This window comes from Dendropsophus ebraccatus, chromosome 2 (assembly GCF_027789765.1).
Source record: "Dendropsophus ebraccatus isolate aDenEbr1 chromosome 2, aDenEbr1.pat, whole genome shotgun sequence".
NCBI classification, from domain to species: Eukaryota; Metazoa; Chordata; class Amphibia; order Anura; family Hylidae; genus Dendropsophus; species Dendropsophus ebraccatus.
The window spans coordinates 2,399,343-2,471,431 of record NC_091455.1 but is presented as its reverse complement, the minus strand read 5'-3'; the positions used below and the strand labels follow the sequence as shown (position 1 = coordinate 2,471,431).

Below are 72,089 nucleotides of genomic sequence, written 5' to 3'. Positions count from 1 at the left end.
TTTTTATATCCATAGTGCACAACCATTTAACATCACTAAGATCTATTCTATCTATTACGTCCAAAAACTGTCGTGTCATGTAAACAATTCTGCAAATTTCTAACCGATTTTTGTAGATAACTATCAACATAAATGGCAAGTGGATGGAAAACAGAATTTACACCCGAAACGATGGGTCGCCTCGGTGGTCTCTTTAGATCTTTATGAACCTTGGGCAATAAATATAAAATCGAGGTTCTGGGGTGGTCATTTGTAAGAGCTTGTTTTTCTTCATTATCTATTACACCATTAAGAAAGGCATCTTCAAGAATATCATCAATTTCTTTTTTATACACCAATGTTGGATCACCTCTAAGTTTTCTATATACTCTTTCATCACTTAATTGTAACATTGCCTCATCTATATACATCTCCTTGTCCATCACTACTACCCCACCACCTTTATCGGCCTTCTTGATTATCAACCCTTCGTTTTCTTTAAGTTCTTGCAATGCATGAAATTCATTTTTAGACAGATTCCACTGTTGTCTAGTCCCACAACCTTCCCAGTTTTCCAACACCTCAGCTTTAACCACCTCTTGAAAACTGTCGAAGATTGGGCTACTGACAACAGGGTCATAAGTACTTTTTAGTCGCAATTTATATGGTAGTTCATTCAAAGTCTGTTTTTTTGTTCCAATTCACATTAAAAAAATGCATCTTTAACCGCAAGTTTCTACAAAATTTATAAAAATCTACCAAAAAATCAAAAGTCTGTACAGATGCAGTTGGTACAAACCCTAAGCCCTTATTAATCACACTCTCTTGATCTTTGGTTAAAGTTCGTGAAGAAATATTAATAATTAGCCCACCTTTGTTGTCTTTTTCCTTTACTGATGCTTTTTTGTTGATAGTTATCGCTCCTCCGGATGAATCTGTGTCTTCTTGGATTTGAATGTCCGGAATCTCTAAAAAACCTCCAGTTTTCGATTTTTTCATAGAAGATCGCAAGGTCATTGGTTCTTTGCCTCGTGTGGCTATCTCACCATCTGTGGATGTACTATCAGATCCTCTAGGGGTCTGTCCTCTCCTGGATTTATATCGGGCCTTATTCCGCTCCTCTGCCCATGTATAAACCCGGTCCAATTGGTAATCTCTGATGTCTCGTTCAAATTTCGCAAGCTTCTGCTATAAAATAGATGCACGTAACTGATCAATGTTAATTTTCAAATCATTGTTAACTTTTTCCACATTTTCAACAGTCTCATTTCTTTGAAATTCCTCCACCGTATCATGAATTTCCGTTTGTGTATTTTTAATAGCTGATTGGAGATGATCAACAGTCAGGAGCATGAGATCCAACGAGTGGCGATTGCATAGCGTAAACCACTTGGTTTTATAATCTATATCTTCTGGCAACAATATAGGTTAGATTGGGCTTCGTAAGCCACGTGGAATCCTTTTGGTTTTAATATATTCAGTGAGAGTGGATGCATGCAAAGACAAGCTAGTTTCCTTTTTCATAAGTCTTAACAATTTTTTAGCATAATCTTGTTTAGCCGTAGTTCGCACATTCTCTAACGTAAAACCTGCGGCAGTAGCTTCATCCAATATACGAGTCCTTTCGCTATCCGTGAGTGCCCAGGTGTCCGCAATTTTATCAGTAATCTTGGAAATATAAGCAAAGGACATAGCGTCTCAATAAGCTTTACAACTTTTTTAAGCAATTAATATTTTAGCTGCAGCAAAAGACAAGCAAAGTCCACGTTTAATATAATTCAACATGGCTGATTAGCCGGATTATATTAAACGTAAAAATTTGCAGAATTGTTTACATGACACGACAGTTTTTGGACGTAATAGATAGAATAGATCTTAGTGATGTTAAATGGTTGTGCACTATGGATATAAAAAGCCTTTTTACCAATATTCCATATAGTAATGCTATACAAGCTGTACGAGAACAATTTTGTTTGAAACCCACTTTGAAGAATGAACAAATAGCTTTTCTAATGTCATTGTTAGAGGTTATTTTAAAGAAGAACTACTTTCGGTTTGGTGATGATTATTCCCTTCAGCTGCAGGGGACTTCGATGGGGTCCCCTTCAGCACCCAGTGTCGCTTATATTTTTATGGCGAGTTTTGAAAATTCTTTTGTATGGTCACACACATTGAGTAAGTATGTAAAATCCTGGACAAGATACGTCGATGACGTCTGTATGATGTGCACAGGTGATCCAGAGACCTTAGATACATTTGTGTCATACTTAAATTCATGTCATCCATTGATAGAGTTTTCACTTGAATGTGATGACAAATTGTACATTTTTTAGATGTGGAAGTTCACAAACAGACAGATAATACTCTAATTACTTCTCTATTCACAAAACCAACAGATAAAAACAATGCTCTGCATAGAGATAGTGCCCATGCTCCACAGAGTTTTAAGGGAATACCCCGTGCTCAGTTCACCAGGATTAGACGCATTTGCAATACAGATAAAGAATATAATAAAAATAAAGATAAACTAACTGAGAAATACACAAAACGAGGATACGATAGAGGTGAATTGGTAAGAGGACGAATTAAAAGAGAAAGCCTTAATACACTAAAGAAAAAAGGACAAAATGATTTATTATTTATTTCTACATATGATAAACATTCTGATATGATAAGAAAGGTGATTTGTAAACACTGGAAGACATTAAGGCGTGATTGCAAATATGGGCGACTATTTATTAGTCCCCCTAAATTTGTGTATAAAAAAGGCAAAAGTATTGCTAACCATTTGGTTAGAGCTGACATCAGAAAGAAAAAAATATCAAGACAGCGTTTCCTGGGAACTAGCAAGAAAGGGACTTCCCCATGTAGAAAATGTCAAAATTGCAGTTCCATCATTAAAAGTGACGTCGTGGTACATCCATGGAAAGGTGATACCTTTAAAATAAGAGGATGGTACTCATGTGATAGTATTGGGGTCATATACTTGTTGAAATGTCGGTGTGGACAGTGCTATGTGGGACAGACCTCCCGTAACGCAAAGATCAGATTAAGTGAACATCGTGCGGCAATTAGAAGAGGTAGGAGACTCTGAAAACAGGTTTGGAGAGACAGGGGTGGTGAAACATTTTATTGAACGTCAACATAATGTGAGCGAACTTCGTTGGATGATAGTGGAAGAGATCTATGGTGATAATGATGTGGAAATCCGTGAGAGATTATTACAAAGAGAGCTCTTTTGGATTCAAACATTAGGTACAGTGTACCCAAGGGGCATGAATGAAGTATGCAATTTCTGCAGTAGCTTATTCTATTATGTTCTAGATCGCAGCGAAACACTTATCTTAGACAGCGTTTTTTGTGCAATACGATATATTTAGTGCAATAGGTTAATGTGCAATAGTAATTGTGTGCAATATGGTATTATACATGTTAATCATGATAGCTTAAATGTCATCACTGTACTGTGCTCAACTCCTAATTTGTGTTTCTCCTCGATTAGTCAGGGAAGAACTCTCGCGGGACTTCCTAGTCTTTTTATTTGGTGGTGGGTGATGTCACTACATGCTTGAGAAAGAGGGCGTGAACCTCGAAACGTCGCAGACGTGTGGACGTTGTCCAGCTCCAGTCTATCCGTGATGTGCAGCTGGTGTCCCTCCATGTGGAATTGATCCATTAGCCCGATGCGGGCGAAGCTTATATCTGCCTCTCTCACGCTGAACATAATCCGTGCACCGTGGTGATGTATATGCAATTTGTGTCACGGCCGCAGCGGCGTCCCGCGTTCCGGGCCGCCGCCGCGACCGCCTCCTGCCCCATGTAGCAGCCGGTGTCCATAGTCAGGGACCCGGCGCTGCTTTTACTTCGGCCCCGGGGGGCGCCTCACCTCTCCACGCTCCTGTCTCTCGCTGTGCCGGCCGGCGCGCGCGTCCCCGCCTCCTCGGGCGCGCGCGCGCCGGCTGTCTCAGATTTAAAGGGGCAGTGCGCTCCTAATTGGTAGTTGCACCCAATCACTCCCCTATAAATCCCAGCATGCCCTGTCCCTTGGGTTGGAGCCTCTACATGCTTCCCATAGCGTTGGCCCAGCCCCTGTTGTTCCTGTTTCCTATCTGCCACCTGGTCCCAAGTCCTTGTTCCTGATTCCTTCCCGCTACCTGGTCCCAAGTCCTTGTTCCTGATTCCTATCCGTTACCTGGTCCCTAGTCTGTGTTCCTGGTTCCTGTTCCCCTGTGTCACCGTGGCTCCTGAGTTCAGCCTGTCACCTGCGGACACGCCTACTGCTCCTGCCACGCCTCGCCTGCCGTCACCAGCAACCAAGCCAGGGGTAGCGACCTGGGGGTCGCTTGCCGCAGCAAGTCCATCCCGCCTTGCGGCGGGCTCTGGTGAAAACCAGCGGCCCCTTAGACTCCGCTCCCTGGTGAGGTTAGTGCCATCGCTGGTGCCGGTCCAGTGGATCCACTACTCCAGGCGTTACAGTAGGCTCCAATCATGGATCCCGGCGAGGTGCCTGATCTCCGTGACGTCGCCAGAGTGGTCGCTCAACAGGCGCAACAAATCCAGAAACAGTCGCAGCAGATCCAGCAACTCACTGCCGCCTTACAGCGCACACCACCTCCTGACGCTGTTTCTACACTCCGACTTGCTCTCCCAAGCAAATACTCTGGTGACTCTAAGTTGTGCAGAGGATTCCTGACTCAGTGGACCATGCATATTGAACTTTTAAGTAGTCAGTTTTCCACCGAGCGCTCTAAAGTGGCTTTCATCATCAGCCTATTGGAGGGTAGAGCCTTGGCCTGGGCCACGCCACTGTGGGACCGTGATGATCCTGTTGCTGCCAATCTCCGGGCCTTCCTATTCGAGTTTCGCTCTGTCTTTGAGGAACCTGCCCGTGCTTCTTCAGCCGAGACTGCTCTCCTCAACCTCTCTCAAGGGAGCTCCTCTGTTGGTGACTACGCCATCCAGTTCCGTACCCTGGCGGCTGAATTGGACTGGAATGAAGCCGCTCTAATAGCCACCTTCAAGAAGGGCCTATCCAGTCAAGTGAAAGACGTGCTTTCCGCCCGAGACCTACCTACCTCCCTGAACGAACTCATCCTACTGGCCGCCAGAGTTGATACTCGTTTTTCGGAGAGGGAGGAGGAGGTTCGGCATGAACATCTACTAAGCCGTTCCCGTCGCCATCCCCAGCTGGCGCCGGTTTTCCAGAATCCTGACTTTCCGATGTCCCAGCCCTCTCCTGATATTCCTATGGAGGTGGAACGGGCTCACCTGACGCCTGATGAAAGAATCCGTCGTCTGGAGTTGAATCTCTGTCTCTATTGCGGTGGTTCAGATCACTTTCGGCTGAGATGTCCCCTACGTCCTCAAACGTCCGGAAAATGCTCGCACCTAGGTCCGGTGGGACAGGTGTCCCTAGGTGTGAATGCCACCCTTCCAAGTCTGTCTATGCCAGTTTCCATCCGGACTCCCTCAGGACAAAATCACCAGACTACTGCCTTTCTCGATTCTGGGTCAGCAGGCAGTTTTATTGCGGCTACATTGGTCCAAAGATGGCAGCTACCCGTGACCCAACTAGCCAGGCCCCTGAATATCTCCTCGGTCACGGGCGAAATTCTTACCGACCGTGTGTACTACCAGACCGCACCTTTAGTCCTCCAGGTGGGTCCTTTACATCAGGAAAAGATATCCTTCTACGTCCTGCCCCATTCTTCCCCCACCGTTCTCCTGGGACTCCCTTGGCTGAAATTACATGCCCCTAAGCTGGACTGGAGAACCGGGGAGATTCTCAGTTGGGGTCAGGACTGTTCCAGCCAGTGTCTCAAGTCACCTCAGCACCTCACCAAGCACTCTATGTCCTCTTACCACCGGGAGAACTTACAGAAGGATCTCTTCCACAAACCCACATCCCCTTGCCACGTTATATCTCCTGATCGTCTAGTACCAGTCGTCACCTCTACTCTTCGGAAAGTACCCCCCGGAAAGACCCATGTTCACCCTGCGCTTCGAAGAGGTATTTTGAAGTGGGGACATTCCTCATTGGAGGCCGGGCACTCTGGAGTCCGTAAGACCGGCCAACGGATCTCCCGCCACTACTGGTGGTCCAGTCTGTTCCAAGATGTCAAAGACTTTGTGGCTTCCTGTGCCATCTGCAGGCAAGAAAGAGGGGGAGGCCAAAGGGGGGGGGTACTGTCACGGCCGCAGCGGCGTCCCGCGTTCCGGGCCGCCGCCGCGACCGCCTCCAGCCCCATGCAGCAGCCGGTGTCCTTAGTCAGGGACCCGGCGCTGCTATTACTTCGGCCCCGGGGGGCGCCTCACCTCTCCACGCTCCTGTCTCTCGCTGTGCCGGCCGGCGCGCGCGTCCCCGCCTCCTAGGGCGCGCGCGCACCGGCTGTCTCAGATTTAAAGGGGCAGTGCGCTCCTAATTGGTAGTTGCACCCAATCACTCCCCTATAAATCCCAGCATGCCCTGTCCCTTGGGTTGGAGCCTCTACATGCTTCCCATAGCGTTGGCCCAGCCCCTGTTGTTCCTGTTTCCTATCTGCCACCTGGTCCCAAGTCCTTGTTCCTGATTCCTTCCTGCTACCTGGTCCCTAGTCCTTGTTCCTGGTTCCTATCCGTTACCTGGTCCCTAGTCTGTGTTCCTGGTTCCTGTTCCCCTGTGTCACCGTGGCTCCTGAGTTCAGCCTGTCACCTGCGGACACGCCTACTGCTCCTGCCACGCCTTGCCTGCCGTCACCAGCAACCAAGCCAGGGGTAGCGACCTGGGGGTCGCCTGCCGCAGCAAGTCCATCCCGCCTTGCGGCGGGCTCTGGTGAAAACCATCGGCCCCTTAGACTCCGCTCCCTGGTGAGGTTAGTGCCATCGCTGGTGACGGTCCAGTGGATCCACTACTCCAGGCGTTACAATTTGCAAGATTGTTCTTTGTCAATACACTTTTTATTACGATAAAGTAACAGCAAGTATTTATGGTGTTGTGTCATTTTTGACGAGATATCAGTATTGGACCGATAAGCTCCAATACACACACCATGGTGAGAGTGGTTTGCAGCATGGCTGAATAGCCGGATTATATTAAACGCAGAGAGTAGAACTCCTTGACTTTTCTGTTTTGGCGAATGGCAATCGGCGGAATCGGCCTGATTCGGCCGATTATTGGTCGGTGGAATAGAGAAAAGGATCAGCCGATGATCGTGTCATCGGCTGATCGTTTATTTAGTCCCAAACCTAAAATCATCGGTCACTCACTGCGCATCGCTTTGTGGAATAGCGGTGCTCGGCGAGCGACTAATGATTTGAGAAGCACCATACATTACCTAGCAGGGCTTCTCCTCCGCTCCGTCTTCCTCCCCGGGTCCCGCGGCTTAACATCACCTTCGGTGCGGCCTGACTGAGCTGTCAGACCGCTCAGCCAATCACTGCCCAGTACCCGCCACGGCCAGTGATTGGCTGAGCGGTCTGACAGCTCAGTCAGGCCGCACCGAAGCTGATGCTCTGCGACGGGATCTGGGAAGGAAGACAGAGCAGAGGAGAAGCCCTGCTAGGTAATGTATGCTGCAAGGGCTGCAAGGGCTGCAAGGACATCGGTAACGATGTCCCTGCAGTCCTCGCTAAACAATCATCGGGCCGTGGAATAGGCCCAGTAAACAAGCGCTGATCTAGCAGATCGGCGCACGTTTACACTGTTGATAAGGCCCTTAGAGTCTCATTACAACCATTCCACAGTTTTAGGATCTGGGACTGCAAGGTTCTAGAATGGTACTGGGCCCACTGTACAGCCAGTATGCAAGAGGTGAGAAGGCCCAAAACAGACATAGCTCCTCTTACAGAAGACTGTGGATGATTAATCAGTTCCTGAACTTTGAGGATGACCTGGGAAATCTTATTTTCTGGCAAAAATGATCTTTGAGAAACAGAATTAAGGCATATACTCAAAAATTTGCACTGTTGGGAGGAATGTTTATTAGACTTTTCGTCATTAACCTCCCAGCCAAGTTTCGTAAATATCTGCTCCACAAACAAAATGTTAGACTTTACAGAAGTAATAGAATTTACAACTATGAGAAAATCATTGAGGTAAGGGATGATGACTATGTCTTTCTCTTTAACCCTTTAAAGACGGGGCCAATTTTTCGTTTTTGCGTTTTCGTTTTTTCCTCCTTGTGTTTAAAAGGCCATAGCACTTGCATTTTTCCACCTAGAAACCCACATGAGCCCTTATTTTTTTTTTTTGCATCACTAATTGTACTTTGCAATGACGGCTGAATGTTTGCATAAAGTACACTGCGAAACCAGAAAAAAATTTCAAAGTGTGGTGAAATTGAAAAAAAAAAAACGCATTTCTTTTATTTGGGGGGAATGCCATTCGCCCTGGGGTAAAACTGACTTGTTATGCATGTTCCTCAAGTCGTTACGATTACAGCGATATATAACACGTATAACTTATATTGTATCTGATGGCCGGTAAAAAATTCAAACCATTGTTAACAAATATACGTTCCTTAAAATCGCTCCATTCCCGGCTTATAGCGCTTTTATCCTTTGGTCTATGGGGCTGTGTCAGGTGTCAGTTTTTGCGCCATGATGTGATCTTTCTATCGGTACCTTGATTGCGCATATACGACTTTTTGATCACTTTTTATTACATTTTTTCTGGATTTGATGCGACCAAAAATGCACAATTTTGCACTTTGGGATTTTTTTGCGCTGACGCCGTTTACCGTGCGAGATCAGGAATATGATTAATTAATAGATCGGGCGATTACGCACGCGGCAATACCAACAATGTTTATTTATTTACTTTTATTAAAAACATGGGAAAAGGGGGGTGATTCAAACTTTTATTAGGGGAGGGGATTTTTACTATTAACAACACTTTTTTTTTTTTTTTTTACACATATACTAGAAGCCCCCCTGGGGTTAGGGTTATTCCCCCCCCCTGGGGTTAGGGTTATTCCCCCCCCCCGGGGGTTAGGGTTATTCCCCCACCACCCTGGGGTTAGGGTTATTCCCCCCCTGGGGTTAGGGTTATTCCCCCCCTGGGGTTAGGGTTATTCCCCCCCCTGGGGTTAGGGTTATACCCCCCCCTGGGGTTAGGGTTATTCCCCCCCCCCTGGAGTTAGGGTTTTTCCCCCCCCCTGGATTTAGGGTTATTCCCCCCCCCCCGGAGTTAGGGTTATTCCCCCCCCCCTGAGGTTAGGGTTATTCCCCCCCCTGGGGTTAGGGTTATTCCTCCTGGGGGACTTCTAGTATAAACACTTTGATTTCCCATTGAGATCTTTGCTGTATAGTACAGCAAAGATCAATGAAATCGGCACTCGTTTGCTTTCGGCAGCCGAAAACAGACGAGTGCCGAGTCGGGGTTGGCGCCATCTTGGAGCGGACCCCGGCCGGCACAACACCGGAGGAGCGATCTCCCCCACTAGACACCAGGGAACGGATGCCTCCGGTAATTACCTTATTAGCAGGCATGGCGATCAGACCGTGCCCACTAATAGCCGCGGTCCCGGCTACTTGCGGCACCCGGGATCGCGGCAGTTCAGAGCGGGGTCGCCGCGTGGCCCCGCTCTGAACACCTCTATGGGACATATGACGTACGGGTACGTCATATGTCCCTAAGAGGTTAATATGTGCCATCACTTCTGCCATCACCTTGGTAAATATTCTGGGTGCCTGGGAAATACCAAAGGGCATGGCTGTGTATTGGAAGTGAAGCCCCGACTCCCCCATATTTACTGCTACCCTGAGGAACTTTTGATTATCTAAGTGTACCAGGATATGGTAGCATCCCTGAGATCTATGGTAGCCATAAAACTGTTATAAGACAAGTTGAGAATGGCTGAAGAAATGGACTCCATTCTAAACTTCTCATAAGTGAGAACACGATTAAGGGGTTTGAGGTTTAAAATTGTTTGGAAGGAACCATTAGGCTTTCTGAGCAGAAATAGTGTGGAATAAAACCCTCTGCCTTCCTGACCTACTGGTACAGGAACTAATACTCTTTTGTGTAGAAGGGATTTAACCTCTGCCACCATTGCAGAATGTTTTTCAGGATCAGAAGCACGGTTAGTGACAACAAATCTCTCTCCTGGGGAGGACAAGAATGACATTTTAGGCCATGCTTTATGGTATTGAAGACAAAAGAGCTGTTAGAAATCTTACACCACTCTGAACAAAATAATCGTCCTCCCACAGGAGCCTGGCGTCGTTGTGAAGGCTTCTTTGTTGCCTCACTGCCTGAGAACATAAACCCTCTACCTTTCTTGGGGGTCTCCAATCCTTCTTCCCCACTTGGGCACCTCTTCTGGCTCTCTTCCCTCTGTCTCTGGAAGGTCTGGTAGACTGGGCAGAAATGAGGGGAAAGCCCTTGTTATCAGAGGCTTTCTCCAAAACCTTCTCTAACGCTGAACCAAACAGAAGTTTCCCGTCACACAGAACTGCGCAGAGCTTGGCTTTGGATGTAACATCACCCTTCCAGTCCCTAACCCACAGGGTTCTCCTTGCGGAATTGGAAATGGCTGCTGATCTGGCGGATAACTTCAGAGCATAAAAGATAAAAGAGTTCTCCATAGTTGGAAATCTAGCCAGCCAATCCTCTTTACTAGCTCCCTCCATGATTTGGTCTTTGAGCTGTGACATCCATATTCCCAGAGATCTTGCAGCAATGAGAGGCTTAAAAATAGAGGTGAATGCCTCCCAATTCTTTCTTAAATATACTTCGGCTCTCTGATCCATAGGATCCCTCATGGATGCGGAATCTTTGAAAGGCAGAGCATCCTTGCGGGTAAGCTTTGCCACAGGAGGGTCGATCTAAGGTGTTGTATCCCAGGACTCTGACTCCTCAGAGCTGAATAGGTATTTTCTCTTATACTGAAATATAAAAGAGAAAAAACATACAAAAATACCATCAGGAGACTATATTTGAACTACTGGAAAAAATAATTTCAAATGGTAAGATTTACAGCCCGAGGCACAAAGAACTTTCTATCCGGACGAGAGCACTCGTTAGATATCAATGTCCTAACCCCTTAAAGGGAACCATTCACCCCGTGGCCCCCGGCAGAAACTGACATAGTGACATAAAGGTCAATATACTTACCACATCGCTCCCGGTCCCATCCCGGATCCCGTTGTTGACACGGAGAAATCGCTGATTCTTCTTCTCACACCCATTATGGTAATTAGCGCCACCGGGTCCGAAGTCCAGCCTTCTCCCCGCCTCCGACACTTTATTGACGCCGGGTCCTCTTCCTCCTCGTCTTCTTTCTTCTCGCCGAATCCCGCGCAGGCGCCGTGACAGTCGTTTTCGGCGCATGCGCAGTTCACAATTGAAGCCGCTCCGCAGCTTCACTGTTTACTGCGCGTGCGCCGATTGTCTCGAACACGTATCCTGTTTACCGCGCAGGCGCCGTTGCGATGGTCTCGTCACCTCTTCTGCGCCTGCGCGGGAATTCGTCAGAAGACTGAAGACGTCAATCAAGTTCCAGGAGGCGTGGATGGGCGGCGACGAGAAGAGGACCTCATGAATAAGTTGGACTTGTCCGTCGTTTCCTATGGACGTTGGACTCATCTCAGCTCATTACCATAATGGGCGGGAGAAGAAGAATCAGCGATTTCTCCGTGTCAACAACGGGATCCGGGACGGGACCGGGAGCGATGTGGTAAGTATATTGACCTTTATGTCACTTTCTGCCGGGGGCCACGGGGTGAATGGTTCCCTTTAAGGACAGAGCCTGAAATGGCCTTAAGGACCGGAGCAAATTTTATGAATATGACCAGTGTCACTTTATTCATTAATAACTTTGGGATGCTTTTACCTATCCGGCCGATTCTGAGATTGTTTTGTCGTGACATATTGTACTTCACATTTCTTGTAAATTGGAGTCGATACTTATAACGAATCTTTATGAAAAAAAAAACAAAATAACATGAAAAATTGTGAAAAAAAAATGCATTTTTCCAACTTTAAAACTTTTCTGCTTATACAGAAAGTGGTTATGCCACATAAATTATATATTAACTAGCATTAGCAACATGTCTACTTTATGTTGGCGGCATTTATTAAACTATATTTCATTTTTTTTAGACAATAGAAAGCGTAAAACATTAGCAGCAAATTTCCAAATTTTCTGTAAAATTTCAAATGTTAGAAATCCCCACAAAGCACCCCATTTCAGAAACTGCACCCCCAAACTCAGAAATAAAAGCTAAGTGTGTAAGAAATTTGAAAATTTACATTTTCTGTGCAGAGATTTTATTGTAATCCAATATTTTTTATAATTATAAACCTATTACCAGAGAAATGCACCCCAATAATTATTGTCCCGTTTCTGCAGTTTATAGAAATACCCCATATGTGGCCCTATTGCGCTATTTGACGCAACCACAAGCCTCAGATACAAAGGAGCGCCTAGTGAATTTCAACGCCTCCGTTATATTTGGTCATTTCTGACTGTACCACTTCAGGTTGGCAGAGGCTCTGGGGTGCCAAAACCTAAAAAACACCCCTAAAGGGACACCATTTAGAAAACTACACCCCTCAAGGAATGTAACAAGGGGTGCGGTGAGCATCTGGACCCCACAGGTGCCTCACAGATTTTCCCAACAATATGGCGTGAAAAAAGACAAAAGTATTTTTTACACTAAAATGTTGTTCTAACCTTCAATTTTTCATTTTCACAAAGGGATAAAAGGAAAAAAAAAACACAAAACATGTAGCGCAGTTTCTCCCGAGTACAGAAATACCCCACATGTGGCGATAAAGTGCCAAGCGGGCGCAGGACGAGCCTCCAAAGGGAAGGAGCGCCAATTGGCTTTTGGAAGCTGGATTTCACTGGAATGGATTTCAAGGGCCATGTCGCATTTACAGAGCCCTCGTGCTGCCAAGACACTGGAAACCCCCCACAAGTGACCCCATTCTGGAAACTACACCCCTCAAGGAATCTAACAAGGGGTGCAGTGAGGATATGGACCCCACTGGTGACGGGCACAAATGTGGAACAATGTGACGTGAAAGGGAAATTTTTCATTTTCTCACTTTCACGTCACAAATGTGCCCGTCATCAAGGGGTCCATATCCTCACTGCCCCCCTTGTTAGATTCCCTGAGGGGTGTAGTTTCCAGAATGTGGTCACTTGTGGGGTGTTTCCAGTGTCTTGGCAGCACGAGGGCTCTGTAAATGCGACATGGCCCTTGAAATCCATTCCAGTGAAATTCAGCTTCCAAAATCCAAATGGCGCTCCTTCCCTTCGGAGGCTTGCCCTGCACCCACATGGCGCTTTATGTCCACATGTGGGGTATTTACGGACTCGGGGGAAATTGCTCTACACATTTTGTGTGTTTTTTTCTCTTTTAACCCCTTGTGAAAATTATAAATTCAAGGCTAGACCAACATTATAGTGTAAACTAGATTTGCATTTCCAGGGAAATACATAGTGCTTGAAAAGAGCGCCCCTTTACCAGTGACTTCCATTTAACTTTAATCCTGGGTGCCGTCCCTTTAAGAGCAACTTGGCTCCCGACCTTTAAGAGCGACATGGGTCCCTTTAGGAGTGACCTGGGTCACTTTAAGAGCGACGTGGGTCCCTTCGCTCTTGAAGGGACCCAGGTCACTCTTAACGGAACCCAGGTCGCTCTTAAAGGGACCCAGGTCTCTCTTAATGGAACCCATTTCGCTCTTAAAGGGACCCAGATCACGCTTAAAGGGACCAATTTCACTCTAAAAGGGCCCCAGGTCGCTCTTAAAGGGCCCCCGTTGCACTTAGAGAGACCCAAATGGCTTTTAAAGGGACCCAGGTCGCTCTTAAAAGGGACCCATTTCGCTCTTAAAGGGACCCAGTTCGCTCTTAAAGGGACCAATTTCACGATTAAAGGGACCCATTTCACTCTTAAAGGGACCCAGTTCGCTCTTAAAAGGACCCATTTTGCTCTTAAAGGGATATATTTCGCTCTTAAAGGGACCCAGGTCGCTCTTAAAGGGACCCAGGTCGCTCTTAAAGGGACATATTTCGCTCTTGAAGGGACATATTTCGCTCTTAAAGGGACCAATTTCACTCTTAAAGGGACCCAGGTCGCTCTTAAATGGACCAATTTCACTCTTAAAGGGACCAATTTCGCTCTTAAAGGGACCCAGGTCGCTCTTAAAAGGACATATTTTGCTCTTAAAGGGACATATTTCGCTCTTAAAGGGACCCAGGTCGCTCTTAAAGGGACCAATTTCCCTCTTAAAGGGACCAATTTCACGCTTAAAGGGACCAATTTCGCTCTTAAAGGGACCCAGGTCGCTCTAAGAGGGACCCATTTTGCTCTTAAAGGGACATATTTCGCTCTTAAAGGGACATATTTTGCTCTTAAAGGGACCCAGGTCGCTCTTAAAGGGACCCATTTCACTCTTAAAGGGACCCAGTTCGCTCTTAAAAGGACCCATTTTGCTCTTAAAGGGACCCAGGTCGCTCTTAAAGGGACATATTTCGCTCTTGAAGGGACATATTTCGCTCTTAAAGGGACCAATTTCACTCTTAAAGGGACCAATTTCACTCTTAAAGGGACATATTTCGCTCTTAACCTCTTAAGGACATATGACGTACCGGTACGTCATATGTCCGCACTTGCACTTCAAAGCGGGGCCGCGCGGCGGCCCCGCTTTGATGTGCCGCGATCCCGGGTGCCGCGAGTAGCCCGGGACCGCTGCTATTAGCGGGCACGGTCTGATCGCCGTGCCCGCTAATTAGCTAATCGGAGGCAACGTTTCTCTGGGGTCTAGTGGGGGAGATCGCTCCTCCGGGACCTTGTCCCGGAGGAGCGATCTCCGTTACTGATGCCGGCCGGGGACGCGTCCAAGATGGCGCCGTCCTCGGCTCGGCACTCGTTCGTTTTCAGCTGCAGCAGCCGAAAGCAAACGAGTGCCGATCTCATGGATCTCTGCAGCATATCTAAGCTGCAGAGATCTCAATGAGAGATCCAAGTGTATATACTAGAAGTCCCCCAGGGGGAATAACCCTAACCCCAGGGGGGAATAACCCTAACCCCAGGGGGAATAACCCTAACCCCAGGGGGGGGAATAACCCTAACCCCAGGGGGGGGGGGGGGAATAACCCTAACCCCAGGGGGGGAATAACCCTAACCCCAGGGGGGGGGAATAACCCTAACCCCAGGGGGGCTTCTAGTATATGTGTAAAAAAAAAAAAAAAAAGTGTTGTTAATAGTAAAAAGCCCCCTCCCCTAATAAAAGTCTGAATCACCCCCCTTTTCCCAGGTTTTAAATAAAAGTAAACAAATAAATAAATAAATAAACATGATTGGTATCGCCGCGTGCGTAATCGCCCGAACTATTAATTAATCACATTCCTGATCTCGTACGGTAAACGGCGTCAGCGCAAAAAAATCCCAAAGTGCAAAATTGCGCATTTTTGGTCGCATCAAATCCAGAAAAAATGTAATAAAAAGCGATCAAAAAGTCGTATATGGGCAATCAAGGTACCAATAGAAAGATCACATCATGGCGCAAAAACTGACACCTGACACAGCCCCATAGACCAAAGGATAAAAGCGCTATAAAGCCGGGAATGGAGCGATTTTAAGGAACGTATATTGGTTAACAACGGTTTTTTACAGGCCATCAGATACAATATAAGTTATACATGTTATATATCGCTGTAATCGTAACGACTTGAGGAACATATATAACAAGTCAGTTTTACCCCAGGGCAAATGGCGTAAAAACACATTTCCCCCAAATAAAAGAAATGCATTTTTTTTTCAATTTCACCACACTTTGAATTTTTTTCTGGTTTCGCAGTGTACTTTATGCAAAAATTCAGCCGTCATTGTAAAGTACAATTAGTGACGCAAAAAATAAGGGGTCATGTGGGTTTCTAGGTGGAAAAATGCAAGTGCACAAGGAGGAAAAACCGAAAACGTAAAAACGAAAATGGGCCATGTCCTTAAAGTGTTAAAGGGACCAATTTCGCTCTTAAAGGGACCCAGGTCGCTCTTAAAAGGACATATTTTGCTCTTAAAGGGACATATTTCGCTCTTAAAGGGACCCAGGTCGCTCTTAAAGGGACCAATTTCCCTCTTAAAGGGACCAATTTCACACTTAAAGGGACCAATTTCGCTCTTAAAGGGACCCAGGTCGCTCTTAAAGGGACCAATTTCACTCTTAAAGGGACCAATTTCGCTCTTAAAGGGACCCATTTTGCTCTTAAAGGGACCCAGGTCGCTCTTAAAGGGACCAATTTCACGCTTAAAGGGACCAATTTCGCTCTTAAAGGGACCAATTTCGCTCTTAAAGGGACCCAGGTCGCTCTTAAAGGGACCCATTTTGCTCTTAAAGGGACATATTTTGCTCTTAACCTCTTAAGGACCCATGACGTACTGGCACGTCATGGATCACTGTCACTTAAGGACCCATGACGTACCGGTACGTCAGCCCTTTAAACGGGCGCCGCGGCCGGCCGGGTCCCGATCGGGGGAGATAGCCTGCTATAATACATAGCAGGCCATCTCTCCCTGTCGGCATGGAGGGTTGTTAACCACCCCCATGCCGACGATCGCCGCTATTGGCTGATAAGCCCATAGCGGCGATCGGAACCTTTCCGGGCCATCGGTGGCCCGATGACCCGGAAAAAAATGGCGGTCGGTGCTGTCCGAGGACGGCACCGACCGCCATTACTGTAAAAAGTAATGGTGGTCACGGTACCACCGTCCCGATCGCCGTTCACGGCGATCAAAGTCCCCACAAGTAATAAATACCTGCTCCGGACCCCTCAGCTAGGTAGCTGAGGGGTCCGGAGCAGGTATTTGTACATTACTCACCTGTCCCGGGGTCCTGATCGGCGTCTTCCGGGTTCCCGGCGTCCTCTTCATCTTGTCGGGACTTCGGCTTCTTCCGTGAGTCCCGATCGTCTGTTTCCGGCTCCAGCGTCGTCTTTTTTCGTATTTTTCCGGCTCCAGCGTCGTCTATTTTCGGATCTTGCGCTCTGCGGCCCCCTAGCGGCTGATAAGTGTAATACACTTATCAGCCGCTACAGGGATGTTCAGAATGTAGTAAAAAAAAAATTTTTTTTCCCAATTTTTTTTTTCCTATTTTCCGCACCCTATCGCCGCTGAGTGTTGATCAGCATCGCACGAAAGTGCGCTGCTAATCAGCAACTCCTCCTTTTTGGCGTAGGGTGTTTTTTTTTTATATCCTACTGCCACGGTCTGCTGATAAGTGCCGAACATAAGTGCGGCATCTATCAGCAACACCATTTTTGGCGTAGGTTTTTTTTGTATACTTACTGTAAAAAACACGTAAAAAAAACACTACATTACACCACACTACATTGAATAAAGTTTGACACTACACCACTACATACCCTATATACCAATCCCCATATAAAGATGGCCCCCAGGGTGTTTTCGGTATCGGACGCATACATTATTATTGCCTCCGACACCGAAACAGCCAGTGAGGATGAATGGGGGGTCCTTCGTTCCTCCATTCATCCTCATCCTCCTCATCATCCAGTGACGTGTCTGGGAGTAGCGTAGTGTACGCTGCCCCCCAGACACGTCTTTTCCGCCAGTACCGTCCCAATAAGAGATGACGGTATGGCGTGAAATTCTACAAACTCTGTGAGAGTACCTCAGGGTACACTTACAGATTTAGGGTACGTGCACACTGCGGAATGGCGAAGGATAACCCTTCGTGCATTCCGCAGTTGGCACCCGCCGGCGGACTGATGCAGGGGCGCGTCTCCGCCCGTGTCATAGACTCTATCCTATGCATGGGCGGATTCCATCATCCGTCATTCCATCAACACGTTGGACGCAGAGCGGAATCCGCCCGTGCATAGAATGGAGTCTACGACACGGACGGAGACGTGCGCCTGCATCAGTCCGCCGGCGGGTGCCAACTGCGGAATGCACAAAGGGTTATCCTTCGCGATTCCGCAGTGTGCACGTACCCTAAGGCTGGGTTCACACTATGTATATTTGAGGCTGTATTTGTGAGGCTGTATAGCAACCAAAACCAGGAGTGGATTGAAAACACAGAAAGGCTATGTTCACATAATGTTGTAATTGAGTGGATGGCCGTCATATAACGGTAAATAACGGCCATTATTTCAATACAACAGCCGTTGTTTTAAAATAACAGGAAATATTTGCCATTAAATGGCGGCCATCCACTCAATTTCAGCATTGTGTGAACAGAGCCTTTCTGTGTTTTTAATCCACTACTGGTTTTGGTTGCAATATGAGGACCACAATACTGACTGAAATATACGTAGTGTGAACCCAGCCTTAGAGTGTATGAAGGAAGGGACACTCGAATCCAGCCCCCAGATGCCCACTCCCCCCCCATCCTCGGAGTTAGTGGGGAGATCGTCCAGGAACTGATCCTCCCACTGCTGGATAAAGGTCACCACCTGTACGGGGATAACTTTTATACCCGCACCCCCTCTTCTGGTCCCTCGCTGCCCTGTAGCTTGTGGCACGATCCGAACATATCAGAAGTAGTAATAGGGCCCTAATATTTAGCAGCCATGGAGCAGACCCAGCGCTTCTGGATATGAAGGACCCCGTATCGCACCAGGACAACATTTTCTAGGTGACGTCCCCCACACTGGAGAAAGGGAGACCCCAGAAGAAGTGCAGAGTGTGGGGTAACAGGGGGATCAGGAAGGACACCATTTTCCCGTGTGACACCTGTCCTGATCCCCCCGGCCTCTGCATACTGGATCGCTCCAAGGCGCACCACACGTCACTGGGGTTCTACATTATCTAAATTCTGTCCCTTATTCCTATTTCAGGGGTCACGTTGATCCAGGGATTATTCTGATCGCCATTATGGAGTCGGGAAGGAATTTTTCCCCTGTGATGAGGCTACTGTCGTCTGCCTCACGAGGGGTTTTTGCCTTCCTCTGGATCAACACAGGTTGAATTTGATGGACACCTGTCATTTCCAACCTTATAAACTAATAATTGGCCTAATACCCCCAAATAAATTAGAATTGTCCCTTTTCCCCAGCTAAATAGGTATGGCCGCCATTCCCATTAGAGGATGCCATGATGCAATTACAAAGCCTCTGTGCGGCCAGGACAGTAGAAACCCCCCACAAGTGACCCCATTCTGGAAACTACACCCCATAAGGAATCTAACAAGGGGGGCAGCGGGTATATGGCCCCCTGGTGACGGCCACATTTGGGACATGAAAATGAAAAAAATGGTATTTTTTATTTTCACGGCACATGTTCTACACATGTGCCCATCACTAGTGGGGTCCATATGCTCACTGCACCCCTCGTTAGATTCCTTATGGGGTGTAGTTTCCAGAATTGGGTCACTTGTCGGGGGTTTCTACTGTTCTGGCAGCACAGGAGCTTTGTAATTGCCACATGGCCTCCATCCCCCATTCCAGCCTCTAAATGGCGCTCTGTCCTTTTGGTGACTTGCCCTGTGCCCATATGGCAAATTATGTCCACATGTGGGGTATTTTCGTACTCAGGGGAAAGTACCCTACACGTTTTGTGTTCATTTTCTTTTTTAACCCCTTGTGGAAATGGAAAAAAATCAAGGCTAGACCAACATTTAGTGTAATTTTTTTTTAATTTTTACTCTAAATCATTGATCTTGTCTTGATTTTTTCATTTTCACAAGGGGTTAAAAGATAAAAAAAAACACAATGTGTAGAGCAATTTCCCCTGAGTACGGAAATACCCCACATGTGGACATAAAGCGCCATGCGGGTGCAGGGTAAGCCTCCAAAGGGAAGGTGCGCCATTTGGTTTTTGAAGGCTGGATTTGGATGGAATGGATTTCGAGGGGCCATGTTGCATTCAAAAGGCCCCTGTGTTGCCAAGACAGTTAAACCCCCCACAAGTGACCCTATTATGGAAACTACACCCCTCAAGGAATGTAACAAGGGGTGTAGTCAGCATATGGACCCCACTGGTGACGGGCACAAATGTGGAACAATGTGGCGTGAAAATGAAATATTAAATTTTTTACACTATAATGTTGGTCTAGCCTTGAATTTATCATTTTCACAAGGGGTTAAAAGAGAAAAAAAAACACAAAATGTGTAGAGCAATTTCCCCCGAGTCCGTAAATACCCCACATCTGGACATAAAGCGCCATGTGGGTGCAGGGCAAGCCTCCGAAGGGAAGGAGCGCCATTTGGATTTTAGAGGTTGGATTTGGCTAGAATGGATGATGAACGCCATGTCGCATTTACAGAGCCCTCGTGCTGCCAAAACACTGGAAACCCCCCACAAGTGACCCCATTCTGGAAACTGCACCCCTCAAGGAATCTAACAAGGGGTGCAGTGAGGATATGGACCCCTGGATGACGGGCACATTTGTGCCATGAAAGTGAAAAAATGAAAATTTTCACTTTCACGTCACATTTTTCCACATTTGTGCCCGTCACCAGTGGAGTCCATATGCTCACTGTGCCCCTTGTTAGATTCCTTGAGGGGTGTAGTTTCCAGAATGGGGTCACTTGTGGGGGGTTTCCAGTGTTTTGGCAGCACGAGGGCTCTGTGAATGCGACGTGGCCCTTGAAATCCATTCCAGTGAAATCCAGCTTCCAAAAGCCAATTGGCGCTCCTTCCCTTTGGAGGCTCGTCCTGCGCCCCCTTGGCACTTTATCGCCGTATTTCCGTACTCGGGAGAAACTGCGCTACATGTTTTGTGTTTTTTTTTTCCTTTTATCCCTTTGTGAAAATGAAAAATTGAAGGCTAGAACAACATTTTAGTGTAAAAAATACTTTAGTCTTTTTTCAAGCCATATTGTTCTGAAAATCTGTGAAGCACCTGTGGGGTCCAGATGCTCACCGCACCCCTTGTTACATTCCTTGAGGGGTGCAGTTTTCTAAATGGTGTCCCTTTAGGGGTGTTTTTTAGGTTTTGGCCCCCCAGAGCCTCTGCCAACCTGAAGTGGTACAGTCAAAAATGACCAAAAATAACGGAGCCATTGAAATTCACTAGGCGCTCCCTTATATCTGAGGCTTGTGGTTGCGTCAAATAGCGCAATAGGGTCACATATGGGGTATTTCTATAAACTGCAGAAACGGGGCAATCAATATTGGGGTGCATTTCTCTGGTAATAGGTTTATAATTATGAAAAATATTGGATTACAATAAAATCTCTGCACAGAAAATTAAAATTTTCAAATTTCTTACACACTTAGCTTTTATTTCTGTGACTCCCCTAAAGGGTTAAAAAACTTTCTGGATGTGCTTTTGCAGAGTTTAGGGGGTGCAGGTTCTATAATGGGGTGCTTTGTGAGGCTTTCTAACACACAGTCCCCTCAAATACACTTTAAACCTGAACAGTTCCCTAAAAATATCTGATTTTGAAATTTTACTGAAAATTTGGAAATTTGCTGCTAATGTTTTAAGCTTTCTATTGTCTAAAAAAAATGAAAGATCGTTTAATAAAAGCCGCCAACATAAAGTAGACATGTTGCTAATGCTATTTAATATATAATTTATGTGGTATAACCACTTTCTGTATAAGCAGAAAAGTTTTAAAGTTGGAAAAATGCATTTTTTCACAATTTTTCACGCTATTTTGGGTTTTTTCATAAAGATTCGTTATAAGTATCGACTCCAATTTACAAGAAATGTGAAGTACAATATGTCACGAGAAAACAATCTCAGAATAAGCCGGATAGGTAAAAGCATCCCGAAGTTATTAATGAATAAAGTGACACTGGTCAAATTCATAAAATTTGCTCCGGTCCTTAAGGCCATTTCAGGCCCGGTCCTTAAGGGGTTAAAGGGACATATTTCGCTCTTAAAGGGACCCATTTCGCGCTTAAAGGGACCCATTTCACTCTTAAAGGGACCCAGGTCGCTCTTAAAAGGACCCATTTTGCTCTTAAAGGCACATATTTCGCTCTTAAAGGGACATATTTTGCTCTTAAAGGGACCCAGGTCGCTCTTAAAGGGACCCAGGTCGCTCTTAAAGGGACCCAGGTCGCTCTTAAAGGGACCCAGGTCGCTCTTAAAGGGACCCAGGTCGCTCTTAAAGGGACCAATTTTGCTCTTAAAGGGACATATTTCGCTCTTAAAGGGACATATTTTGCTCTTAAAGGGACCCAGGTCGCTCTTGAAGGGACCCATTTCGATCTTAAAGGGACCCATTTCGATCTTAAAGGGACCCATTTCGCTCTTAAAGGGACCCATTTTGCTCTTAAAGGGACCCAGATCGCTCTTAAAGGGACCCATTTTGCTCTTAAAGGGACCCATTTCACTCTTAAAGGGACCCAGGTTGCTCTTAAAAGGACCCATTTTGCTCTTAAAGCGACATATTTCGCTCTTAAAGGGACCCAGGTCGCTCTTAAAGGGACATATTTCGCTCTTAAAGGGACCCATGTCGCTCTTAAAGGAACATATTTTTCTCTTAAAGGGACCCAGGTTGCTCTTAAAGGGACATATTTTGCTCTAGAAGGGACCCAGGTTGCTCTTGAAGGGACATATTTAGCTCTTAAAAGGACCCAGGTCGCTCTTAAAAGGGACCCGGGCCGCTCTTAAAGGGACCCAGGTCGCTCTAGCGACATGGGTCTCTTTAAGAGCGACATGGGTCCCATACCTTTTGGAGTGTCCCGTCCGTTTAAGAGCAACTTGGGTCCCGTCCCTTTAAGAGCGACTTGGATTCCTTTAAGAGCTACATGGGACCCTTTAAGAGCGACTTGGGTCCCGTCCCTTTAAGAGCGACTTGGGTCCCGTCCCTTTAAGAGCGACTTGGGTCCCGCCACTTTAAGAGCGACTTGGGTACCTTTAAGAACGACTTGGGTCCCTTTAAGAGCGACATGGCTCCCGTCCCTTTAAGAGCAACTTGGGTCCCTTTAAGAGCAACATGGCTCCCGTCCCTTTAAAAGAGACTTGGGTCCCTTTAAGAGCGACTTGCGTTCCTTTAAGGGTGACCTGGGTCCCTTTAAGAGCGATCTGAGTACTTATAATGGTAAAGATCATTGCTCGGTTCCCATGACAATCTTACTCATGTCGGGGAGACACAATCGTTAAGGACCTTCCATATATTACATCTTCTATTGGCCAATAGTGGACATGTGACTGTGGATGGTGTGATACATTGCATGACGAGACCTTAGAGTTCCTATTGGCTGCTATATTTCAGCTATTTGCATATGTGCTGTGATTGGCTGTCAGCGGTTAGAGTGTGGCCATTATTTGCAATGGGCCATTATTTTCTATGGGAAATTTGGGGTCGTTTAACGTAAATTTCTTAACAACGACAAATCCGATCGAAAAGAAAAATAGATAGCACACCTCACACCGCCGAGGACTTCGAAACGCAGTTTGAACGGAGTCTGTGCACAAAGCGGTTCGGGCTGTATTACGCGCAGAAAATTGGCTGGAAGAAGAAGAAGAAGAAGAAGAAGAAGAAGATGGATTACAATGTGGGGATTTTCAAGCACTATAATAAAAATGTAATAACATTGTTCCACATTTGTGCCCGTCACCAGTGGGGGCCATATGCTCACTACACCCCTTGTTACATTTCCTGAGGGGTGTAGTTTCCATAATGGGGTCACTTGTGGGGGGTTCAACTGTCTTGGCAACACAGAGGCCTTTCAAATGCAACATGGCCCCTCGAAGTCCATTCCAGCCAAATCCAGCCTCAAAAAGCCAAATGGCGCTCCTTCCCTTCGGAGGCTTACCCTGCACCCGCCTGGCGCTTTATGTCCACATGTGGGGTATTTACGTACTCAGGGGAAATTGTTCTACACATTTAGTGTTTTTTTTTATCTTTTAACCCCTTGTGAAAATGAAAAAATCAAGACAAGATCAATGATTTAGAGTAAAAAAAAATTAAAAATTACACTAAATGTTGGTCTAGCTTTGATTTTTTTCTATTTCAACAAGGGGTTAAAAAAGAAAATAAACACAAAACGTGTAGGGTAATTTCCCCTGAGTACGAAAATACCCCACATGTGGGCATAATGTGCCATATGGGCACAGGGCAAGCGACCAAAGGGGCAGAGCGCCATTTAGAGGCTGGAATGGAGGATGGAGGCCACGTCGCATTTACAAAGCTCCTGTGCGGCCAGGACAGTACAAACCCCCCACAAGTGACCCCATTCTGGAAACTACACCCCATAAGGAATCTAACGAGGGGGGCAGCGGGGATATGGCCCCCACTGGTGACGGGCACATAAATGTAACATGTGCCGTGAAGGCAAAAAACCCCTCGTGAGGCAGACGACAGTAGCCTCATCACAGGGGAAAAATTCCTTCCCGACTCCATAATGGCGATCAGAATAATCCCTGGATCAACGTGACCCCTGAAATAGGAATAAGGGACAGAATTTAGATAATGTAGAACCCCAGTGACGTGTAGTGCGCCTTGGAGCGATCCAGTATGCAGAGGCCGGGGGGATCAGGACAGGTGTCACACTGGAGAATGGTGTCCTTCCTGATCCCCCTGTTACCCCACACTCTGCACTTCTTCTGGGGTCTCCCTTTCTCCAGTGTGGGGGACGTCACCTGGAAAATGTTATCCTGGTGCGATCCGGGGTCCTTCATATCCAGAAGCGCTGGGGCCGCTATATGGCTACTAAATATTAGGGCTCTATTACTACTTCTGATATTTTCGGATCGTGCCGCAAGCTACAGTAGCTCGGGCAGCGAGGGACCGGAAGAGGGGGCGCTGGTATAAAAGTTATCCCCGTACAGGTGGTGACCTTTATCCAGCAGTGGGAAGATCAGGTCCCGGACGATCTCCCCACTAACTCCGAGGATGGGGGGGGGGGGGGGGGGGGGGGGGCATCTGGGGGCTGGATTCGGGTGTCCCTTCCTACATACACTCTAAGGGTACGTGCACACTGCAGAATGGAGGAGGATAACCCTTTGTGCATTCCGCAGCTGGCACCCGCCGGCGGACTGATGCAGGTGCGCGTCTCCGATCGTGCCACACTCCATTATATGCACGGGCGGATTCCGCTCTCCGTCCAACGTGTTCATTCTTTGGACAGACGACGGAATCCGCCCGTGCATAGAATGGAGTGTGGCACGATCGGAGACGCGCACCCGCATCAGTCCGCCGGCGGGTGCCAGCTGCGGAATGCACAAAGGGTTATCCTTCGCCATTCCGCAGTGTGCACGTACCCTAAATCTGTAAGTGTACCCTGAGGTACTCACAGAGTTTGGAGAATTTCACACCATACCGTGATCTCTTATTGGGACGGTACTGGCGGAAAAGACGTGTCTGGGGGGCAGCGTACGCTACACTACCCCCCAGACACGTCACTGGATGATGAGGATGAGGATGAATGGAGGAAAAAAGGATCCCTCCATTCATCCTCACTGGCTGTTTCGGTGTTGGAGGCAATAATAACGTATGCGTCCGACACCGAAAACACCCTGGGGGCCATCTTTATACGGGGATTGGTATATGGGGTATATAGTGGTATATATGGTATATAGTGATGTAGTGTAAAACTTTATTCCGTGTAGTGTAGTGTAGTGTAAGGTAGTGTTTTTTACGTTTTTTTTTTTAAACATTCAGTATAAAAAAAAAAAACCTACGCCAAAAATGGTGTTGCTGATAAATGCCGCACTTATGTGTGGCACTTATCAGCAGACCGTGGCAGTAGGATATAGAAAAAAAAACACCCTACGCCAAAAAGGAGGAGTTGCTGATTAGCAGCGCACTTATGTGCGATGCAGAACACTCAGCGGCGTAAGGGTGCGGAAAATACATAAAAAAAATTGAAAAAAAACAAACAAAAAAAACCATTTACTACATGCTGAACATCCCTATAGCTACTGATAAGTGTATTACACTTTTCAGCCGCTAGAGGGCAGCAGAGCGCCAAAAAAAAGTCGAGGACATCCGAGGGGCCAACGGAAAAGGCCGAAGACCAGATCGGAAGAAGATGACGTCACAGAACCCGGAAGACACCCATCGGGACCCCGGGATCCGGTGAGTATGGCCAAATACCTGCTCTGGACCCCTCAGCTACCTAGCCCAGAGCAGGTATTTATCGTTTTTGGGGACTTTGATCGCCGTGATCGGCCGGCAGATCACAGCGATCGGGATGTGGCACCGTGGCCACCATTACTTTAGTTTGTTTGTCTTTGTTGTCCTGTTTTTGCTGCCTTTACTTTCTCTCTCCATAGGAGAACAATGAAGACGGGGGAGAGATTCAAACTGCTTTTTCATGATAAAAATGCATTTTTCGGCTAATAAACCCAATTACAAAGTTTCTTAAAATCGCCTGGACTATTAATTTCTGCAATAAAAATTTTAACGACAGTGACACTTTAAACAAGAAGTCTGGGATTTTGAAAATCCGTCAGGGGGCATTTTATTAAGAAGGCGCTTTCTCTCTCCACATCCCCCCGGTGAGCAGCGGGACTGGCCTCAGGACCCCCACCCAATGACATGTCAGGGACTGAAGCCGCGTCCTGCCTCAGTTACTGACTGGCTGAGTAGCCAGTCCAATAGCCGGGTCATGACGTGTACACCTTGGAGCCCGAAGCCCTGCTCACCGCCGGCACTGGGAAAGGTAAGTTCATACTTATCAAATTTCCCCTTCCCTGACGGATTTTCAAAAGCCCCAGACTTCTCCTTTAAGCGTTCTTAAAGTGACTGTACCACCAGGCCGAAGCACGGGAGGCGGCTGACCCACCCTTAGTGGGAAGAAACTCCAACCCCTTCATGGCGTGACTGCATTAGAATCAATGGAACCCTATCATATAGGGGCGGGGTTACCTCCCACTAAGGGTGGGTCAGCCGCCTCCAGTGCTTCAGCCTGGGCCTGGTGGTACAGTCACTTTAAAGATAGAGCCTTATCCAGAGAGTCATACACCACCCCATCATACACGGCCCTCACACCCATCATACACCCCCATCATACACCATCCCATCATACACGGCCCTCACACCCATCATACACCATCCCATCATACACGGCCCTCACACTCATCATACACCATCCCATCATACAACGGACGCCCTCACACCCATCATACACCATCCCATCATACACAGCCCTCACACCCATCATACACCATCCCATCATACACGGCCCTCACACCCATCATACACCATCCCATCATACACGGCCCTCACACTCATCATACACCATCCCATCATACACGGCCCTCACACCCATCATACACCATCACATCATACACAGCCCTCACACTCATCATACACGGCCCTCACACCCATCATACACCATCCCATCATACACGGCCCTCACACCCATCATACACGGCCCTCACACCCATCATACACCATCCCATCATACACGGCCCTCACACTCATCATACACGGCCCTCACACCCATCATACACGGCCCTCACACCCATCATACACGGCCCTCACACCCATCATACACCATCCCATCATACACGGCCCTCACACCCATCATACACGGCCCTCACACCCATCATACACAGCCCTCACACCCATCATACACCATCCCATCATACACCATCCCATCATACACGGCCCTCACACCCATCATACACCATCCCATCATACACGGCCCTCACACCCATCATACACCATCCCATCATACACGGCCCTCACACCCATCATACACGGCCCTCACAGTCATCATACACCATCCCATCATACACGGCCCTCACACTCATCATACACGGCCCTCACACCCATCATACACAGCCCTCACCCCCATCATACACCATCCCATCATACACGGCCCTCACACTCATCATACACGGCCCTCACACCCATCATACACAGCCCTCACCCCCATCATACACCATCCCATCATACACGGCCCTCACCCCCATCATACACCATCCCATCATACACGGCCCTCACACCCATCATACACCATCCCATCATACACGGCCCTCACACCCATCATACACCATCCCATCATACACGGCCCTCACACCCATCATACACCATCCCATCATACACGGCCCTCACACCCATCATACACCATCCCATCATACACGGCCCTCACACCCATCATACACCATCCCATCATACACGGCCCTCACACCCATCATACACGGCCCTCACACCCATCATACACGGCCCTCACACCCATCATACACCATCCCATCATACACAGCCCTCACACCCATCATACACCATCCCATCATACACGGCCCTCACACCCATCATACACAGCCCTCACCCCCATCATACACCATCCCATCATACACGGCCCTCACACCCATCATACACCATCCCATCATACACGGCCCTCACACCCATCATACACCATCCCATCATACACGGCCCTCACACCCATCATACACCATCCCATCATACACGGCCCTCACACCCATCATACACGGCCCTCACACCCATCATACACAGCCCTCACCCCCATCATACACCATCCCATCATACACGGCCCTCACACCCATCATACACCATCCCATCATACACGGCCCTCACACCCATCATACACCATCCCATCATACACGGCCCTCACACTCATCATACACCATCCCATCATACACGGCCCTCACACCCATCATACACAGCCCTCACACCCATCATACACCATCCCATCATACACGGCCCTCACACCCATCATACACCATCCCATCATACACGGCCCTCACACCCATCATACACGGCCCTCACACCCATCATACACCATCCCATCATACACGGCCCTCACACCCATCATACACGGCCCTCACACCCATCATACACAGCCCTCACCCCCATCATACACCATCCCATCATACACGGCCCTCACACCCATCATACACCATCCCATCATACACGGCCCTCACACCCATCATACACCATCCCATCATACACGGCCCTCACACTCATCATACACCATCCCATCATACACGGCCCTCACACCCATCATACACAGCCCTCACACCCATCATACACCATCCCATCATACACGGCCCTCACACCCATCATACACCATCCCATCATACACCATCCCATCATACACAGCCCTCACACCCATCATACACCATCCCATCATACACGGCCCTCACACCCATCATACACCATCCCATCATACACGGCCCTCACACCCATCATACACGGCCCTCACACCCATCATACACAGCCCTCACACCCATCATACACCATCCCATCATACACGGCCCTCACACCCATCATACACCATCCCATCATACACGGCCCTCACACCCATCATACACGGCCCTCACACCCATCATACACCATCCCATCATACACGGCCCTCACACCCATCATACACCATCCCATCATACACGGCCCTCACACCCATCATACACCATCCCATCATACACAGCCCTCACACCCATCATACACCATCCCATCATACACAGCCCTCACACCCATCATACACCATCCCATCATACACGGCCCTCACACCCATCATACACGGCCCTCACACCCATCATACACGGCCCTCACACCCATCATACACGGCCCTCACACCCATCATACACGGCCCTCACACCCATCATACACCATCCCATCATACACGGCCCTCACACCCATCATACACGGCCCTCACACCCATCATACACCATCCCATCATACACGGCCCTCACACCCATCATACACGACCCTCACACGCATCATACACGGCCCTCACACCCATGATACGCAGTCTGGCTGGCGGTGTGCTCTGGCTGTGTGGCGCTGACCCGGCACACAGAGGCCGCAGGCTGTGAGGTCACTGCACACGGTAATTATGAGGCCAGACATCACCTCGGAGCGCCCCCTTGCCCATATCCCGCCGCCGGTCACGTGACTGGTTGCTAAGACTCCCGGCTGGCTGCAGGTATCCGGGACACAGTTGCGCCCTTCATATCACGTGACTGATTTTTCGACAACTTGTCACCTAGTGCGCGGGGCGGGGCGGCTCTTATCACGTGATGATCGGCGTCCAGGCGACCGCTGCCAGTACTTCACTCTAGAACGTACCAAGTCAGCAGAAGGGGAGCTCGATGTGGCCAAACAGCAATGTCACGTGGCGCATGCGTGCTGAGGGCGCCCTCCATGCTCGCTGCGTATAGGAAAGGAGGTGATTGGCACATACACTGACCAATCGGCTTTGTGGTCTCAGAATCATTATTCAAGCAGGCAGTGGGCGGGACTACATGCGAATCTACGCGGGAGAATAGAACCCGGACACCGGAGGATGGGTGACCGGGAGATCAGGCGTGAGTACCGGCCCCCCCCGATCCCCTCTGCTGTGTAATATCCCCCCCGATCCCCTCTGCTGTGTAATATCCCCCCCGATCCCCTCTGCTGTGTAATATCCCCCCCCCGATCCCCTCTGCTGTGTAATATCCCCCCCCGATCCCCTATGCTGTGTAATATCCCCATCCCCCCCCCCGATCCCCTCTGCTGTGTAATATCCCCCGATCCCCTCTGCTGTGTAATATCCTCCCCCCCCCCTATGCTGTGTAATATCCCCCCCGATCCCCTCTGCTGTGTAATATCCCCCCCCGATCCCCTATGCTGTGTAATATCCCCCCCCCCCCCCTATGCTGTGTAATATCCCCCCCCGATCCCCTCTGCTGTGTAATATCCCCCCCGATCCCCTATGCTGTGTAATATCCTCCCCCCCCCTATGCTGTGTAATATCCCCCCGATCCCCTCTGCTGTGTAATATCCCCCCCCGATCCCCTATGCTGTGTAATATCCCCCCCCCCCCCGATCCCCTCTGCTGTGTAATATCCCCCCCCCGATCCCCTCTGCTGTGTAATATCCCCCCCCCCGATCCCCTATGCTGTGTAATATCCCCCCCGATCCCCTATGCTGTGTAATATCCCCCCCCGATCCCCTCTGCTGTGTAATATCCCCCCCGATCCCCTCTGCTGTGTAATATCCCCCCCGATCCCCTCTGCTGTGTAATATCCCCCCCCCGATCCCCTCTGCTGTGTAATATCCCCCCCGATCCCCTCTGCTGTGTAATATCCCCATCCCCCCCCCCCGATCCCCTCTGCTGTGTAATATCCCCCCCGATCCCCTCTGCTGTGTAATATCCCCATCCCCCCCCCGATCCCCTATGCTGTGTAATATCCCCCCCCGATCCCCTCTGCTGTGTAATATCCCTCCCCCCGATCCCCTCTGCTGTGTAATATCCTCCCCCCCCCTCTGCTGTGTAATATCCCCCCCCCGATCCCCTCTGCTGTGTAATATCCCTCCCCCCGATCCCCTCTGCTGTGTAATATCCTCCCCCCCCCCTCTGCTGTGTAATATCCCCCCCCCCCCCCGATCCCCTATGCTGTGTAATATCCCCCCCCCCCCGATCCCCTCTGCTGTGTAATATCCTCCCCCCCCCTCTGCTGTGTAATATCCCTCCCCCCCGATCCCCTCTGCTGTGTAATATCCCCCCGATCCCCTCTGCTGTGTAATATCCCCCCCCCCGATCCCCTATGCTGTGTAATATCCCCCCCCCGATCCCCTATGCTGTGTAATATCCCCCCCCCCGATCCCCTATGCTGTGTAATATCCCCCCCGATCCCCTATGCTGTGTAATATCCCCCCCGATCCCCTATGCTGTGTAATATCCCCCCCCCCCGATCCCCTATGCTGTGTAATATCGCCCCCCCCGATCCCCTCTGCTGTGTAATATCCCCCCCGATCCCCTATGCTGTGTAATATCCCCCCCGATCCCCTATGCTGTGTAATATCCCCCCCGATCCCCTCTGCTGTGTAATATCCCCCCCGATCCCCTCTGCTGTGTAATTTCCCCCCCCCATCCCCTATGCTGTGTAATATCCCCCCCCCCCGATCCCCTCTGCTGTGTAATATCCCCCCCCGATCCCCTCTGCTGTGTAATATCCCGATCCCCTCTGCTGTGTAATATCCCCCCCGATCCCCTCTGCTGTGTAATATCCCCCCCGATCCCCTCTGCTGTGTAATATCCCCCCCCCCGATCCCCTATGCTGTGTAATATCCCCCCCCCCGATCCCCTCTGCTGTGTAATATCCCCCCCGATCCCCTCTGCTGTGTAATATCCCCCCCCCCCTATGCTGTGTAATATCCCCTCCGATCCCCTCTGCTGTGTAATATCCCCCCCCCCTATGCTGTGTAATATCCCCCCCGATCCCCTATGCTGTGTAATATCCCCCCCCCTATGCTGTGTAATATCCCCCCCGATCCCCTATGCTGTGTAATATCCCCCCCCCGATCCCCTCTGCTGTGTAATATCCCCCCCCCCCGATCCCCTATGCTGTGTAATATCCCCCCCCCCCCGATCCCCTCTGCTGTGTAATATCCCCCCCCCATCCCCTATGCTGTGTAATATCCCCCCCGATCCCCTATGCTGTGTAATATCCCCCCCGATCCCCTCTGCTGTGTAATATCCCCCCCCGATCCCCTCTGCTGTGTAATATCCCCCCCCCCGATCCCCTATGCTGTGTAATATCCCCCCCCCCGATCCCCTCTGCTGTGTAATATCCCCCCCCCCGATCCCCTCTGCTGTGTAATATCCCCCCCCCGATCCCCTCTGCTGTGTAATATCCCCCCCGATCCCCTCTGCTGTGTAATATCCCCCCCGATCCCCTATGCTGTGTAATATCCCCCCCCCCCGATCCCCTCTGCTGTGTAATATCCCCCCCCCCCGATCCCCTCTGCTGTGTAATATCCCCCCCCGATCCCCTCTGCTGTGTAATATCCCCCCCCCGATCCCCTCTGCTGTGTAATATCCCCCCCCCCCGATCCCCTCTGCTGTGTAATATCCCCCCCGATCCCCTCTGCTGTGTAATATCCCCCCCCCCCTATGCTGTGTAATATCCCCCCCGATCCCCTATGCTGTGTAATATCCCCCCCGATCCCCTCTGCTGTGTAATATCCCCCCCCGATCCCCTATGCTGTGTAATATCCCCCCCGATCCCCTATGCTGTGTAATATCCCCCCCCCCGATCCCCTCTGCTGTGTAATATCCCCCCCCGATCCCCTCTGCTGTGTAATATCCCCCCCCCCCCCTATGCTGTGTAATATCCCCCCCCCGATCCCCTCTGCTGTGTAATATCCCCCCCCCCCCCTCTGCTGTGTAATATCCCCCCCCCCGATCCCCTCTGCTGTGTAATATCCCCCCCCCCCCCCCTCTGCTGTGTAATATCCCCCCCGATCCCCTCTGCTGTGTAATATCCCCCCCGATCCCTCTGCTGTGTAATATCCCCCCCCCTATGCTGTGTAATATCCCCCCGATCCCCTATGCTGTGTAATATCCCCCCCGATCCCCTATGCTGTGTAATATCCCCCCCGATCCCCTCTGCTGTGTAATATCCCCCCCCGATCCCCTCTGCTGTGTAATATCCCCCCCCCCGATCCCCTATGCTGTGTAATATCCCCCCCCCCCGATCCCCTATGCTGTGTAATATCCCCCCCGATCCCCTCTGCTGTGTAATATCCCCCCGATCCCCTCTGCTGTGTAATATCCCCCCGATCCCCTCTGCTGTGTAATATCCCCCCCCCCCCCGATCCCCTCTGCTGTGTAATATCCCTCCCCCGATCCCCTATGCTGTGTAATATCCCCCCCCCCGATCCCCTCTGCTGTGTAATATCCCCCCCCCCCCTCTGCTGTGTAATATCCCCCCCGATCCCCTCTGCTGTGTAATATCCCCCCCGATCCCCTCTGCTGTGTAATATCCCCCCCCCCCGATCCCCTCTGCTGTGTAATATCCCCCCCCCCGATCCCCTCTGCTGTGTAATATCCCCCCCCGATCTCCTCTGCTGTGTAATATCCCCCCCCCCCGATCCCCTCTGCTGTGTAATATCCCCCCCGATCCCCTCTGCTGTGTAATATCCCCCCCCCCCGATCCCCTCTGCTTTGTAATATCCCCCCCGATCCCCTCTGCTGTGTAATATCCCCCCCCCCGATCCCCTCTGCTGTGTAATATCCCCCCCGATCCCCTCTGCTGTGTAATATCCCCCCCCGATCCCCTATGCTGTGTAATATCCCCCCCCCCGATCCCCTATGCTGTGTAATATCCCCCCCGATCCCCTCTGCTGTGTAATATCCCCCCCCCGATCCCCTCTGCTGTGTAATATCCCCCCCCCCGATCCCCTCTGCTGTGTAATATCCCCCGATCCCCTCTGCTGTGTAATATCCCCCGATCCCCTCTGCTGTGTAATATCCCCCGATCCCCTATGCTGTGTAATATCCCCCGATCCCCTATGCTGTGTAATATCCCCCCCGATCCCCTCTGCTGTGTAATATCCCCCCCCCCCCGATCCCCTATGCTGTGTAATATCCCCCCCCCGATCCCCTCTGCTGTGTAATATCCCCCCCGATCCCCTATGCTGTGTAATATCCCCCCCGATCCCCTCTGCTGTGTAATATCCCCCCCCCCCCGATCCCCTCTGCTGTGTAATATCCCCCCCCCCCGATCCCCTATGCTGTGTAATATCCCCCCCCGATCCCCTATGCTGTGTAATATCCCCCCCGATCCCCTCTGCTGTGTAATATCCCCCCCCCGATCCCCTATGCTGTGTAATATCCCCCCCCCTCTGCTGTGTAATATCCCCCCCCCGATCCCCTCTGCTGTGTAATATCCCCCCTGATCCCCTCTGCTGTGTAATATCCCTCCTGATCCCCTCTGCTGTGTAATATCCCTCCTGATCCCCTATGCTGTGTAATATCCCCCCCCCGATCCCCTCTGCTGTGTAATATCCCCCCCCCCATCCCCTCTGCTGTGTAATATCCCTCCTGATCCCCTATGCTGTGTAATATCCCTCCTGATCCCCTCTGCTGTGTAATATCCCCCCCCCGATCCCCTCTGCTGTGTAATATCCCCCCCCCCATCCCCTCTGCTGTGTAATATCCCCCCCCCCCCCCCCGATCCCCTATGCTGTGTAATATCCCCCCCGATCCCCTCTGCTGTGTAATATCCCCCCCCCCCCGATCCCCTCTGCTGTGTAATATCCCCCCCCCGATCCCCTCTGCTGTGTAATATCCCCCCCGATCCCCTCTGCTGTGTAATATCCCCCCCCCCATCCCCTCTGCTGTGTAATATCCCCCCCCCCCCCCGATCCCCTATGCTGTGTAATATCCCCCCCGATCCCCTCTGCTGTGTAATATCCCCCCCGATCCCCTCTGCTGTGTAATATCCCCCCCCCGATCCCCTCTGCTGTGTAATATCCCCCCCGATCCCCTCTGCTGTGTAATATCCCCCCCGATCCCCTCTGCTGTGTAATATCCCCCCCCGATCCCCTCTGCTGTGTAATATCCCCCCCCGATCCCCTATGCTGTGTAATATCCCCCCCCCGATCCCCTATGCTGTGTAATATCCCCCCCCCGATCCCCTCTGCTGTGTAATATCCCCCCCGATCCCCTCTGCTGTGTAATATCCCCCCCGATCCCCTCTGCTGTGTAATATCCCCCCCCGATCCCCTATGCTGTGTAATATCCCCCCCCGATCCCCTCTGCTGTGTAATATCCCCCCCGATCCCCTCTGCTGTGTAATATCCCCCCCCGATCCCCTATGCTGTGTAATATCCCCCCCGATCCCCTATGCTGTGTAATATCCCCCCGATCCCCTCTGCTGTGTAATATCCCCCCCCGATCCCCTATGCTGTGTAATATCCCCCCCCCCGATCCCCTCTGCTGTGTAATATCCCCCCCCCCGATCCCCTCTGCTGTGTAATATCCCCCCCCGATCCCCTATGCTGTGTAATATCCCCCCCCCGATCCCCTCTGCTGTGTAATATCCCCCCCCCCCCCGATCCCCTCTGCTGTGTAATATCCCCCCCCCCCCCCCCCGCTGTCCCTGTAATTTTATTTCTTTTCCTCGTTTCAGAGTTAGAGAAAGCGAAATGCAAGGCTCAGCGAGGGAACAACTTGAGGGAGGAGGCGGCGGTGTGCAACCAGCTGGGGGAGCTGCTGGCCCGGAGCGGTGAGTGCCGAGGGGCCCCGTGGGCTGGTGGTGGGGCCAATCTTACTGGGGTCTCTGACCAACTATTCTTCTTCCACAGGAAGATTCAAGGAAGCCATTGAGGAACATCGTCAGGAGCTGGTCATCTGTGAGGGGCTGGGGGACGTCATCGGCTGCGCTGTCGCCAATCGCAAAATCGGGGAGGCCTACGCGGAACTGGGGAACTATGAGGCGGCTCTTAAGGTGGGTACGTCCATAGTGTGACCGCTCTTACAGTATATACTCCATAGTGTGACCGCTCTTACAGTATATACTCCATAGTGTGACCGCTCTTACAGTATATACTCCATAGTGTGACCGCTCTTACAGTATATACCCCATAGTGTGACCACTCTTACAGTATATACTCCATAGTGTGACCGCTCTTACAGTATATACACCCCATAGTGTGACCGCTCTTACAGTATATACACCATAGTGTGACCGCTCTTACAGTATATACTCCATAGTGTGACCGCTCTTACAGTATATACGCCATAGTGTGACCGCTCTTACAGTATATACACCATAGTGTGACCGCTCTTACAGTATATACACCATAGTGTGACCGCTCTTACAGTAGAGACTCCATAGTGTGACCGCTCTTACAGTATATACTCCATAGTGTGACCGCTCTTACAGTATATACACCATAGTGTGACCGCTCTTACAGTATATACACCATAGTGTGACCGCTCTTACAGTATATACCCCATAGTGTGACCGCTCTTACAGTATATACCACAGTGTGACCGCTCTTACAGTATATACTCCATAGTGTGACCGCTCTTACAGTATATACGCCATAGTGTGACCGCTCTTACAGTATATACACCATAGTGTGACCGCTCTTACAGTATATACTCCATAGTGTGACCGCTCCTACAGTATATACCCCATAGTGTGACCGCTCTTACAGTATATATACCCCATAGTGTGACCGCTCTTACAGTATATACCCCATAGTGTGACCGCTCTGACAGTATATACCCCATAGTGTGACCGCTCTTACAGTATAGACCCCATAGTGTGACCGCTCTTACAGTATATACACCATAGTGTGACCGCTCTTACAGTATATACACCATAGTGTGACCGCTCTTACAGTAGAGACTCCATAGTGTGACCGCTCTTACAGTATATACTCCATAGTGTGACCGCTCTTACAGTATATACACCATAGTGTGACCGCTCTTACAGTATATACACCATAGTGTGACCGCTCTTACAGTATATACTCCATAGTGTGACCGCTCTTACAGTATATACCCCATAGTGTGACCGCTCTTACAGTATATACACCATAGTGTGACCGCTCTGACAGTATATACCCCATAGTGTGACCGCTCTTACAGTATATACACCATAGTGTGACCGCTCTTACAGTATATACACCATAGTGTGACCGCTCTTACAGTATATACACCATAGTGTGACCGCTCTTACAGTATATACCCCATAGTGTGACCGCTCTTACAGTATATACACCATAGTGTGACCGCTCTGACAGTATATACCCCATAGTGTGACCGCTCTTACAGTATATACCCCATAGTGTGACCGCTCTTACAGTATATACACCATAGTGTGACCGCTCTTACAGTATATACACCATAGTGTGACCGCTCTTACAGTATATACCCCATAGTGTGACCGTTCTTACAGTATATACACACCATAGTGTGACCGCTCTTACAGTATATACCCCATAGTGTGACCGCTCTTACAGTATATACACCATAGTGTGACCGCTCTTACAGTATATACACCATAGTGTGACCGCTCTTACAGTATATACACCATAGTGTGACCGCTCTTACAGTATATACCCCATAGTGTGACCGCTCTTACAGTATATACCCCATAGTGTGACCGCTCTTACAGTATATACCCCATAGTGTGACCGCTCTTACAGTATATACACCCCATAGTGTGACCGCTCTTACAGTATATACACCATAGTGTGACCGCTCTTACAGTATATACCCCATAGTGTGACCGCTCTTACAGTATATACACCCCATAGTGTGATCGCTCTTACAGTATATACCCCATAGTGTGACCGCTCTTACAGTATATACACCCCATAGTGTGACCGCTCTTACAGTATATACCCCATAGTGTGACCGCTCTTACAGTATATACACCCCATAGTGTGACCGCTCTTACAGTATATACACCCCATAGTGTGATCGCTCTTACAGTATATACCCCATAGTGTGACCGCTCTTACAGTATATACTCCATAGTGTGACCGCTCTTACAGTATATACACCCCATAGTGTGATCGCTCTTACAGTATATACCCCATAGTGTGACCGCTCTTACAGTATATACACCCCATAGTGTGATCGCTCTTACAGTATATACCCCATAGTGTGACCGCTCTTACAGTATATACCCCATAGTGTGACCGCTCTTACAGTAGAGACCCCCTCGCCCTCTCTGTTTCGGATGTGACTGATGGCTGCCATTGTCTCCCCCCAGCACCAGCGCATTCACCTGGATCTTGCACGCTCTGTTGGTTCTGACGTGGAGGAGCAGCGCGCTCTCGCCACCATCGGCCGCACATACCTGTACATGTGTGAGGTGGGCAACGTGGAGGCTCAGGGGCCGGCGGAGGAATCCTTCCTGAGGAGCCTGGAGGTTGTGGACAATAAGCTGGAGGGTGAGGTACAGTCCGTGTCTCGGACCCCCGCTATTCTCTGCCATCCTAGTCCTGCGGGGGCGTGGTGGTGGTGGGGTCGGGGGCTGTCGGAGCGTGGTGGTGGTGGGGTCGGTGGCTGTCGGGGCGTAGTGGTGGTGGGGCCGGCGCCTGCCGGGGCGTGGGGGGGGGGGAAGGGGGCGGTGGCGGTGGCTGTCGGGGCGTGGTGGTTGTGGGGGGGGGGATCTGTGCCTGCCGGGGCATGGTGGTGGTGGGGGGGGGGGGGTCGGCGCCTGCCGAGGCGTGGTGGTGGTGGGGCCGGCGCCTGCCGGGGCGTGGGGGGGGGGGAAGGGGGCGGTGCGTGGTGGTGGTGGTGGTGGGGGGGGGGTTACATAATCTCATCTTCTATGGTTGTCTATGGGGATTTGTTGTTGCTCTGGACAGTTCCTTACATGGACAGAGGTGGCAGCAGAGAGAATACACCACTTCCTGCAGGACATACAGCAGCTGATTAGTACTGGAAGACTGGAGATTTTTACATAGACGTTTAGTAAAGAACACAGGTCATGTGGTGGGCGGAGACTATTTCTCGTTTCCTCCCTTTCCTGCAGGTTTGGTTCAAACACTTGGTGAACGGTGACTATTTCTTGTCTCCTCGCTTACGTCCTGTGGTGGGCGGTGACCGGCTTGTCTTCTCGGTTTCCTCATGTGTTGGCCGGTGACCAGCTCGTCTCCTCGCTTCCATCACGTGGTGGCCGGTGACCGGCTCGTCTCCTCGGTTCCGTCCCGTGGTGGCCGGTGACCATTTCTCGTCTCTTCGCTTTCCTGCAGGTTCGGTTCCGTCACGTGACCTCAGCGAGATGCGGGCGCGGCTGTTCCTGAACCTCGGCTTCCTGTATGACATCATGGGGCAGTCGGAGAAGTGCAGCTTCTACATCAGGAAGAGCATCTTCATTGCAGAGTAATGGCGGCTGCCTTATCTGTGTATTAGCTCCACCCTGGCCCCTCCCCCTCCTTGTTAAGCCCCGCCTCTCTTCCTCCCACAGACGGACGCAGCTCCATGAAGATCTGTACAGAGCGAACTCCAACCTGGCCAGCATCAATCTCCGAAGCGGCGAGCACTCAAAGGCCATCCGCTGCTGGGAGGCGGCCCGGGAGTGCGCCCACCGCATGCGGGACCGCTCCATGGAGAGTGAATGTTACTGCAGCATCGGCCAGGTGAGGGCGCTACAGGCCAGCGGTCACATCCCCAGCCGCCACCACAATGCTGACTCTCTGCTCCTCCTCCAGACTCTGCTGTCTCTGGGAGACCTCACTGCAGGAAAGCGGTCTCTGAAGAAAGCCTTCCGCCTGGGCAGCCAGCAGGAGTCTGACCGCGAGACCGTGCGTCGCAACCTGAAATACGGTGACTGCAGCATGGGGTCCTGTCCTCATCCCTGCAGGAGCCCCTGAACCCTATATCCTTCTCAGGGGCCCTAAATATAACCTCTGCCCCCATCCCTGCAGGGGCCCCTGAACCTTGTATACTTCTCCTCGGGGACCCAACATATAACCTCTGCCCCCATCCCTGCAGTGGGCCCTGATACCCATTTCCTTATAATAACGTTTCTTTATCTTTCAGCAATTAAAGGTTGTCAGCTGGAGGAGGCGTTGTCAGAGCTAACAGAGGGCAACCATCAGGGGGCGCTATCCTTGTATGAGCAGCTGGGGGACCTCTATTGTAAGGTCGGCTGCTACAGTAAAGCTGTGGAGTATTATAAGATGCAGGTGAGGATAATGTGTGCGGGAGGACTATACCGCTCCGTCTACAGGGATTATGCTTTATCCAAAACCCAGTAATTGCTGTGCTGGGGTGGAGTTCACACATTTACACACTGTGCAGGGGTGGAGCACACACTAGCTATGCTGGGGCGGGCCTCACACACACTCTCACACTGCAGGGGTGAAGCACACACTGGCTATGCTGGGGCGCAGCTCACACATTGTGCAGGGGTGGAACGCACACTGGCTATGCTGGGGCGGAGCTCACACATTTACGCACTGTGCAGGGGTGGAACGCACACTGGCTATGCTGGGGCGGGGCTCACACACACTCACATTGCAGGGGTGGAACACACACTGGTTATGCTGGGGTGGAGCTCAACATTTACACACTGCAGGGGTGAAGCACACACTGGCTATGCTGGGGCGGAGCTCACACATTTACGCACTGTGCAGGGGTGGAGCACACACTCGCTATGCTGGGGCGGGGCTCACACACATTCACACATTGAGGGGTGGAGCGCACACTAGCTATGCTTGGGCGGAGCTCACACATTTACACACTGCGGGGGTGGAGCACAATGGCTATGCTGGGGCAGGGCTCTCACACATTCTCACACTGTGCAGGGGTGGAGCACACTGGCTATGCTGGGGCGGAGCTCACACACATTCACGCTCTGCAGGGGCGGGGCTCACACACATTCACGCTCTGCAGGGGCGGGGCTCACACACATTCACGCTCTGCAGGGGCGGGGCTCACACACATTCACGCTCTGCAGGGGCCGGGCTCACACACATTCACGCTCTGCAGGGGCCGGGCTCACACACATTCACGCTCTGCAGGGGCGGGGCTCACACACATTCACGCTCTGCAGGGGCGGGGCTCACACACATTCACGCTCTGCAGGGGCGGGGCTCACACACATTCACGCTCTGCAGGGGCGGGGCTCACACACATTCACGCTCTGCAGGGGCGGGGCTCACACACATTCACGCTCTGCAGGGGCGGGGCTCACACACATTCACGCTCTGCAGGGGCGGGGCTCACACACATTCTCACACTGTGCAGTGGTGGAGCGCACTCTAGATATGCTGGAGTGCAGCGCATGCATACACGCACTGTGCAGGGCTCTCACTGTAGCTGTTCAGGGGCGGGGCTTTTGTGCAGGGGCGGGGCTCATGCATTCACACACCTACATTATCAGTTATTTATCATACCCATAAACCATTTTCACTTCACTTTTCTGGCTGCTTGTAGCTCCACCCACAGCGCCACCTCTGAGTGTAGGGCTCTTGCCATGATCCGTCCATTTATTGGGGCTGCAGATGGTGGTCTTAATATTGGTGGAGCAGTCAGCAGGTAGTGTTAACCTGGGGGCCCTGCTGATGGTTTCCTTTGCTCCTTGTTGTAGCTCCGCTGTGCTGAGTCCTTGAAGCGTCCTGACCGGGAGCTGGCTGTCATCCATGTTTCCCTTGCTGCGACCTTCAGCGACCTCCGCGACTATCAGCAGGCCGTGAAGCACTATCGAGTGGAGCTGGGCCTGCGCAGAGGGAATCCTCGGGAGGTGAGGAGGTTGGCGCATCCAGCTGTAGGGCGGGGGGGGGGGGGGGCGGGTACAGTCAGTGACCGTTGCTCTCGTGTTCCTGCCCTCCAGGAGTGTAAGACGTGGCTGAACATGGCGCTGGCGGTGGAGGAGGACGGGCAGGGGTACAAGGAGGTGCAGAGCTGCCTGAGCAGTGCCAGGAGGTGTGCCCGAGAGGCTGGAGATGCCCAGCTACAGGTGAGGATATAACGAGCACCACCCCGGGGACGCTGCAGACCCGGTGCTCAGTACTGCTTCTCCGCCTTCATACCTTGTGTCATTGGCCTTTCCTCCTCTGTAATACCGGCTGCTTATCTCCCCTCCCCAGGGACGCGGCGGCTCGGTGCACAGTACTTGTAATCGGCGACTCCTCCTCTGTCATACCGGCTAATTATCTTCCCCCAAACCCCCCCCCCCCCTCCTCCTCTGTCATACCGGCTAATTATCTTCCCCCAACCCCCCCCCCCCCCTCCTCCTCTGTAATACCGGCTGCTTATCTTCCCCCAAACCCCCACCTCCCCCTTCTCCTCCCCAGGGACGCGGCGGCTCGGTGCACAGTACTGGTCATCGGCCTTTCCTCCTCTGTAATACCGGCTGCTTATCTTCCCCCCCCCCCCCCCCCCCCTCCTCCTCCCCGGGGACGCGGCGGCTCAGTGCACAGTACTGGTCATCGGCCTTTCCTCCTCTGTAATACCGGCTGCTTATCTTCCCCCCCCCCCCCCCCCTCCTCCTCCCCGGGGACGCGGCGGCTCGGTGCACAGTACTGGTCATCGGCCTTTCCTCCTCTGTAATACCGGCTGCTTATCTTCCCCCCCCCCCCCCCCCCCCTCCTCCTCCCCGGGGACGCGGCGGCTCGGTGCACAGTACTGGTCATCGGCCTTTCCTCCTCTGTAATACCGGCTGCTTCCCCCCCTCCTCCTCCCCGGGGACGCGGCGGCTCGGTGCACAGTACTGGTCATCGGCCTTTCCTCCTCTGTAATACCGGCTGCTTATCTTCCCCCCCCCCCCCCCCCCCCTCCTCCTCCCCGGGGACGCGGCGGCTCAGTGCACAGTACTGGTCATCGGCCTTTCCTCCTCTGTAATACCGGCTGCTTATCTCCCCCCCCCCCCCCCCCCCCCCCCCCCCTCCTCCTCCCCGGGGACGCGGCGGCTCGGTGCACAGTACTGGTCATCGGCCTTTCCTCCTCTGTAATACCGGCGTCTTATCTGCAGAGAAAAGTCCTGCGCCAGCTCCTTGCCGCACAGCAGAAGTTGGGGGCTCCAGAAGATGAGGAGACGGCGGCGGAGCTGCAGGAGCTGTGCAGCGGTGACAGCGGGGAGAGCAGTGAGGACGAGGAGACCGAGAATAGTGAGCCCCTGCAGGAGAGTGAGCTGGAGCTGTCCGAGAGCGGTAAGTACTGGCACCCCCTGGCACAGACGCAGACCGCAGCGACTGGCCCCCGGCGCAGACGCAGACCGCAGCGACTGGCCCCCGGCGCAGACGCAGACCGCAGCAACTGGCCCCCGACACAGACCGCAGCGACTGGCCCCCGGCGCAGACGCAGACCGCAGCGACTGGCCCCCGACACAGACCGCAGCGACTGGCCCCCGGCGCAGACGCAGACCTCAGCGACTGGCCCCCGGCGCAGACGCAGACCTCAGCGACTGGCCCCCGACGCAGACCTCAGCGACTGGCCCCCGGCGCAGACGCAGGCCTCAGCGACTGGCCCCCGGCGCAGACGCAGGCCTCAGCGACTGGCCCCCGGCGCAGACGCAGGCCTCAGCGACTGGCCCCCGGCGCAGACGCAGGCCTCAGCGACTGGCCCCCGGCGCAGACGCAGGCCTCAGCGACTGGCCCCCGGCGCAGACGCAGACCTCAGCGACTGGCCCCCGGGGCACACGCAGACCGCAGCGACTGGCCCCCGGGGCACACGCAGACCGCAGCGACTGGCCCCCGGGGCACACGCAGACCGCAGCGACTGGCCCCCGGCGCAGACGCAGACCGCAGCGACTGGCCCCCGGCGCAGACGCAGACCGCAGCGACTGGCCCCCGACGCAGACCGCAGCGACTGGCCCCCGGCGCAGCACATTATCCTTACAGAATCCACCTGCTGATTGTTACAGAGGAGGATGACCTGGAGGGATACGAGAAGTCTGTGCCAGGGAGGAGGAGGGCCATGCGGGTGAGTGCAAGCTCCTGGGACCAGGTGAGTAGGGAAGCTCCACCTCCTGCCCGCTCATTAATCCTGGCCGTTCTTCACTAGTGGAATCGCCGCAACGAGAAGGGCGAGACGGTTCTGCATCGCGCCTGTATTGAAGGGAACAGCAAGATGGTGCAGTGCCTGCTGGAGAAGGTGAGGCTGGGCCGCACCCCCACTCTTCACCCTGAGGAGCCCCAACATTAACCCATTCATTCCTGTGTTTCAGGGACACCCCCTGAACCCCCGGGATTACTGCGGGTGGACCCCCCTGCATGAGGCCTGCAACCATGGACATCTTGGTGAGACAGCCTGGCCCCCCTCTCTAATGTGATCTGCCAGCACCCTCCCGGCCCCTTTATTCCTCAGACCTCCGGTTTCCTGGTCTCCCCCTCCCCCCCCCCCCCCTCCAGCCTCCTTGTCCCCCCTCTCTGTGATCTGCCAGCACCCCCCTCGGGGCTTCTGGTCCCCCCCCTCCAACCTCCTTGTCCCCCCTCTCTGTGATCTGCCAGCACCCCCCTCGGACCTCCTCGTTTCCCCCCCCCTTCCCCTCCAGCCTCCTTGTCCCCCCTCTCTGTGATCTGCCAGCACCCCCCTCGGACCTCCTTGTCCCCCCTCTCTGTGATCTGCCAGCACCCCCCTCGGACCTCCTTGTCCCCCCTCTCTGTGATCTGCCAGCACCCCCCTCGGACCTCCTCGTTTCCCCCCCCCCTTCCCCTCCAGCCTCCTTGTCCCCCCTCTCTGTGATCTGCCAGCACCCCCCTCGGGCCTCCTCGTCCCCCCCCCCCTTCCCCTCCAGCCTCCTTGTCCCCCCTCTCTGTGATCTGCCAGCACCCCCCCTCGGACCTCCTTGTCCCCCCTCTCTGTGATCTGCCAGCACCCCCCCTCGGACCTCCTCGTCCCCCCCCCTTCCCCTCCAGCCTCCTTGTCCCCCCTCTCTGTGATCTGCCAGCACCCCCCCTCGGACCTCCTTGTCCCCCTTCTCTGTGATCTGCCAGCACCCCCCCTTGGACCTCCTCGTCCCCCCTCTCTGTGATCTGCCAGCACCCCCCCTCGGACCTCTTTGTCCCCCTTCTCTGTGATCTGCCAGCACCCCCCCTCGGACCTCCTCGTCCCCCCTCTCTGTGATCTGCCAGCACCCCCCCTCGGACCTCTTTGTCCCCCTTCTCTGTGATCTGCCAGCACCCCCCCTCGGACCTCTTTGTCCCCCTTCTCTGTGATCTGCCAGCACCCCCCCTCGGACCTCCTTGTCCCCCCTCTCTGTGATCTGCCAGCACCCCCCCTCGGACCTCCTTGTCCCCCCTCTCTGTGATCTGCCAGCACCCCCCCTCGGACCTCCTTGTCCCCCCTCTCTGTGATCTGCCAGCACCCCCCCTCGGGCCTCCTTGTCCCCCCTCTCTGTGATCTGCCAGCACCCCCCCTCGGACCTCCTCGTCCCCCCCCCCTTCCCCTCCAGCCTCCTTGTCCCCCCTCTCTGTGATCTGCCAGCACCCCCCCTCGGACCTCCTTGTCCCCCCTCTCTGTGATCTGCCAGCACCCCCCTCGGGCCTCCTCATTTCCCTCTGGTTTCTCTCCAGACATTGTCCAGCTGCTGCTAGAGCGCGGTGCAAACATCAATGATCCTGGGGGTCCGTTATGTGAGGGCATTACCCCGCTCCATGATGCTCTGTCCAGTGGGAACTTTCATGTGGCTCAGCTGCTGATACAGAAAGGGGCGTCTGTCACCCAGAAGACAACCAAGGTGGGTGTCCCTGCGGCCGTAGTGGGGCCCTTCTTGTCAGCCTGTACTGATGGCCGCTCTCCCCGCAGGGAGCCACGCCGCTCGGCAGCCTGCAGGAATGGATACACATGTACGGGAAGCACCTGGACCAGGACACGCGGAGGGACTGTAAGGAGACCGAGAAGATGCTGCGGGACGCCCTGGAGGGGAGGGGTAAGAGCCTGAGGGGCACGACCATAACCTGCCCCCTCCCTGCAGAGAGACCGTCCGGGCAGGATGTGGATGATGGTTGGTGATGTAGATGGTGTCGTCCTGGCAGGATGGAGATGATGATGATGTGGATGGTGTCGTCTGGGCAGGATGGAGATGATAGTGATGTGGATGGTGTCGTTCGGGCAGGATGGAGACGACGTCGGTGACTGTGGATGGTGTGGTCCGGGCAGGATGGAGATGATTAGGGGTCCTAAACTGGCGGACTAGAGGCCAGCTGCCCGAAGCCCTGCTGCAGCTCAGTATACCTGTATACTATACTCGTAACGAGCGCTCATAGTTACCATGCAGCAGTACTGACAGAGAGGGAGCCATTGGCTATATACTACAGGGGGGAGCGAACAGGGGGGGCTATATACTACAGGGGGAGGAGCGCACAGGGGGGCTATATACTACAGGGGGAGCGCACAGGGGGGCTATATACTACAGGGGGAGCGCACAGGGGGGGCTATATACTACAGGGGGGAGCGCACAGGGGGGCTATATACTACAGGGGGAGCGCACAGGGGGCTATATACTACAGGGGGGAGCGCACAGGGGGGGCTATATACTACAGGGGGGAGCGCACAGGGGGGCTATATACTACAGGGGGAGCGCACAGGGGGCTATATACTACAGGGGGGAGCGCACAGGGGGGGCTATATACTACAGGGGGCAGTCACCCCCTGTGTGAGACAGAGAAAATGCCAGTTTTCCCGCTAATAAGCAGCAATTCTGTATGTAAATAGTTCAACAACGTTTGTGAAAAGTAACAAAACCCGTTTCCTACTGATGTTCAGCTCGGACCTTCACCTGACAATAGACCCCGGTAAGTGGAGCTTCACTAAAGGTTGTTGAGTACCCCTGATGTAGATGATGTCGTTCGGGCAGGATGGAGATGATGATATAGATGGTGTCATCCAGGCAGGATGTAGGTGGTGTTGTCCGGGCAGGATGGAGATGATGTTGATGATGATGATGTAGGTAATGTCTTCCGGGCAGGATGGAGATGATGATGATGTAGGTGGTGTCCGCGATGATGATGATGATGATTGATGATGAAGAAGAAGAATAATCCTGCGATGTCTGCTCTCGCCCTGTACACAGCGCCCTCTTCTGACCGCTCTCTCCGTGTTCCTTACAGCAGTCTCCTCCACTCCTCGGCCCGCTCCGGAGCTCCAGGACAGTGAGCTGTTTGATGCGGAGGGCTCTGAGCCACTCAGCCCCTCTTACACTTCTAGGAAGCCGCGGGAGGACAGCGTTCACCCAAGAGGTCGGCCCCCGCCACTGTCCAGCCCGGAAGATGAGGATTTCCCGATAAAGCATTACTCCTCGCTCCGGTCCAGCACCCAGATCCCCAGGGAGGATCCGGGCATAGATGAGCCCGAGCAGCTCCTCACCCCTCTCAAACCTGTAAAGAAGAGGCCACGTCTGGGAGCGCCACGCTCGTCCCCCGATTCTGACGCCGCCAGGGAGAAATCTGCGGGGCCCAATCCTCCAAGGCTCTCAGAGGGCGGCAGAGAAGCCTATCAGAAAGCTATACAAGGGCTGGGCAGCGCCAAATCCCGTCTGCTGAGCCAGAGCCTGGCCCAAGCAGAGATGAGCCCCGAGGAGCCGGCACCCACATGGGCCCTGGTGCCTCCGGAGGACTACCTCGGCGACGATTGGCTGGAGGATGACCTAATGGTGGAGTCTCGCTCCAGGAAGAGGAGCCGCAGGTCCCCAGACAGCCTGGAGGTGGAGGAGATAGAGGAGTATAGCGAGGGGGAGGAGGAAGAAGCGCCGCCTTGGAGGGAGAAGACGGTTCCTCGCACTCTGTTCCGCAAACGCTCCCGACAGACCAAGCTGACGCAGATTGTAGACCGGTCCGTGGTGGGGCGCACAAAGAGCGGCGGGCAGAATAACCTCCCCATCCCCCGCATAGCAGATAGCATCGGATCACTCAACACAAGCATGGACAGCGGGGACGTTGCTTCTCCCGTCATCACTCAGGTGGGTCAGGGTTGGGGAGGGGGTGGTGTCTCCTCCTCTGGTGAGTGGCAGTGCTCCCGCCCTGATATCCCCCATCAGATGATGTATGACCCTGTGATCTAAAAAATGTAGAGGAGACAGCACATCCAAAAAGAATCTTCACTTTTAATCACACAAGTGCAACGTTTCGGCTATAACACCAGCCTTTCTCAAGCAGGTGTTAAGCCGAAACGTTGCACTTGTGTGATTAAAAGTGAAGATTCTTTTTGGATGTGCTGTCTCCTCTACATTTTTTGGATATCCTAACACGGACCTAGGTCCGGTCCGGTAAGACAAGCACTCTGACCCACATATTGTATCACTGGTGCTGCTTCAATATTTGTTTGAGACTGACCCTGTGATCTGACGCTCTTGTCCTTGCAGGCCCCCTCGGCGAGTGTGACCCCCCCTTTGCCTCCACCAATCAGAGTGAGGGTCAGAGTTCAGGACAACGTCTTCCTCATCCCGATCCCACACAGGTAGGTGACATCTTCACATCTTTCAGTCTCTTCAATATTTCTGTCAGTATTTACTGTCAGTAAATGAAAACGAGCCGATGAGCTGCGGGGCCGTTACAGCGTGTCAGGACAGGGCTGCGGGGCCGTTACAGTGTGTCAGGACAGGGCTGCGGGGCCGTTACAGTGTGTCAGGACAGGGCTGCGGGGCCGTTACAGCGTGTCGGGACAGGGCTGCGGGGCCGTTACAGTGTGTCGGGACAGGGCTGCGGGGCCGTTACAGTGTGTCGGGACAGGGCTGCGGGGCCGTTACAGTGTGTCGGGACAGGGCTGCGGGGCCGTTACAGTGTGTCGGGACAGGGCTGCGGGGCCGTTACAGTGTGTCGGGACAGGGCTGCGGGGCCGTTACAGTGTGTCGGGACAGGGCTGCGGGGCCGTTACAGTGTGTCTGGACAGGGCTGCGGGGCCGTTACAGTGTGTCGGGACAGGGCTGCGGGGCCGTTACAGTGTGTCTGGACAGGGCTGCGGGGCCGTTACAGTGTGTCTGGACAGGGCTGCGGGGCCGTTACAGTGTGTCGGGACAGGGCTGCGGGGCCGTTACAGTGTGTCGGGACAGGGCTGCGGGGCCGTTACAGTGTGTCGGGACAGGGCTGCGGGGCCGTTACAGTGTGTCGGGACAGGGCTGCGGGGCCGTTACAGTGTGTCGGGACAGGGCTGCGGGGCCGTTACAGTGTGTCGGGACAGGGCTGCGGGGCCGTTACAGTGTGTCGGGACAGGGCTGCGGGGCCGTTACAGTGTGTCGGGACAGGGCTGCGGGGCCGTTACAGTGTGTCGGGACAGGGCTGCGGGGCCGTTACAGTGTGTCGGGACAGGGCTGCGGGGCCGTTACAGTGTGTCGGGACAGGGCTGCGGGGCCGTTACAGTGTGTCGGGACACGGCTGCGGGGCCGTTACAGTGTGTCGGGACACGGCTGCGGGGCCGTTACATAGAAAACCTCTTAACAACTAACTGAAATGAGACCAAGAGACTTTAGTTGTGGGATAAAATGGCCACGTTGCTTTTATTTTGAGGTCACCAGAAATGACACCATTTTATCTTTAATAAAAAGTAATAACTTATTAAATAAAACCCATTTTCTCTCCTCACCTTCATGACGGCACCACAGGAGTTCTCATGCCCTGGACAGGAAAAGCACATAGACGAGAGGTTAAAAGCCCCTCCCCTTCCCACTGGCACCAGTGCTTTTCCTGTCCCCTGGAGGGCAGGCACGAGAGGTGGGGAATCGTGAAGGTGAGGAGATCCCTCCCCCCCCCCCCCCCCCCCATAGAAGATTCTCTTACCCCATACCAGATCCGGTGCTCCCCCTTCCTGCTGGTGGTCCTAGACCGGGGTGGAACAGGCCCGCTTTGCACATCCGTTTCGGCGATGAGACATGCAGGTATCTCCCGATCATCCACCGGAAGTGAGGCTTGGGGCCTAGTGGATGTGCGGCTTTGCCTGCGTTCTGCCCAAACTGGGGCTTTGGGCCTAGCTTCCGGTGCAGATCAGTAGTAGTGGGGCCTACTTCCGGTTCACGCCGAAGGTGGGGCTTTGGGCCTAATCGGCGCGGCTGTATAGCGCCCCAACGTCGCGCCGGAAGTGACGTTCCTGGAAGCCGAAAATGCCAGGCGACGTATTTAAAGCTCTGCTGTCTCCAGCGGGTCGTCCATCCTGAGGTCTGAACATGGACGGATCCTTTGCGGCGACAAGTGTACCAACCTTTGTCTGCTACACTGGGGTATTTGCATCTATTTGCTGTTGGCTCTCAGGTTGTAGCTCTCAGGCCTTGATTTGCCCTTGCCATGACACTAATAGCTTAGGATAAAGATCCTGCCCAGAAGGAGAAAGAAAAAGCCAAACCTCCCCCTCCTCCTTCGAGGAAATGCATAATCAGTAACACTCGTTTATCATCATCTTACATGAAGAATATACGTACAAATTGTGTGAATGACTTTATAAAGGAAGACAGATCATCCTTTCTGGCGGGTAGTTGTGAGCTCATTAAGGATGAAATTGCAGCTTCTAATGCTGCGTTTACACGGAGAGATAATTCACCCGATCATACGATTAACGATTTGGAAGTAACGATTTTTTTTTATAACGATCAGCGTTTAGATGAAACGATATATCGTACGGCGCAATCGCTTAATCCTATCTCACACATAGGTTAAATCAGTGAACGACTGTTTACACGGAACGATCTGCGAATTTTTTGCAAACGACCAACGACGATTTGAGAACATGTTCAGAGATCAAAATGAATGATTTCTCGCTCGTCGCTTGATCGTTCGCTGCGTTTACACGTACGATTATAATTTGAATTTGATCATTATCGTGCAAATTCGCACGATAATCGTTCTGTGTAAACACAGCATTAACCAGCAGCAGCTGCTGCTCCTGTTGTTGCTCCCCCACCTCCTCCTCCCTCACAGGCTGTTCCTTCTGTATCTGTAGCTGACAATCCAAGTTATGTAGCTCCAAGCTGCTCTCGGCGCCATGAGGTAGAGACATGCTCCACCTCCGCTCCGGCGTGCAATCCCGATACCGCAACCTCGCACACCTGCAAGCTTCACTGGGGACCCCCAATAGACTCCCCCTGCATCTGGACATTGGGATGGACCGTTACCTGAAGAAGGGAACGGTGGGACACAAGCCAAAAGGCCGTGGCAAGTCCCGGAAAACTGAGAGCGGGGATAACAACATGGCGCCCTCACCTGCTTCCTCCAGGGTGGCCTCCCCGGACCGCTCTGAGAAGGACTGTTCAGGAGGGGAAGATGAAGGTGAGACCTTCTCCATTGATTGTCTCCCTCGCAGCTGAGGTGGCGAAAAGAATAACCTCAGGTCTGCAGGAATCTATAATCGCAGCAGTGACCCGCACGCTGAGCCAGGTTCAGGCAGAGGTCAAAGCACAGGGAGGAAGACTGACTGCAGCTGAGGATAGGATCCAGCGCCTGGCGGAGACAGAGGACAGCATGCAGATACGCATATCTTCTGTGGAAGCTGACAACTATGGGAAAAGGTGGAAGATTTAGAGAACCGTTCCAGGAGGAACAACCTCCATATAGTCTGAATCTGTGAGGCAAAGAGACTTGTTGCATTTGTGCGAGAAAATCATTCCCTCCTTGCTGGAATTACCATGTTTAGACATCACCTGGATGGTCCATTGGCATGGATTAGGATATCCTTGATATTGCGTGTTTTTCCTTATACCGTTTGTTTGTGGGGTGTGTGTATAGGAGGGTGAGGGAGGGGTGCTCACGTCCAGGGGGGGGGGGGAATGCTATTGTGTCTCTGATTAACACTTTCTCTCTGATTATGGTTAGACTACTCACATAGAACGTCAAGGGTCTCAGATCCCCGCACAAACGTCACATGGTGTTGCGTCATCTGAAAAAATTCTCTCCTGACATTGTGTTCCTTCAAGAAACACATCTGGCAGCAGAGGATTTCTTCAGAATGAAGAAGAGCTGGGTGGGAGAAGTGTATGGATCTCCTGCGGTTGACCGCAAAGCCGGGGTACTGATCCTTATCCACAAATTGTTTGGGCATGAGGTATGTAAACCCTGGTCGGATTGTGATGGTCACATTTGTAAAGTACACCTCAAAACACCACTGGATGAATTGCTTCTAGTTAATGTCTATGTTCCCTCTGACTCCAACACACGCTTTTTCTCCTCACTATCAGACTTATTACAAGAGACGGTGATTCACAAAATTATAGGGGGGGGGGGGGGGACTGTAATGCGGTGATAGAAAATCCAGTGGTCCTGCACCAATTTTACCCAGACACAGTGACTCCACTCTTCCAAAATGGGCATCATCGGTGGAGGTCACTGACGTATGGAGACTAGTCAATCCTGACAACCGCGAATTTACCCACTCTTCTTTCCCACATACACTACCGTTCAAAAGTTTGGGGTCACCCAAACAATTTAGTGTTTTCTATGAAAAGTCGCACTTCTTCACCACCGTACGTTGTGAAATGAATAGAAAATAGAGTCAAGACATTGACAAGGTTAGAAATAATGATTTGTATTTGAAATAACGTTTTTTTTTTTTATATCCTTTTTTATTGATTTTTAACCAAAAACATTTTACAAATATCCGTCACAACAGCGGAAAACACTCCCGCCAAGAGATCTATGCATTAGTTACCACTCATATGTAAAGAAAAAACAATGATACAACATAGAAGATAAAACCGAGTAAGTAATAGGAGAAACTATCGGAGCATCATATCCAGGCACTGAAAGACAGGGCAGGGAACACGCATCAGCGTCCAACCAGGATTAGCGCAATTCTGAAAGATTTCTACCAAACCCTCTACTCTGAGGCGCCAGAGCCGAATAGACCGAAGAGGGATTGGCTGACAATCTCAGGGTTACCAGTACTATCTGACGAACATAGGGCAATGCTTAATGCAAAAATCTCTCTGGAAGAGGTGTGTAAAGAGATTAAGGCTCTTAAACCGCAGAAAGCCCCAGGCCCAGACGGGTATACTGGGGATTTCTTTAAACTACTGGTAGAAGAGGTCAGCCCGACCTTACGCTCCCTTTACAATACCTTCCTCCAAGGCAATCTGATTTCCCAGGCCATGAACACGGCCTATATTAAAGTCCTTCCTAAGCCCGGTAAAGATCTAACGTCCCCGGGGGGATATAGATCAATATCCCTGATCAATATAGATCTAAAGATATGTTCTAAAATTATGGCTGACAGGCTGGCTTTGTTGCTCCCCAATCTGATTTCCGTGGACCAAGTTGGGTTTGTCCAGGGACGATCGGCAGGGTACTGGACGAGGTCCATCTCTGTCCTGGCTCACACTCCTCCCCCGCCATTCTCTCGATTGATGCTGAAAAGGCTTTTGATAATGTGCGGTGGGAGTGGGTGTGGGCTGTGATGGACAAAAAGGGCTTCAATGGCGCCTTCATATCTTAAGGTCCTCTATACGTCCCATTCAGCAAGAATCAGCACACCGGGATTTCTTTCCCAATTATTCCAGCTAGAGAAAGGCACTAGGCAGGGGTGCTCCCTATTGTCCCCTTCTATTTAATTTAGCCATGGAACCCCTATCACCGGCTTTATAGCCCTATTCCACGAAACGATTATCGTTCATAAACTCGCTCCAACCACGTTTATTAACTATCACACGATTTTTTTTTTAGAGAACGATAACACATAACATGAACGATATATGTAGTGTAATGATTATTTTGCGGTCGTTAAATGGTCGTTTAAAACGTTCGCCGGGGTGATCATGACCATACAACACACCTACTTATTTTAAACCTTTTTACAAACGACTGAAAGATTTTAAATTTTACAAACCGATTAGCGACTTATCTTTCAAAGACCAACGACTTTTTTTCGACTTGCTGATAAAACAATTTTGAACGATAGTATAACGATTTCGCCTTTGTCTTTCGCTCGTTTACACCAATTCTGCCATTTACTTAAAATGCTGGCGGTTTCCAGGATGTTATATCCTATGCAGACAATTCCAGTTTTACTGTGCCATACTGATATCACTAGGATGAACGCTGCTTTTATTAAATTCATATGGAACGGAAAGTGTTCCCGCATCTCCTTACAAAAACTGATGCTCTTTTGGGACCAGGGAGGCCTTAACTTCCCGGATATCCGCAGATATAATTTAGCGTGCCTTTTGCGGCATGGTTTTGACTGGATGAGGGGGGAAAGGTGCGTACTCCAATGTACGGTTGGAAGCTGCCATGGCTGCTCCATGGTCGCTACAAGCACTTTTATATACCAAGTTTTCGGTGATTCCGAAGCAGATCAAACAAAGTGTCCTCCTAAGGGACAGCATAATGGCCTGGAAAGCAGTCTTGAAAAGACTAAAGCTTCCCTTCCTGATTGGGAGGCGAATGCCGCTATGGATGCACCCTGAACTCAAGGGAGGGGTTTTAAACAAATTCTTTCCCTTCTGGAGGGATGAAGGAATAGTTACAGTGCAACAGTTATTACACCCAACGGATCATAGATATGCAACCTTTGCTGAATTGAGTGAGACTTATGGTGTGCGGCAGGGTCACTTTATCCTATATAACCAACTCATGGCTTTTTTACCCACACGTCTACAGGATGTGAAAACTAGGGATGGTCCAAACTGAGTTTGCCCGCTCCGTGGAGAGGGTGGATATAGCGGGAGGACCGCCTGGAAAACTGGGATACAGCCATAGCTATAGGCTGTATCCCAGTTTTCCAGGCGGTCCTCCCGCTGTATCCACCCGCTGCATGGAGCAGGCAGACAGCGGGAATCTGATGCCGAGCGTTCGGGTTCATACGAGCCCGAACCTCTGCAGTTTTGGACCATGCCTAGTGAAAACCCTCAGTCAGTCAGATGTTGTAGAAGACCTATTGCGATCAGAGAACCCCATACATTCATTATCCTATATATACTGGGCTCTCCGAAGGGGGACTTCACAAAACTTCGCCCAAGGAATTTTTAAGTACTGGGAATCTAAATTGCAGAAGGATGATCTTACTAAAGCTATCCTTGATGGGTGGGCTTCTGTCCGCAAGGCGGTGGTGAGCAAGACTTAGAGGGAGACCCAGGTTAAGATAATTCATCATGCCACATATGGCTTCACCTTTCCTAAGACACCTGAACACCCAGACCGAATCAAGGCCTTCCCAAACTGTAATGAAAAAGGGACAGACTTTTTACATGGTTTAGTCTCATGCCCACTTACCAGACATTTCTGGGTCAAGTTGAAAGACCTTATTCTGAACAAACTTTGCATATCTATTCCCTTGGATCCTTCCTTTTTCTTCTTGCATATCCCTCCAGAAGATGGTAAGATGACATTGCTTATCCATGTGTTTGTCCTGGTAGCCAAACGATGTTTATTGGTGAGATGGTTGGTACCACAGATGCCCGCTCCAGAAGATGTTGTGGATCAGGTTAAGTGTTACCTACGTATGTACCAGATGGAAATTGCTAGAGCAAAAGACAAAAAGAAAAAAAAAAGGATTTTTGAAGAAATCAAGAAACTACTAAATTTGAAGCCCGTAAACAAATGTCACTTACCTTGATTAAAGCCCACTCTACTACTGCTTCTACGTGGACGGAAAGAGCATGCGCCTCTATCGAGCAAATATGCAGAGCGGCGACCTGGTCTACCCCTCATACATTTACAAGACATTACCGACTGCAGCTCAAATGCAACGAGGACCTGGCCTTTGGCAGGAAGTCCTCCAAGCGGTAGTCCCACCCTAGAGGTAATTGTGGGCATTACTTCTGTGGTGCCGTTGTGAAGGTGAGGAGAGAAAGATGTATTAATCTTACCGGTAAGACGGTTTCTCCGAACCTTCACGACGGCACCAGCATCCCTCCCTATATCATATATATTTTTATTCTCACGTGGTGCTTGTGTTTTTGTAATCATGCACTGGTGCTTGTCGGAATGGGAGGGGCTTTTAACCTCTTGTGTATGTGCTTTTCCTGTCCAGGTCATGAGTTAACTCCTGTGGTGCCGTCGTGAAGGTTTGGAGAAACAGTCTTACTGGTAAGACTAATACGTCTCAACCCGTAGGCCGAACATTCCCCCACCGACACCGTGGCGATTCCTCCACCACATCAATGATCTGACGCCATTTCCAATCCCTCACGCCATTTCCAATCCCTCACGCCTGTCCAGTGAACAACCACATCCATCAAACACAAATTACGCCGTATACCCTGGACAAAGCTCAAACGTTTGCCCAATAGACAAAAGAGTGACCAAGCTGCCAAACGAGGAGGACCGGAGGACGACCTGAAAGAAAAGACACAAATGAGGACAAATATAGAGCCAGAAACAAATTGAAACTTCTGTCACAAAGACACATGATCATGATGAACTAAACAAGAACTGTGGCTTTGAGGCTAGATGTTGCCTGATGGCAGAAACCGGACAAGCCACTGAACCAGGCAGACTCACAAGACACACCGGAACACCCCTATCCAACCTGTCAGTCTTAGACCGCTGAATGCCAATAACTAATCTATCCAAATCAATCACATCCTGCACATCCTGAAAAACCAACGGTGAAACAGACTTATTACAAGCCACCAACTCATGGAAAAAGGCTAAGATAAAAGCAGTCTGAAATACGTGGATCTCATAAACAGAGGAACAAACCAAAAAACAACGTCCAGCGGTTCAAACACAAGGTGACAGGAGGCCTCGATCGGCCTATTTATTCCAAAACCTTTCCGCACCTGTTTAATCTGGAACAGAGAGGGGAGGGAACCAGCCACTTCTGAAAAAAGAAACACCACAGACTATTATGAACATGAGAATACGACCGACCTCTATTAATCAACAATACTAAAAAAGACAAGGCCACCACAATATCGGCAGACGGACTCTGAACACACCAAATAAACTGACACAACAAATCCCAAGACGACATAACACTTCCACGTAGTCTGAGCCACAGAATTACGCAAGTAATTGCCACGTAAGTGAAAACCATGTCCCACAGACCCGGAGGACAAGTCCCTCCTTCTTTGTCTGTGTCCGGCACCAAGTGGAAGAACTTTTTCTTCTAAGAGCCTAAAAGAGTCAGCAATTACGTGAACTCTGCCAGGTATAAACTTCGCCTTCAACCAAATATTGTACCGAAAGCAAAACCAAATGGCGCATCAGCTTTATCACAGGGATCAAAGGGGATGACAAAAAATGAGCAGCATACATCACACCCTGGTTATCTGTGCAAAAATCCTTTTATTCATGAAACTCGCCCCATATAGTCATAGCTACAACCACCGGAAAAAGTTCTAACCACACAATATTAGTAAGAAGACCCCTATCAGACCAAGAGCGATCCCACACCGACTCACACCAACGCCCGTTCCAGAAGGCCCCAAAACCAGTGGACCCAGCTGCGTCCTTAAAAAGGCCTAAAGCCCCAGACTCCATAAACTCCTCCTGGAAGAAAGTACAACCATTGAATTCCAATGAAAATCTGTGCTGTAACGACGGATCCTCCTTCAAATCAGAAGTCAATCTAATACGAGAGCCAGGACCATTGCCCCCCCCCCCCTCCCCTCCCCCCAATGGACAGATACATACTCCAAGAAAATATACGTCCCATGGGAATTATCCTGGTTGCAAAGATCAGATAGCCAAGTAGGCGCTGCATCTTCCTTAGGGTCCCTTTTTCTTCAGCAGCATACAATAAATACAATAAATAAGTGTCAGTCCTAATCACTAAAAATTCTATAGAAGGCAACGCTGTCTTCTCATGAGAGACAGGGACCCCAAAGCTATCAAACATGGCCATAAACCCAGACAGAGCCTACTGAATAGAGATGAGCGAACCTGGAGCATGCTGGAGTCCATCCGAACCTGAATTTTCGGCATGTGATTAGCTGGGGCTGCTGAAGTTGGATAAAGCTCTAAGGTTGTCTGGAAAGATTGATACAACCAATGACTATATCCATGATTTCCACATAGCCTTAGGGCTTTATCCAACTTCAGCAGCCACCGCTAATCACATGCCAAACGTTCGGGTGCGGATGGACTCCAGCATGCTCCAGGTTCGCTCATCTCTGCTGCTAAACCAATAAACAAAAAATCATCGAAATGATAAATAATCGCCCCAACCAGGCAACTCTGACTCAAAACCTATTGCAGAAAACTAGAAAAAGATTTAAAATAGGAACAAAAAAAAACACCACTTGCACCAACCAGTAAATCTAAAGGCCGATTTAATGTCAGCTAAGAGTCCTCTGCCCCTGCCTGCAGTCAACTCCACAGCTTGCTCAAAGGAGCTGAATGACACAGAAACAAGAAACCCCGCCCCCTGCCTGCAGTCAACTCCACAGCGTTCTCAAAGGAGCTGAATAACGCAGAAACAAAAACCCCGCCCCCTGCCTGCAGTCAACTCCACAGTGTTCTCAAAGGAGCTGAATGACACAAACAAAAACCCCGCCCCCTGCCTGCAGTCAACTCCACAGCTTCCTCAAAGAAGCTGAATGACACAGAAACAAAAACCCCGCCCCCTGCCTGCAGTCAACTCCACAGTGTTCTCAAAGGAGCTGAATGACACAAACAAAAACCCCGCCCCCTGCCTGCAGTCAACTCCACAGCGTTCTCAAAGGAGCTGAATAACGCAGAAACAAAAACCCCGCCCCCTGCCTGCAGTCAACTCCACAGCTTCCTCAAAGAAGCTGAATGACACAAAAACAAAAACCCCGCCCCCTGCCTGCAGTCAACTCCACAGTGTTCTCAAAGGAGCTGAATGACACAGAAACAAAAACCCCGCCCCCTGCCTGCAGTCAACTCCACAGCTTCCTCAAAGAAGCTGAATGACACAAAAACAAAAACCCCGCCCCCTGCCTGCAGTCAACTCCACAGCGTTCTCAAAGGAGCTGAATAACGCAGAAACAAAAACCCCGCCCCCTGCCTGCAGTCAACTCCACAGCGTCCTCAAAGGAGCTGAATGACACAGAAATAAGTCTTGACCACATCATCATTTAGCGAACCACCTTGTGATGGATACGTCTCCAGGAATTAGGTTCCGTTTTCGGCATTAGTCTTAAAGGGCAAACTCTGAAGTTTTGGAATGGAGACTAGGAAAACGGCCTTCAACCCTCCTTCTACAACTTCCTCTCACACCTTCTCTCTAACCACAGACAAATTCATTTTGACTGAACGCAAATTTTCATGTACAACACATCAAGGAATCCTACCAAGGGAACTGCTCTGGGAGCCGCATCGGTGCCCTTGGCCAAAGCCTCTGAGGGAATTACGCTGCCACAACTGAGTCGGCAAGTGGGAACCCAAGGGGGAACCTTACCTGACCAGGCCTCTAAGACACTTCAGGCACTGCGGATCTATTCACAATCACCCCACTAGATGTCGCCAGAGCCCCAGAGTCATTAACCGGTACACCCCCAGAGGGCACCGTAGAGGCAGCATCACTAACAAGATCTCACACCGGCAGCATCTCCCTCACGGCAGGAGGAGTAACCCAGGCATTCTGCAGAGCCACTTTAACCCTGCTCACCTCCGGAGCAACAGCGGAATCACCAGCGGCAGCAACGAGAAAAACGCAGCCACACCAGACCTCACGTTACCTTCCTGCAACAGGACAGAACATTCCGGTGGAAGACCAGGGAGGACACTGAGTGACTCGCCACTCTTCTCGGTGACTGCACTCCTCTTCCTTTGCCCGGCGTCCCGGTGGGAGGGAATGTGTCGCTGTTTCTTCAGCCGCTTCAGTGGCTCCTTGCGCAGGCTGGAACCCTCAGTCCCGATGTCCTGTCCATCGATGTGGGCTGCCTGCCCTCTTCCTCCGGTTAAAGCCCGCCAACGTTCCAGGCTCCTCCTCATCATGCGACACCACACAGCGTTCCTCGTCATCCTCAGCCAACTCCTGGACATGAGACAGTTTGGCCACCTTAGGCTGAGGCTGGGTACATAAAGGCTGGCGGCCCGGGATGGGTTCATGAAGGCTGGCGGCCCGGGATGGGTTCATGAAGGCTGGCGGCCTGGCATGGGTTCATGAAGGCTGGCGGCCCGGGATGGGTACATGAAGGCTGGCGGCCCGGGATGGGTTCATGAAGGCTGGCGGCCCGGGATGGGTACATGAAGGCTGGCGGCCCGGGATGGGTTCATGAAGGCTGGCGGCCCGGGATGGGTTCATGAAGGCTGGCGGCCCGGGATGGGTTCATGAAGGCTGACGGCCCGGGATGGGTACATGAAGGCTGGCGGCCCGGCATGGGTTCATGAAGGCTGGCGGCCCGGGATGGGTACATGATGGGTTCATAAAGGCTGGCGGCCCGGGATGGGTCATGAAGGCTGGCGGCCCGGGATCGGTTCATGAAGGCTGGCAGCCCGGGATGGGTTACAGTGTGTGGAGATCTATAGTTGGCAGCGTCAATAACCTGCGGGATTGGATGACTGACAGGTATGTAAGCTGAGAAATATCCAAGGGCCCCTCCATCCTTCCCCCTCAGAGACCCTGCAGAGGCCAAATATAAGTGTTACCTCATAAATGTCCTCAAGTCTATTCACTGTCCTCCTCCTCACTGTCTCACTCCCTGTCTGCATTTACTGACTGACTGACTCCCCATCTGCACCAAAAATTAAACTGAAATTACTGTCACAGCTGTTTTTTTGTTGTAGTTCAGCATAGCTCCACCCACCTGCTGGAATCTTCCATCAGGTGGCGCTGCTGGGTGTAGGTGTGAGTGTGTAACCATCCTGTGCTGCCTACCAGCTGGGTGTAGGTGTGAGTGTGTAACCATCCTGTGCTGCCTACCAGCTGGGTGTAGGTGTGTGTGTCTGTGTAACCATCCTGTGCTGCCTACCAGCTGGGTGTAGGTGTGTGTGTCAGTGTAACCATCCTGTGCTGCCTACCAGCTGGGTGTAGGTGTGAGTGAGTGTGTAACCATCCTGTGCTGCCTACCAGCTGGGTGTAGGTGTGAGTGAGTGTGTAACCATCCTGTGCTGCCTACCAGCTGGGTGTAGGTGTGAGTGTGTAACCATCCTGTGCTGCCTACCAGCTGGGTGTAGGTGTGTGTGTCTGTGTAACCATCCTGTGCTGCCTACCAGCTGGGTGTAGGTGTGTGTGTCAGTGTAACCATCCTGTGCTGCCTACCAGCTGGGTGTAGGTGTGAGTGAGTGTGTAACCATCCTGTGCTGCCTACCAGCTGGGTGTAGGTGTGTGTGTCAGTGTAACCATCCTGTGCTGCCTACCAGCTGGGTGTAGGTGTGAGTGAGTGTGTAACCATCCTGTGCTGCCTACCAGCTGGGTGTAGGTGTGAGTGAGTGTGTAACCATCCCGTGCTGCCTCCCAGCTGGGTGTCGGTGTGAGTGTGTAACCATCCTGTGCTGCCTACCAGCTGGGTGTAGGTGTGTGTGTCTGTGTAACCATCCTGTGCTGCCTACCAGCTGGGTGTAGGTGTGTGTGTCAGTGTAACCATCCTGTGCTGCCTACCAGCTGGGTGTAGGTGTGAGTGAGTGTGTAACCATCCTGTGCTGCCTACCAGCTGGGTGTAGGTGTGTGTGTGTAACCATCCTGTGCTGCCTACCAGCTGGGTGTAGGTGTGTGTGTCAGTGTAACCATCCTGTGCTGCCTACCAGCTGGTTGTGTGTGTGTGTGTGTGTGTGTGTGTGTGTGTGTGTGTGTAACCATCCTGTGCTGCAAGTAACACAGGTGACAGGTGCCGTCCTCTGTTGCTGGGGCATGATGGGAGTAGGGTGTGTTCTCTCTGTATACACTCTATAGTGCGCTGTATAACTCCTCCTGTCTGTCCTGGCAGTGATGGAGACACGCGGGAGGTGTCCTGGTTGGCCCAGCAGGCTGCGCAGCGCTATTACCAGAGCTGTGGGCTCCTCCCCCGCCTCACGCTGAAGAAGGAAGGGGCCCTGCTGGCCCCCGGGGACCGCATCCTCCATGTCCTGCAGAGCAATGAGGAGGTGAGTGGTGTGCAGTGCCCTGCCGTCTCCTCCGGGGGGAGCTGTGTCTCATTCTCTCTCTTATCTCCTGCAGGTTGTGGCAGAGGTGCACTCCTGGGATCTGCCGCCCATCACCGACCGTTATAGGAAGGCCTGTCAGAGCCTGGCCCTGGGTGAGTGTGGGGCCCCGGGGTCCTCTATAGGAAGGCCTGTCAGAGCCTGGCCCTGGGTGAGTGTGGGGCCCCGGGGTCCTCTATAGGAAGGCCTGTCAGAGCCTGGCCCTGGGTGAGTGTGGGGCCCCGGGGTCCTCTATAGGAAGGCCTGTCAGAGCCTGGCCCTGGGTGAGTGTGGGGCCCCGGGGTCCTCTATAGGAAGGCCTGTCAGAGCCTGGCCCTGGGTGAGTGGGGCCCTGGGGGTCCTCTATAGGAAGGCCTGTCAGAGCCTGGCCCTGGGTGAGTGTGGGGCCCCGGGGGTCCTCTATAGGAGTGTGGGGCTCCAGGGTGATGACTTTGTGGCCTGCTAAGGGGTGTAGTTTTTCAGGGTGACAGCTGTGTGGCCCTGCTGTAGGTGTGGGGGGCCAAGGTGATGGCTGTTTGGCCCCATTGTTGGTGTGGGGCCCTGGGGTAATGGCTATGTGGCCCCGGGTGATGGCTGTTTGGCCCCATTGTTGGTGTGGGGCCCTGGGGTAATGGCTATGTGGCCCCGGGGTGATGGCTGTTTGGCCCCATTGTTGGTGTGGGGCCCTGGGGTAATGGCTATGTGGCCCCGGGGTGATGGCTGTTTGGCCCCGTTGTTGGTGTGGGGCCCTGGGGTGATGGCTGTGTGGCCCTGCTGAGGGTGTGGTACTCTGGGGTGACGGCTGTGTGGCCCCGCTGCCTCTCACCCTCTCTTCTTCTGTAGAGGAGAATCCCCTGGTGCGGAAGGCTCTGGAGCAGCAGGAGATGAGCCCGTCTATGTCCCTCTGCCGCCTCTCCCTGCGGGGGAACCACCTGTGCCCGCTGATCCGCTCCTTGAAGCTGCAGAGCTCCCTGCGCCAGCTGCATCTCAGCGGAAACCTCCTGGGGGATGGGGAGGTGGAGGAGCTGCTGGCCATGCTGGGGACCCTGCCCAACCTCACCCACCTGGACCTCTCCTCCAACCGGCTGAGCCATGAGGGTATCAGGAGGATGGTGCCCGCCCCGGGCAGCCCCGACTACAGAGCCCTGGAGGTGAGGCTGGAGAATGGTGGGGATGGTGTGAATGATGATATAGATGGTGGTGATGGTGATGATTAAGTGGATGATGGTGGTGCGGGTAATGATGGTTATGATGATGTGGATGATGGTGGTGCGGGAAATGATGGTTATAATGGTTTGGATGATGGTGGTGGTGGTAATGATGACTATAATGGCTTGGATGATGGTGGTGGTGATGCGGGTAATGATGGTTATGATGATGTGGATGATGATGGTGGTGGTGCGGGTAATGATGGTTATGATGATGTGGATGATGATGGTGGTGGTGGTGCGGGTAATGATGGTTATAATGATGGTGGTGGTGCGGGTAATGATGGTTATGATGATGTGGATGATGGTGGTGCGGATAATGATGGTTATGAAGATGTGGATGATGGTGATGGTGGTGCGGGTAATGATGGTTATAATGATTTGGATGATGGTGGTGGTGATGCGGGTTATGATGGGTATGATGATGTGGATGATGATGGTGGTGGTGCAGGTAATGATGGTTATGATGATGTGGATGATGGTGGTGGTGATAATGATGGTTATGATGATGTGGAGGATGATGGTCCCTCAGTAATGGTGTCTCATCTGCTCTTCTAGAAGCTGGAGGAGCTGGACCTGAGCCTAAACCCTCTGGGTGACGGGTTGTCCCACCCGCTGTCCTCACTGCTGCTGCACTGCCCAGTGCTCACCACCCTGCGCCTGCAGTCCTGCCAGCTGTCCGCCAAGTTCCTGCAGCAGTATCGCCTCCTACTGGCCAATGCCTTTAAAGGTGGGGCACGTGACGTAATACCCCCCCCAAACACACACACATTACACAGAGGAGCCACACATGGGACATAATAACCCCCACCCCCCACATTACACAGAGGAGCCACACATGGGACATAATAACCCCCACCCCCCACATTACACAGAGGAGCCACACATGGGACATAACCCCCACCCCACATTACACAGAGGAGCCACACATGGGACATAATAACCCCCACCCCCCACATTACACAGAGGAGCCACACATGGGACATAACCCCCCCCCACATTACACAGAGGAGCCACACATGGGACATAACCCCCCCCCACATTACACAGAGGGGCCACACATGGGACATAACCCCCTCCCCCCCACACACATTACACAGAGGGGCCACACATGGGACATAACCCCCCCCCCACACACACATTACACAGAGGAGCCACACATGGGACATAATAACCCCCACCCCCCACATTACACAGAGGAGCCACACATGGGACATAACCCCCCCCCACATTACACAGAGGGGCCACACATGGGACATAACCCCCCCCCCCCCACACACATTACACAGAGGGGCCACACATGGGACATAACCCCCCCCCCCACACACATTACACAGAGGAGCCACACATGAGACATAACCCCCCCCACACACACACATTACACAGAGGAGCCACACATGGGACGTAATAACCCCCCCCCCCCCCATTACATAGAGGAGCCACACATGGGACATAACCCCCCCCCACACACATTACACAGAGGAGCCACACATGGGACATAACCCCCCCCACACACACACATTACACAGAGGAGCCACACATGGGACGTAATAACCCCCCCCCCCCCCACATTACATAGAGGGGCCACACATGGGACGTAATAACCCCCCCCCCCATTACACAGAGGAGCCACACATGGGAAGTAATAACCCCCCCCCCCCATTACATAGAGGAGCCACACATGGGAAGTAATAACCCCCCCCACACATTACACAGAGGAGCCACACATGGGAAGTAATAACCCCCCCCCCCCCATTACATAGAGGAGCCACACATGGGACGTAATAACCCCCCCCCCACATTACACAGAGGAGCCACACATGGGACGTAATAACCCCCCCCCCCCCCCCACATTACACAGAGGGGCCACACATGGGACGTAATAACCCCCCCCCCACACACACATTACACAAAGGGGCCACACATGGGACGTAATAACCCCCCCCCACACACACACACACACACACACATTACACAGAGGGGCCACACATGGGACGTAATAACCCCCACCCCACATTACACAGAGGGGCCACACATGGGACGTAATAACCCCCCCCCCACATTACACAGAGGGGCCACACATGGGACGTAATAACCCCCCCACCCCACATTACACAGAGGGGCCACACATGGGACGTAATAACCCCCCCACCCCACATTACACAGAGGGGCCACACATGGGACGTAATAACCCCCCCCCCACACACATTACACAGAGGGGCCACACATGGGACGTAATAACCCCCCCCACACACACACACACACATATTACACAGAGGGGCCACACATGGGACGTAATAACCCCCACCCCACATTACACAGAGGGGCCACACATGGGACGTAATAACCCCCACCCCACATTACACAGAGGGGCCACACATGGAACGTAATAACCCCCCCCCCACATTACACAGAGGGGGCCACACATGGGACGTAATAACCCTCCCCCCAACCCCCCCCCCCCCCCCCCCACACACACACCACACACACACAAACACACACACACACACACACACATTACACAGAGGGGCCACACATGGGACGTAATAACCCCCCCACCCCACATTACACAGAGGGGCCACACATGGGACGTAATAACCCTCCCCCCCCCCCCCCCCCCCCTCCCCCCCCTCCCCCCCCCCCCCCCCCCCCCACACACACACACACACACACACACACACACACACACACACACACACACACACACACACACACACACACACACACATTACACAGAGGGGCCACACATGGGACGTAATAACCCCCCCACCCCACATTACACAGAGGGGCCACACATGGGACGTAATAACCCCCCCCACACACACACACACACACACATTACACAGAGGGGCCACACATGGGACGTAATAACCCCCACCCCCCACATTACACAGAGGGGCCACACATGGGACGTAATAACCCCCCCCCCCCCCCCCCACACACACACACATTACACAGAGGGGCCACACATGGGACGTAATAACCCCCACCCCACATTACACAGAGGGGCCACACATGGGACGTAATAACCCCCACCCCACATTACACAGAGGAGCCACACATGGGACGTAATAACCCCCCCCACACACACACACACACACACACACACATTACACATTACACAGAGGGGCCACACATGGAACGTAATAACCCCCCCACACACATTACACAGAGGAGCCACACATGGGACATAACCCCCCCCCCCCACATTACACAGAGGAGCCACACATGGGACGTAATAACCCCCACCCCACATTACACAGAGGGGCCACACATGGAACGTAATAACCCCCCCCCACATTACACAGAGGGGCCACACATGGGACGCAATAACCCTCCCCCCAACCCCCCCCCCCCCCCCCCACACACACACATTACATAGAGGGGCCACACATGGGACGTAATAACCCTCCCCCCAACCCCCCCCCCCCCACACACACACACACATTACACAGAGGGGCCACACATGGGACGTAATAACCCTCCCCCCAACCCCCCCCCCCCCCCCCCACACACCCACACACACATTACACAGAGGGGCCACACATGGGACGTAATAACCCCCCCCCCCCCCCCACATTACACAGAGGGGCCACACATGGGACGTAATAACCCCCCCACACACACACACACACACACACACACACACACACACACACACATTACACAGAGGGGCCACACATGGGACGTAATAACCCCCCCCCCCCCCCCACATTACACAGAGGGGCCACACATGGGACGTAATAACCCCCCCCCCCCCCCCCCACACACACACACACACACACACACACATTACACAGAGGGGCCACACATGGGACGTAATAACCCCCCCACCCCACATTACACAGAGGGGCCACACATGGGACGTAATAACCCCCCCACACACACACACACACACACATTACACAGAGGGGCCACACATGGGACGTAATAACCCCCACCCCACATTACACAGAGGAGCCACACATGGGACGTAATAACCCCCACCCCACATTACACAGAGGAGCCACACATGGGACGTAATAACCCCCCCACACACATTACACAGAGGGGCCACACATGGGACGTAATAACCCTCCCCCCAACCCCCCCCCCCCCCCCCCCACACACACACACACACACACATTACACAGAGGGGCCACACATGGGACGTAATAACCCCCCCCCCCACACATTACACAGAGGGGCCACACATGGGACGTAATAACCCTCCCCCCAACCCCCCCCCCCCCCCCCCCCCCCCACACACACACACATTACACAGAGGGGCCACACATGGGACGTAATAACCCCTTCTTCCCTCCTTTCCTCTTCCCTCCTCTCTTCCCTTCTTCTTCCCTTCTCTCTTCTCAGCTTTTCTCCCCTATTTCTCATACATTCTTCATCTTCCCTTTTTCATCCTCTTCCCTCCTCCTCCTCCCTTCCTTTCCTCTTCCTTCCTTCCTTCCCTGCTCCCCTTCTCTGGTTGTCGTTTTCCTGCGTCTTCTGGTTGTCAGAAGTTGATGAGTTGTGTTGTCCTGTCAGGTGCTGTTCACTTGAAGAACCTCTCACTCTCCCATAATCCTCTGGGTTCAACAGGGGTGGAGCTTGTGCTAAAGACCATTCCCCATGAGACGCTCTCCCGTCTTGAGCTCCGAGCTGTGACTGGGGGGGATACTCTGATTATGGAACCCCTGATAAGATACCTGAGTCAGGTGAGCACACTAGACCCCTTCCTCGGTGATGTCCCCTGTGCACGCCTCCATCTTACCCCACTGTGTCTCCCCTGCAGGATGGCTGTGTCCTCTCTCACCTGGCACTCTCTGCCAATCACCTGGGTGATGAATCTGTGCGGGACCTGGCCAGGTAAGGTGGCTGCCACTGCCGAGGGCTGTCAGGTAATGCTAGAAGTAGCTGCATGTAACACTTTCGCTCTCTCTCTTCAGATGTCTCCCCGTCTGCTCCTCTTTGACGTTTCTAGATCTCTCAGGTAATCCTAAAATTGGATCGAATGGATTTCATTACCTGCTGAAGGGGATTCAGGAGGGAAACCGAGATATGCAGGAACTTAACCTCACAGGTGAGATCTGTGGCTACTGCAGCTTGGGACCCCTGATATGGGCCCTAAAACGAGTCCCAGAGGTCGGTCATGGAGCTATCCCTGTCTGTGGTGCCAGGGTCAGTAGTAAGTGCCTCATCCCTGGAGTGTTATGTGACATGTGGGGCTCCACCCAAGAGCCAGGGTCATCAGTAAGTGCCCCATCCCTGGAGTGTACTGTGACATGTGGGGCCCCACCCAAGAGCCAGGGTCAGCAGTAAGTGCCTCATCCCTGGAGTTTTCTGTGACATGTGGGGCTCCACCCAAGAGCCAGGGTCAGCAGTAAGTGCCTCATCCCTGCAGTGTTCTGTGACATGTGGGGCCCCACCCAAGAGCCAGGGTCAGCAGTAAGTGCCTCATCCCTGCAGTGTTCTGTGACATGTGGGGCCCCACCCAAGAGCCAGGGTCATCAGTAAGTGCCCCATCCCTGGAGTGTACTGTGACATGTGGGGCCCCACCCAAGAGCCAGCGTGTCAGTAAGTACCTCATCCCTGGAGTGTTCTGTGACGTGGTGCCCCACCCAAGAGCCAGCGTGTCAGTAAGTACCTCATCCCTGGAGTGTTCTGTGACATGTGGGGCCTCACCCAAGAGCCAGCGTGTCAGTAAGTACCTCATCCCTGGAGTGTTCTGTGACGTGGTGCCCCACCCAAGAGCCAGGGTCAGCAGTAAGTGCCTCATCCCTGGAGTGTTATGTGACATGTGGGGCCCCACCCAAGAGCCAGGGTCAGCAGTAAGTGCTCCATCCCTGGAGTGTTCTGTGACGTGGTGCCCCACCCAAGAGCCAGGGTCAGCAGTAAGTACCTCATCCCTGGAGTGTTCTGTGACGTGGTGCCCCACCCAAGAGCCAGCGTGTCAGTAAGTACCTCATCCCTGGAGTGTTCTGTGACATGTGGGGCCCCACCCAAGAGCCAGCGTGTCAGTAAGTACCTCATCCCTGGAGTGTTCTGTGACGTGGTGCCCCACCCAAGAGCCAGCGTGTCAGTAAGTACCCCATCCCTGGAGTGTTCTGTGACATGTGGGGCCCCACCCAAGAGCCAGGGTCAGCAGTAAGTGCCTCATCCCTGGAGTGTTCTGTGACATGTGGGGCTCCACCCAAGAGCCAGGGTCAGCAGTAAGTGCCTCATCCCTGGAGTGTTCTGTGACGTGGTGCCCCACCCAAGAGCCAGGGTCAGCAGTAAGTGCCCCATCCCAGGAGTGTTCTGTGACATGTGGGGCTCCACCCAAGAGCCAGGGTCAGCAGTAAGTGCCTCATCCCTGGAGTGTTCTGTGACATGTGGGGCTCCACCCAAGAGCCAGGGTCAGCAGTAAGTGCCTCATCCCTGGAGTGTTCTGTGACATGTGGGGCTCCACCCAAGAGCCAGGGTCAGCAGTAAGTGCCTCATCCCTGGAGTTTTCTGTGACATGTGGGGCTCCACCCAAGAGCCAGGGTCAGCAGTAAGTGCCTCATCCCTGCAGTGTTCTGTGACATGTGGGGCCCCACCCAAGAGCCAGGGTCAGCAGTAAGTGCCTCATCCCTGGAGTGTTCTGTGACATGTGGGGCCCCACCCAAGAGCCAGGGTCAGCAGTAAGTGCCTCATCCCTGGAGTGTTCTGTGACATGTGGGGCCCCACCCAAGAGCCAGGGTCAGCAGTAAGTGCCTCATCCCTGGAGTGTTCTGTGACATGTGGGGCCCCACCCAAGAGCCAGGGTCAGCAGTAAGTACCTCATCCCTGGAGTGTTCTGTGACATGTGGGGCTCCACCCAAGAGCCAGGGTCAGCAGTAAGTGCCTCATCCCTGGAGTGTTCTGTGACATGTGGGGCCCCACCCAAGAGCCAGGGTCAGCAGTAAGTACCTCATCCCTGGAGTGTTCTGTGACATGTGGGACCCCACCCAAGAGCCAGCGTGTCCGTAAGTGCCTCATCCCTGGAGTGTTCTGTGACATGTGGGGCTCCACCCAAGAGCCAGGGTCAGCAGTAAGTGCCCCATCCCTGGAGTGTTCTGTGACATGTGGGGCCCCATACTTGTGCTCTTGCCCATCATAGGATCTAAGGTCACATTCTGATTAGAAGGGGATATCTAGGTGAAAGCTATGATTAGTTGGGGGATCAGGTCTGTGGGTTTCCAGATTTGTAGAGAGTTTCTGTTGCTCCTCCGGTGTTAAATAAAGGTAATCTATCCTCAGGGGAGGGGTGGAAGTTAGAGCCTGTGACCCCAAAAAGCAGATGGGAGATCCATAAGTATCCCGCTGTCTCTCGGACAGTGTGAGGTGCAGCCAGTGTCCCGGGCTGGGGGTCTCTGACTTCACCATTGCTTGTTTTTCAGGTTGCGGTATCCAGGGGCCCTTTAACAGCGGCTCCTTAGACGTCTTGTCCTCCCTCCTCCATGAGCTCAGGCTCGGCTCCCACAGCCTCTCTAAAAAGGACAGAGAGATGTTGCTGCAGGCCTGGCCCAGAGACCCGCTTGTCCTTAGTCACCAGAGCAAACTCTTCTTCAAAAGGCTGACGTGAGCATTCGGGGACTATGGACGGAGGAGGTTTGGTGCATATGGATCTGCTACCCTGTGGTCACCTGGGAGAAGACAAAGGATCTACCTGGTTCTCTCCCACCCACCACTGGCCTGTGCTTGCTCCACAAAACACTGCACCTCTAGTGAGGCCTCCTGGATGTTGGGTCTCGTGGTTGGTGGAGCTGTCCCGTCACTTTAGGGCACGTCTATGACTTTACTTCATCCTAAGCCAGTTGACTGCTGCTGTTCTTTAAGGGGTTGGTGCAGGAGGTAGGGGGGGGGGGGTGCAATGTCAGCCAGAGCCCAGGACAGAGGGTGGGACATGCAGACATGAATCCCCCATCCCCAGGTCTGGAGCAGGCAGTTGAGATGGTGATACACTATGTATGGAGCTGCATACACTTAATGTATCGTATACCATCCCTGCACCATGTAAATGACGTGGTGCATGCTGGGGCTCTGTCACTGGTGGGGTCATGCAGCAGGGTTCCAGCATTGCTGTAGAACATCACTCATCCCTACATTTACTTGTATGGTTTTTATCTGATGTTTTTATGTGAAACTGATAATCTATTTATTTGTTGAACGTCTGTAAATAAAGGGGTATTGTGTGATCCAAGGTCTGTGGACTGTACGGGCTCCTGATCCACCGCTGATTCCAACCCAGCAATCTGTGGACCATACGGACCCCCCTACTCCCCTCAGCCGAAGAGAATTATGGTGAAGTTAGAGTTTAGCTCCTCCTCTCCAGCAGATCACATTACACTGTAGCTCCTCCTCTTCCAGCAGATCACATTACACTGTAGCTCCTCCTCTCCAGCAGATCACATTACGCTGTAGCTCCTCCTCTCCAGCAGATCACATTACACTGTAGCTCCTCCTCTCCAGCAGATCACATTACACTGTAGCTCCTCCTCTCCAGCCGATCACATTACACTGTAGCTCCTCCTCTCCAGCAGATCACATTACACTGTAGCTCCTCCTCTCCAGCAGATCACATTACACTGTAGCTCCTCCTCTCCAGCCGATCACATTACACTGTAGCTCCTCCTCTCCAGCAGATCACATTACGCTGTAGCTCCTCCTCTTCCAGCAGATCACATTACGCTGTAGCTCCTCCTCTTCCAGCAGATCACATTACACTGTAGCTCCTCCTCTCCAGCAGATCACATTACGCTGTAGCTCCTCCTCTCCAGCAGATCACATTACACTGTAGCTCCTCCTCTCCAGCAGATCACATTACACTGTAGCTCCTCCTCTCCAGCCGATCACATTACACTGTAGCTCCTCCTCTCCAGCAGATCACATTACACTGTAGCTCCTCCTCTCCAGCAGATCACATTACACTGTAGCTCCTCCTCTCCAGCCGATCACATTACACTGTAGCTCCTCC

General features: G+C 52.2%; 1 protein-coding gene across 5 annotated transcripts; it reads left to right on the top strand.

Moving 5' to 3' along the window:
- The first annotated feature begins 29,731 nt into the window (after nucleotides 1-29,731).
- TONSL (tonsoku like, DNA repair protein) lies at nucleotides 29,732-71,296 on the top strand. 5 transcript variants are annotated; one of them, XM_069956874.1, is made up of 26 exons: nucleotides 29,732-30,109; nucleotides 35,702-35,797; nucleotides 35,881-36,019; nucleotides 38,303-38,483; nucleotides 39,291-39,420; nucleotides 39,506-39,677; nucleotides 39,750-39,864; nucleotides 40,081-40,226; nucleotides 41,633-41,785; nucleotides 41,876-42,001; nucleotides 43,016-43,193; nucleotides 43,907-43,965; nucleotides 44,047-44,136; nucleotides 44,210-44,282; nucleotides 45,558-45,721; nucleotides 45,790-45,913; nucleotides 47,094-47,941; nucleotides 48,344-48,438; nucleotides 61,733-61,889; nucleotides 61,963-62,041; nucleotides 62,769-63,076; nucleotides 63,692-63,863; nucleotides 67,658-67,827; nucleotides 67,905-67,978; nucleotides 68,059-68,192; nucleotides 70,513-71,296. In XM_069956874.1, the coding sequence occupies exons 2-26, from the start codon at nucleotides 35,718-35,720 to the stop codon at nucleotides 70,695-70,697; spliced, it is 4,152 nt and encodes a 1,383-aa protein (XP_069812975.1). In that variant the 5' UTR covers nucleotides 29,732-30,109; nucleotides 35,702-35,717; the 3' UTR covers nucleotides 70,698-71,296. The 5 variants fall into 5 exon arrangements, with proteins under 5 accessions (XP_069812975.1, XP_069812972.1, XP_069812973.1 ...); XM_069956871.1 differs by having other exon boundaries at nucleotides 35,881-36,023; XM_069956872.1 differs by having other exon boundaries at nucleotides 35,877-36,019; nucleotides 47,097-47,941.
- Nucleotides 71,297-72,089: the final 793 nt, after the last annotated feature.

Bases quoted from the DNA above. Each gene is read 5' to 3' on its own strand.
- TONSL (XM_069956871.1), top strand. From the start codon at position 30,088: ATGGGTGACCGGGAGATCAGGC. The intron at 44,137-44,209 runs GTGAGGCTGGGC...CCTGTGTTTCAG, and splicing joins TGCAGTGCCTGCTGGAGAAG to GGACACCCCCTGAACCCCCG. The intron at 47,942-48,343 runs GTGGGTCAGGGT...TTGTCCTTGCAG, and splicing joins CTTCTCCCGTCATCACTCAG to GCCCCCTCGGCGAGTGTGAC.